This window comes from Triturus cristatus, chromosome 11 (genome assembly GCF_964204655.1).
Source record: "Triturus cristatus chromosome 11, aTriCri1.1, whole genome shotgun sequence".
NCBI classification, from domain to species: domain Eukaryota; kingdom Metazoa; phylum Chordata; class Amphibia; order Caudata; family Salamandridae; genus Triturus; species Triturus cristatus.
The window spans coordinates 97,755,173-97,827,261 of record NC_140594.1 but is presented as its reverse complement, the minus strand read 5'-3'; the positions used below and the strand labels follow the sequence as shown (position 1 = coordinate 97,827,261).

The 72,089-nt window shown below is 46.4% G+C and overlaps 1 protein-coding gene and 1 pseudogene across 2 annotated transcripts; both read right to left on the bottom strand.

Annotated features, from left to right (window-relative positions):
* Positions 1-30,938: 30,938 nt before the first annotated feature.
* Positions 30,939-31,975, bottom strand: LOC146783307 (28S ribosomal RNA; annotated as a pseudogene).
* A 16,926-nt stretch (positions 31,976-48,901) lies between these two features.
* On the bottom strand, positions 48,902-67,939 carry LOC146783306 (chymotrypsin-like elastase family member 1). Of its 2 annotated transcripts, XM_085636184.1 has the most exons (8): positions 67,848-67,939; positions 67,217-67,305; positions 65,387-65,487; positions 56,397-56,522; positions 55,584-55,720; positions 52,669-52,814; positions 51,065-51,214; positions 48,902-50,162 (listed from the first exon to the last, which is right to left on the bottom strand). In XM_085636184.1, exons 1-8 carry the CDS (start codon positions 67,885-67,887, stop codon positions 50,145-50,147), a joined length of 807 nt encoding a protein of 268 aa, XP_085492310.1. In that variant the 5' UTR covers positions 67,888-67,939; the 3' UTR covers positions 48,902-50,144. The 2 variants fall into 2 exon arrangements, with proteins under 2 accessions (XP_085492310.1, XP_085492312.1); XM_085636186.1 differs by lacking the exon at positions 56,397-56,522.
* Between the last annotated feature and the right edge of the window lie 4,150 nt (positions 67,940-72,089).

Below are 72,089 nucleotides of genomic sequence, written 5' to 3'. Positions count from 1 at the left end.
GGGATCAGAGGGGGCGCCAGATTTCACCCTTCTGCAAAATTTAGCTAGATCCTCATGAGAGATAGCTGGCAGATGGGTGAGCCTGGGTCCCTTGAAGGGGCAGTTAGGAGGGCTGGTGTAGATGGAGGGGTTTGGTGAAAAGGAATTGTAAATTTTCCTCACCTTATCAGTAAAGAACGTAGCGAGGTCTTCGCACTGTTGGGTGGAGGAAATAATCGAGGCAGGGTTGCCCCCGGTTTGTAGCTTTTGAACTAATTTAAAAATTGTTTTTGTGGGGTTAGAACTGGAGTCAATTTCCTTGGCATAGAAGGAAGTGTGGGTGGTGCGTATAGCTTTGTGATATATTTTGAGTGAGGTCAGATAAAAGTTTTTGTCCTCGTCTTTGTATTCTTTCCTCCATTGGCGTTCCGCTCTTTTGCATTTTTTTTCTCAATGTTTTTAAGTTCTCGTCATACCATGGATTAGATGGGGTAGTACGTCCTCTAGTCCATTTGGTCGGTATGAGAGTATCAAGTCCTTTGGTAATCCATGCTTGGAAAGCGGCATATGACGCATTAACGTCGTTTGTGATTTCAAAGTTAAGTTCTCCTAATCTGGCCGGAAGGTCCAAATTCTGGAGTTTGTGCCAGGGTCGTTTGAGGCAAGAAGTAGGCGTCGCCCTGTTGGATTGGGTAGCGACCGAGGTCGCGACTGTGACGAGGAAGTGGTCCGTCCAACCCATGGGTTTAGGTGGATCCGCATTAGCTCCCGGGATATTGGTAAAGACCGGGTCAAGTAGGTGCCCGGCAGAGTGGGTAGAAGATTGTATAAGGGGGGTGAGTTGCAAGGCTGTTAGGTCAGCCAGGAGGTTGCTGATGATTGGATCCGAGATGGTATCAAAATGAAGGTTTAAATCCCCTAAGATCGTAAAATTAGCGGAGCTAGCGACCAACGCATGAGCTGACTCTAGGAGCTCCTCAATGAATTTGGAGGAAGGTCCAGGGGGTCTATAGATAAAAAGGCCAGATAGGGAAAAGTGAGGGCTAATGGTGATTTTAAAACGGGCACATTCACATCCCGTAATGTTTTCCTTTACAAAAGAGCAAGAGTAAGATGTTCTATAAATGGCGGCAATGCCGCCTCCTCTAGAGTCTCTGTTAATGGAGGTCATAGAGAACCCCTCCGGTAACGTTAGGTTAGGAATGCTAGTCAGTTCGTCCTTGAGCCAGGTTTCACTTAAGAACATAATATCTGGGTTTTCGTCTACCAGTAGAGTTTTTACCTCCGCATGGTGTTTGACCAGGGACCGGACATTTAGCTGGGAAATAGTGAGCGAGGTCTGGTTCCTTCTAATGGCTTTGTGTCGGGTAGGTTGTGGCTCAGGGATGTATAAGTTACAGGAGTTGCACTGAAGAGCAGTCTGACCAATGCAGCCCTCTAGCTTGTAACAGCGTTGGCCTGGGTTGAGTGAAAGGAGATGATCTTTGTCATAGTGATGAGCCGTCCGTATTTGTTGGGCAGGATGACTGGCGAGAGGCGATGACTTGGCGAGGACGGGCGAAGACGGGCTTGCCTTAGGCGCGCCCGCTGCGCCCGTCCGCTGCGCGTACGGTGGTTGCACATTATTTGAGGGGGAAAAAGAGGGCGAGGGGCGTGGCCTCGGAGTGGGCGTGGCCTCGCGCCTCGCCGGCAATGGCGATCTTGTTTGTGTCCTCGCTCGATCCTACAAACAGCGTTAGATCCGCTGTGAGGTGAGTGAGGGGTTTAAACACTGAAGTCCAAATTGTGCCAGGAGACAGTGCAATGTTAAAATACAAAGATTATTTGTGACAATTCAATTTTAAAAAAACAGGATCATAGAGCTCCCGGCTTCCGCCTCAGGAGTGTGCTAGGTTCCAGGTAAAAACACTCTCAGTCAGTGTTTATATACGCTGTGAGGGCGGGGGGCGTGGCCTCGGAGTGGGCGTGGCCTCGCGCCTCGCCGGCAATGGCGATCTTGTTTGTGTCCTCGCTCGATCCTACAAACAGCGTTAGATCCGCTGTGAGGTGAGTGAGGGGTTTAAACACTGAAGTCCAAATTGTGCCAGGAGACAGTGCAATGTTAAAATACAAAGATTATTTGTGACAATTCAATTTTTAAAAAACAGGATCATAGAGCTCCCGGCTTCCGCCTCAGGAGTGTGCTAGGTTCCAGGTAAAAACACTCTCAGTCAGTGTTTATATACGCTGTGAGGGCGGGGGGCGTGGCCTCGGAGTGGGCGTGGCCTCGCGCCTCGCCGGAAATGGCGATCTTGTTTGTGTCCTCGCTCGATCCTACAAACAGCGTTAGATCCGCTGTGAGGTGAGTGAGGGGTTTAAACACTGAAGTCCAAATTGTGCCAGGAGACAGTGCAATGTTAAAATACAAAGATTATTTGTGACAATTCAATTTTTAAAAAACAGGATCATAGAGCTCCCGGCTTCCGCCTCAGGAGTGTGCTAGGTTCCAGGTAAAAACACTCTCAGTCAGTGTTTATATACGCTGTGAGGGCGGGGGGCGTGGCCTCGGAGTGGGCGTGGCCTCGCGCCTCGCCGGCAATGGCGATCTTGTTTGTGTCCTCGCTCGATCCTACAAACAGCGTTAGATCCGCTGTGAGATGAGTGAGGGGTTTAAACACTGAAGTCCAAATTGTGCCAGGAGACAGTGCAATGTTAAAATACAAAGATTATTTGTGACAATTCAATTTTTTAAAAACAGGATCATAGAGCTCCCGGCTTCCGCCTCAGGAGTGTGCTAGGTTCAATTTGTACCCGGAAATTCGACCGAAATCCAATGCTTCTTGCTCTATATGTTTCATCACTTCAATGGGATCGCCTGTAACAATAGCAATGTCATCTGCATAGCCCAAACATTTTATTTCTAGATCTCGTATTTTAATGGGAGGTATTGAGGTTTTAAATTTTAGTCTTTGTATAAATACATCAATATAAATGGCAAACAAAAGGGGTGAACAAGGGCATCCCTGTCTTGTACCCCTATGGATGGTGAAGCTATCAGACAAGATCCCATTGATCAAAACACGGGCAGTGGGGTTTATGTAGAGTTGTTTTATTGCCTGTATATATTTTTCTCCAATCCTGCAGTTTGCCATGGCTGCCCATAGGAATTTCCAGGAGACCCTGTCAAAAGCTTTTTCTGCATCCAACAGTATAAGCGACATAGGGTCTCCTGTCACACCTGTGTAGTCAAAAAGGGAGATAACTCTTTGTATGTGATCGGTTGTGGATCTCCCGGGAATAAAACCGTGTTGTTCTTCCGAAACAATTTTATGGATAATTGGTGCCAGTCGGGCTGCTAAGATTTTAGAATACATTTTTGAATCCCCATTAATCAGAGTAATCGGGTGATAAGAGCCCATTTCTTTAGCATCTTTGTTTTTCTTCGGGAAGACAGTAATTTTGGCAGACTTCGGTGGATTCCCTCCCTGAAAGATATGTTGGAAGAGTAATGTTAAGATGATCTTTAATTGTGGGGCAAATTTAGCATAAAATTCAGTAGGGATTGCATCCATGCCCGATGCTTTTCCCTTAGATAGGCCAGTTATTGCCATTAATATTTCCTCCCAAGAAATTGGACTATCTAGAAATTCCTGGTCGTCTGATTTCAAACTTTCTGGGATTGACAGATCTAAGTATGTTTTGGGGTCCCCGCTATCCTTATCGTCTTCATGGTATAGTTTCCTATAAAACTTCTGAAAAGCCATTCTTATTTCAGCGGGTTCAGATCTTAGGCCCAAATCTGGATCTCTAATTTCTTTGATTAATGCGGACGAGATTTCTTCTCGAGTTCTAACAGCTAGCTGATGCCCCACTGTTTCACTAAACTCGTATATTTTTTTCATGTTGGCGCTAGCCCGAACAACAGCTTTTCCAACTAGTATTTCGGAGATGTAATTTTTAGCTACTGTCACTTTACCCATCCCATTATCTATCGTCCTGCCTTCCTGTATTGCTTTAGTTAGATCCTCTTCAGCTTTTCGTAGATCTTGTTCTAACAATGCCATATTTTGTTTTTCCATTTTATTATATTTTAAAGAGAATTTCAAAGTTTCGCCCCTAACACAAGCCTTCAATGTATCCCATACTACGTCGATTGTAGTAGATCCAACATTATCTTCTAAAAAGACCGGGATCCATGTACTCATTTGTTGACAATATGCATCATTATAGAGTAACGCTCTTTCAAATGTCCATGTATTAATTTTAGATCTCATTGGAAAAATCATGAGACTGAGCATTAGAGGATTATGATCCGACAGTACTCTAGGTAATCTATCGGTTTGATAATTTGATCTCATAGAGTTGGACATAAGTATATAATCGAGTCTTACCTGTTTTGAATGAGGGTATGAAAAAAAGGTATAGCCAGGATCTGTAGGATATTTTGTTGACCACCCATCGATTAAACCATGAAGCATGCACATTTCTTTTAGAGCATTAAAAACTTTACGTTTCCTACCCTGATAGATAAACCTTTGATCCGTAAGCCATCCATTAGATAAATGAATGTTTAGATCTCCACAAATAATCATAGGTAGAGGCCAATGCGTTAACTCATTAGAAATCTGGATCAATACCTCTGGATCGTCACTAGTGTTACCATATACTATACATATAGTTAGTTTTTCTTCCCCATTGTTAAGATGAGATTCGACTATTGCAAATCGTCCTAGTGTATCTGCTATGGCTCGCGGGAATTGTACTCTTCCGCCCTTCGCTAAGACAGTGACCCCCTTAGTACGTGTCCCCTGAGTTGTGGCGGCAATACTTCGATATCCTAATGTTTTGAGTAAATATTGCTGAGCCCCCTCGATGTGTGTCTCTTGAAGGCAAACAATAGCAGCCCCAGTAGCTTTAAGACCCTCTGAAACTTTCTGTCTTTTCTTTATATCGTTAAGACCGCAAACATTTATTGATAATATGTTGAGTCTAGCCATTACAGTTTTTTACTATCCCGACACGCTCAGATTTACTAAATTTTTCTTTTTTAATAATCTCTGTATGTTGACTATATTCTTTATGATAGTATTGAGTCCTGCTCTCCTTCCCTTTGCGTGAGTCCCCGCTCCCCCCTCTCTCTTCCTCCTTCTCCCCAACCCACCACCTCTCTGGCTGTTTCAGTTGTAAATTCCAGGGATGTTGTCCAACGCACGTGGGACACATTCTGGTTTCCCATTGGCACTTATGTGTTGTTTTCCCTATGTGGTATCTGTCAGTGAGAGGCTCACTTGTATGTGTGTGTGACTACTCCCTATCATCAGGGTCATTGCTGCTATGTTGGAAGGTGTCGACATTTGTTCGTTGTGGCTCTCCATTAGTTCAACATTGGTGTAGGTGTGTGGCAGAGTTCCGAATGAATTTTGCAGTTTGCACATTATGCCGATGTGCCGCATGCTGTGCAGTGTGGCAGAACTTCACACGTGTTGTTGACAGCCAATGTGTGAGGATTTGTGGGTACCTTAGATCCCCCACCACCCCTGGGTTTGTCATGTGTGCATGAGCAAGATCACCAGTCTCTGTGTGCCTAGCTGATGCACATTGTTGCAGATCAAGGTGTGTGTTGTTGAGGGTGGCCAAATGGGAGTTGTTTCACGTCTAGGCCCTTACCTACTTTTTGTCCATTGTTCAACATCGTCACCACCCCGCCAACCACTGAGACCCCCGCTCCCACGACCACCACCCGCACCAACCGCCTGATCTCCTGAACCAAAATCAACTACGACGACACCATCAAGATCATGAACACCGTCCACTCCGGATCCCTGGAAGACCCCTGCCCACACCACATCTTCAACAAAGCCAGCAGCACAATCGCACCCCATCTCCTGAAAACCATCAACATCTCCTTCGAGACAGCGAACTTCCCGGAGAGCTGGAAGCACGCAGAGATCAACGCCTTACTCAAGAAACCCAAGGCAGACCCCAAGGACCTCAAGAACTTTCGACCCATCTCCCTGCTCCCGTTCCAGGCGAAGATCATCGAAAAGGCCGTCAACAAACAACTGACCAGCTTCCTCGAGGAGAACAGAATCCTGGACCCGTCCCAGTCAGAGTTCTGCAACAATCACAGCACCGAAACTGCCCTCATCGCCGCCACCGATGACATCAGGTCAATGCTAGACAACGGTAAACCGTGGCCCTCATCCTCTTCGACCTGTCAGCCGCCTTCGACGCGGTCTGCCACCGCACACTACGAACGCGCCTCTACGATGCCGGTATCTAAGAGAAAGCCCTGGACTGGACCTCCACCTTGCTCTCCGGCAGAACACAGAGCGTCTGCCTCCCCCCCTTCCGCTCCGAAGCCACCGAGATCATTTGTGGCGTACCCCAAGGCTCATCCCTCAGCCCAACGTTGTTCAACGTCTACATGGCACCACTCACCCACATCGCACGATGGCACGACCTCAACATCATCTCCTACGCCAACGACACCCAGCTGATCCTCTCCCTCACCAAGGACCCCCACACCGCCAAAACCAACCTCCACAAAGTAATGAAGGCCATCGCCGACTAGATGAGGAACAGCCGACTGAAGCTGAACTCGGACAAGACGGAGGTCCTCATCCTCGGATCCACCCCCTCGGCCTGGGACAGCTTCTGGTGGCCGACTGCACTAGGAACACCCCCAACACCCACCGACCACACACGCAACCTGGGGGTCATCCTCGACTCTACCCTCTCCATGATGAAGCAGGTCAACGCCGTCTCCTCCTCCTGCTTCAACACCCTCCGCATGCTTCGCAGAATCTTCAAGTGGCTCCCCACCGAAACAAGAAGGACGGTCACCCAGGCCCTCGTCAGCAGTAGACTGGACTACGGAAACACACTCTACGCAGGAGCCCCGGCCAAACTCCTGAAACGGCTTCAACGCATGCAGAACGCCTCCGCACGCCTGATCCTCGACATCCCTCGCCGCAGCCACAATCACACCCCACCTGAGAGACCTACACTGGCTCCCTAGCAACAAGAGGATAACCTTCAAACTCCTCGCCCATGCACACAAGGCACTCCACAACACCAGACCAACGTACCTCAACAGCCGACTCAGCCTCTACACCCCCATCCGCCAGCTCCGCTCTGCTCCACAGACCGCGCCCTCGCCACCGTCCCCCGCATCTGAAGAGTGACCGCCGGCGGCAGATCATTCTCCCACCTTGCCGCCAAGACATGGAACACCCTCCCCATCTGCCTGCGGCAGACCGAAGACCTTCTGACCTTCAGAAGACTTCTCAAGACCTGGCTCTTCGAACAGTAGCAGCTTCCCCCCTCCCCCCTTGCGCCTTGAGACCCTCGCGGGTATGTAGTGTCCTTTACAAATGCCATGATTGATTGATTGATTGATTGATTGTTTGCAGGGCATGGCCAGTGATTAGTGTTTATGGAGGGGTGATGTGAGTTTATTGTTCATGACACATGACCCGGGACGCACATCTGACTGTGCTACGCAGTATGGGGTAAACCTTGTTTTATCATCAGAGTAGGATTGGCGTACAGGCTAATGTCACCACAAATGAAGGTACTAGAGGGTAGTGCTGTGTTGGGTCTGTCTCTTGCTGTGTTGGTTGCTGTTCCACTCGGCTTGTGTCACATGAATCCTTTGTGATCCCACTCATCTGACAATGCCTGCTTGCCCACAAAGGTGTGCCCAGTTAATGAGTTACTTTTGTATGGCACTGTGTACACATGTGTGTCATTGTAGTTCAGCCCACGGTCATGTGTTGTGTACTAGCCTGGGGAAACAGAGACACACATATGTGTTGTGTATGATATTCAGTGTGTGACTGCCTGTCTGTGTTTGTGCATCTGCGCCTCTGCATTGGTATGGCTTTAACGTTCCATTGGGGGGATGTTGTTTGGGAGTTTGTCCCTAGTGTCCATGCGTCTTGTAGCTCATCATCCTGCACGTTGATCATGTTTGGTATGTCTCATTGCTGCCATGGTATGTGACTTTGTCACATAACATGGACAGTCTCCACAGGATTCCGCAGTTTGTGTGTCTGTTCGTAGAGATATGTGTGTATGCATCATGATGCTCACTTTTCACCTAGTCTAATTGGACACTGTTGGCATTGTCAGGGGTCATGGCCAATGCTTGTCTGCACATGGTAGGGGGATTTCTTGTGATACACAGCATTCTTTGCCTCTCAAATCTATGTTTGTATGTGACACAACCACCACATTGCAACAGCATTGGTTGTGGTGTTGGGTCCAGTAGTCACAAATGCTGGTCTGATGATGCTGCTATTGTTATGTCCACACTCACCTTTTTGGTCACTGTGGTGATGGGGGTTTTAGACCCCATTACCACACTGATCCTAATTTTCTGGTTTTTGGAACCCCACAACAACCTTTTGGGCAGACATGTGATGGGAGTCACATTGTATGTTCACTGTCAGGATCTGTGTTGTGGGCATTTTGCACATACAAAGATATAATCTTGCCAAGATGCTAGGGGAGTGGTTTGCTTGGTCAACCTATGAGTGGGGATGGTAGTGGTGCTGGACATCCAGCCTCCTATGAGTGGGGTGGGTAGTGGTGCAGGGCATCCAGCCCCCTATGAGTGGGAATGGTAGTGTTGCAGGGCATACAGCCCCCTATGAGTGGGGAGGGTAGTGGCGATGGGCCTCCATCCCCCTATGAGTGGGAATAGTAGTAGTGCAGAGCATACAGCCCCCTGTGAGTTGGGGGTAGTGGTGCAGGGCATCCAGCCCCCTATGAGTTGGGATAGTGGTGCAGGGCATACAGCCCCTTATGAGTGGGGAGATTAGTGGTGCAGGGCATCTAGCCCCCCTAGGAGTTGGGGGTAGTGGTGCAGGGCATACAGCCCCCTATGAGTGGGAAGGGTAGTGGTGCAGGGCATCCAGCCCCCTATGAGTGGGGATGGTAGTGGTACAGGGCATCCAGCCCCCTAAGAGTTGGGGGTAGTGGTGATGGGCATCCATCCCCCTATGAGTGGGGATGTGGTGGTGTAGAGCATCCAGCTCCCTATGAGTTGGGGGTAGTGGTGCAGGGCATCCAGCCCCCTATGAGTGGGGAGAGTAGTGGTGCAGGGCATCCAGCCCCCTACGGGTGGGGAGGGTAGTGGTGCAGAGCATACAGCCCCCTATGAGTGGGAGGGTAGTGGTGCAGGTCACCCAGCCCCCTATGAGTGGGGAGGGTAGTGGTGCAGGGCATCCATCCCCCTATGAGTGGGGATGGTAGTGGTGCAAGGCATCCAGCCCCCTATGTGTTGGGGGTAGTGGTGCAGGGCATCCAGCCCCCATGAGTTGGGGGTAGTTGTGCAGGGCATCCAGCCGTCTATGAGTTGGGGGTAGTGGTGCAGTGCATCCAGCCCCCTATGAGTGGGGAGGGTAGTGGTGCACGGCATCCAGCGCCCTATGAGTGGGGATGGTTGCAGGGCATACGGCCCCCTATGAGTGCGGAGGGTAGTGGTGATGGGCATCCATCCCCCTTTGAGTGGGGATGTAGTGGTGCAGGGCATACAGCCCCCTATGAGTTGGGGGTAGTGGTGCAGGTCATACAGCCCCCTATGAGTTGGGGGTAGTGGTGCAGGGCATCCAGCCCCTATGAGTTGTGGGTAGTGGTGCAGGGCATGCAGCCCCCTATAAGTGGAGAGGGTAGTGGTGATTGGTCATCCATCCCCCTATGAGTGGGGATGGTAGTGGTGCAGGGCACACAGCCCCCTATGAGTTGGGGGTAGCGGTGCAGGGCATACAGCCCCCTATGATTGGGGAAGGTAGTGGTGCAGGGCATCCATCCCCCTATGAGTGGGGATGGTAGTGGTACAGGGCATCCAGCCCCTATGAGTTGGGGTTAGTGGTGCAGGGCATACAGCCCCCTATGAGTGGGGAGGGTAGTGGTGCAGTGTATCCAACCCCCTATGAGTGGGGAGTGTAGTGGTGATGGGCATCCATTTCCCTATGAGTGAGGATGCTAGTGGTGCAGGCCATACAGCCCCCTATGAGTTGGGGGTAGTGGTGCAGGGTATCCAGCCCCCTATGATTGTGGTTGGTAGTGGTGATGGGCATCCCCCCAGGTGTGGTGACTGCTGGTAGTGAGGACCATGCTACCCCTGTGGTATTACTGTTGCTAGTGGAAGGGATGTCACCCCCACTATGTGTGTGTAGCATTTCACGTGTGCGTGACGTTGGTTTGTGGGGGTGTCTGACTTACCGTCTGCGATGTGCGCGTCTGTTCATGATCCGGTCATAGATCTACAGTACTGGGATGACCTGCACGATGGGATTCATCGTTGTTTCGTCTCGAACTTGCTGGTCGTTGCTCCGTCTCATACACGTTGAGAGTTGGTCCGTCTTGTAGCTGTGGATTGTGTTGTGGCGCGAATCGGATCTGATATGCAGCTCTACCGGATGCTGTGACATGCTGCTATTGGCGACCCGTCCGGCACGTAGGGTTTGCACATCGTACTTGCCCGGCCATAAACTGCTGTGGGAACTGCTTGCGGGCGACTCGAATCGGCGTTCGGAGGTACGGCTCGTACGGGAAATGCTGCTGGATTCGCAGCCTACGTGTTGGACGGAATTGTGGCACTTTTGCGCATCGTACTTTGTTGTCCGGGCACGAGTCCGTCGCAAGGTAAGGCTACGGACAGCTCTCGGAGGGCTGTCTGACCCGGATCGGAATCGACCCCTTAGAGAGCTTTTTATAGTTGTCAAAGATCACTAAAATCACCTTAGGGGTTATCTATATTAGTGCAAGGTGCATCACTTAAATAAGTGTGCACCATATTCTAAGCCAGCCTCATACAGTATCCAATAAAGCAGATGTTTTTATTAGATGTGTATCTCTAAACATGAATACATTCCATTGATCAATCTTGGAATCTGAGACCAGTCCATTAAGGATTTTTAGGGAGTTCTGTGGTCTTGTGTCATGTGTGACACAGCCTCCTCTGTCTTTTTAAATTATGGGGCTTGTTGTTTCACATTAACACTGTAATAATGTGCTCAAAATCACAACTTGCAAACATATCCAAAAAGCCCATACTAAAGTGTCCTCTCTAACATGGGGCTGCTGGCTGCTAATGAAATGTATTCCTATGCCAGCTGAGTGGTTTGAGCTGCGAGCAGTGTCTGCAGATTTCACCGTTCTGTAGCTTGTTTACCTGTCTTTAATGCTTGGGTATTCAATAACTGTTTACATGTGTCTGAGGTGGTGGGGAGTGGGCAGCAGTTTATGTGTACAAGAGAGAGCGAGACCAGAGTTCCCTGATGTATATACCCTTTAGATAGAATGACTAGAATGGTTGCCTTTTACAGGACATTCCACATACCCTGCTTTGGTGGGTGCCAACCTCACCATCATTCTCCAAAAATTGGCTTCTCCATTGATTTGAATGGGCTCACATTCCTAAGCAATTCTACTTTACCCTCCCTCACGGCAATGATGGTTGAGAGGCCTGCCTTTTGCCCATCTTTAAGATAGAACATGGGTATAATAAAGTGAAGCTTAATTTTTCATCTTTTGCTCTGCAGTCTAGTGTCTAGTTAGACATGGTTTTGAAAAATGGGAGACATTTTCCACTATATCAGTCAAACCTCTAGGGACAAGATTGCTTTTGTAAAAGTAAACCAGGCCTGGGAAAATGAGGTGGGGGGAACAGCGAGTAGAAGAATGCTGCATTGAGGAAGGCAGCGTTTTGAAAGAAGGGGTTGGTGGCATGGCATCTATCTTACAATGGATCCTTCTCTTTGGGCAAGGAGGGGGGAGCTGCAGGCAGACTGTTGAAGAAAATATAAATAAAAGAAACTATGAGCACCGTCTGAAGCACTGTCTGCTCAGCGAAGCCTATTTGGAAAGCAGCAACAGGGTTCTGAGCTCACATGTTTTTGTTACAGACTACTCTGGGTGTCCATTCCAGATCTGAAGCTGATGTGGCGCAGGTATTGCTGTAGAAGCTACTCAAAGTTCAGGACATACAACAATTAGTTGGAGAGTTTGCACATAATGCATGACTGTAGCACTGTGACATGGGAGTATGTGGCCACTGCTGTTTAAAGCTTGACTACAGAAAATTCTCAGGCTGAGAATGGGGATTCATTTAAAGCATGTAAATCTATGAGAAATGCAAGCATTGGAGAAGTGTAGTAGAAACCAAGTAACTTTTCTATGTGCATTACACTAAAGACTCTAACATAACATTGCATAGAAGAAAGCACTGCTGCAGATCAGTATGTGTGGATACTTTGACCTGCATTACATCAACAGCTTTTCCAAATCTATGCCAGTGTGCAACTGTTAAAAGGAAAGGTATGGTAAACTTTTATTGTTGTAAGTGATTTAATACCTTAACAATACATAACGGTTTGCATATAATAAAAAGCATAAAATCACATGGTGTGATAATTCGTCAGTTTAAGCGCATAGCATCAAGATAAAATCTGGTTACTTTACAATCTATCCATAGTGCCGCACAATTGATTTAGCCAGGGGTCATGGATTTTAAGTCAATGGTTAGACTTTCTTGCAACATCAATAGAAAGCACTGGTCAAATAAAGCTTTATAAATATCCTGTTTGTTCCCCACTCCTTTTCAAAAGAAACATGCTATTACTGATCTAACATCTGCAAGTGGGGATTGGTGCTAGAAAGAAAAAACACCACACACACAAAAATAAAAATTAAAAGAGGGTGCCCCCTCAAGAAACCAACTCAGTGCCACCTTATAGACTTAGAGCCGACATAATTTGTAAAGTGCTATATACAGTAGCTTCTGGTAGTAGTGGTTATTTCTTATTAGCGGTCTTTAGACATCTTAAAAAATCTGTAAAAAGCTTTATTAGGGCAATAGATAGTGACTTATGGCCAAGGCATTCTAGCTCATGCTAATCCTAGCTTGCCTTAAAGAAAGAGCACTTGGCCTGTTAGTAGACGAGCCCACATCACTTTAGTAAAAGCGTGGGGCTCAATGGATCCTTGCCAAATCAGAAGATGCTAGACATAGTGGGAAGGGACCTGCCGCCACCTCACCATAGGGCCTGGCTAAATCTTTTGATTGAACAAATAGAAGATTTTGACCAAAAGTCCATTCTTTCAGCTGTCTGAGGAGCTTGAGTTCAAGACCCTGAAGAAATTCATACATTCGGCGGAAAGTTGTACATCATCACCGCTCAAACATGCAGCAACAGCCTGATTGCAATGAGTGATGCTCAAACATTCTGAACATTGGTTTTTGATCCAATAGCATCTTAAGTTTTTTAAGGCAGGGCAAAGGCAGATTACATGCATCAGGGATTCCTGCTTGAAGTTGCAGAGTTGACAATTGCGATTGACGGGGCCTTTTAAGCGTCCTAAATTGTAAGCTTTTAATGGAATTAGACCACATCGCATCCTCAGGAGTGTCGTTTTAATGGCCATATTCATAGATTTGGATAAATATTGGGCTTTTCTCTGGTCCTGATAAAATGGCATGCACAGGTCTGCATGGGCCTCTTGCAATAGGTCTTGTTGGTCTTCTTCCCACAATATTTTGCACTTTTGACTAACATCTTAATTATACGTTTTGGAGGTAGCTTTTGTGCTAATATATCCTGGGCTTCTAAACGTTCACTTAAAGTTTTCATGATGGGACCCATTGAAGTTTATTTTCCTGAAGACAATACTTAATCAATTCCTTGAGGGGTCCGTTAGGGGCCAGCGTGAGCTTAAAGTAGCTCAAGAGTCGCACTTTCATCATTACTGCTTGCTTCTTCAATCTGTATTCTTTTTTTTAGAACTGTTTTTATTTTTATTTTTATAACAGCAGGCATTGTACATATCAGAGAGACATATATAACTGCTTGACATTGCAACTATACTTAAAGTTTGAAAGAAAGACCTTATTGATACAAACTTAGATGGGGCTGCCACCCCTAGGGCTCTCTCAGGGCTGTTACCTGCATTGATCATTATTACACAGTAGTGAGTTGATAAAATATACAGTTTAAAAATCAGAAATACAGGATGAGGGAACCGGGGTAGAAAAACTCAAATCTCTGTCTTCTCACAATCTCCTCACACAACATCGGTTACATCTTCTCCATCTCCCATCTCTAATCTGTAGTGCCTCAGCCAGGGGGTCCATATCTTACTGAATTTTCAGGGGCATCTCCGGGCCTGATATGTCACCTTTTCTGCCACCATATAGAGGTCCATGTGTGGCCTCCATTTGTTAAGTGTAGATAGCGGGCTATGTCTCTCTTGGCCACTATCAGTCCTAAGTTGCATAACAGAAGTGTGCTACGTGGTAAATCTACCTCGGTAGGAATGCCCAACAGGAGATATTCGGGCTCTCTGGTTAATTGCACTCCCAGCAGTCCGTTTAGCTCTCCCAATATCTGACTCAAATACCTTTGGATGTGGCTACAGTCTCAGAGCGTATGAATGTAATTACCTAGTTGTGTTTTGCAGCGGAGGCAGTAGGGTGTTTCTGCTCTACCCATGGTGTGTAGGCGTGCTCTATCAAAGTATACACGGTGAAGAATCTTAAATTGTATGAGGCATGGACGCCGTTTAATAGCTACCTCCCTTGGGTGCATTAGGGCCGCCTCCCAATCAATGTCTTTGAGTGGTCACGTGTTGTTTTCCCACTTTGCCCTAAGAGTTCCTAACCTATCAGGGATGTTATTGATTAATGTTTTATAGGTCCAGGAAATGGCTTTATCAGTAAGTACTTCTTGTAGCAATCTGCCTTCTAGGGGTGCAAATTCGGGGATGTGCCTGGTGTCTATCCCCATCACTCTCCATGTGTGACTAAGCCGAAGATATGAGTAATTTTGGGTAGCCCTCAGTTCATAAATGTCTTTTAATGTATTGAAGGAGGCTAAGTTGTCCCCACCACAACATCTCCCAGTTTGGAGATCCCAATAAGGTCCCATTGCCGCAACCCTTGGAGCCTACTGATTTCTTGCAAGCGTGCTCCTTCCTAAAGGGGGGTCTCTTTCATAAGCTTGTTATCCCATTTCATTTTTCTCTCTGCTCCTCTCCAGGCCTCTATTGTTAGCTGAGTGCCCGACTATAGTTGGCGGCTTCCCTTACCCCCATATAGGTAATGTAGATGTGTGTGTTGTCTAAATTGTAGGCGCTCCAGGGCATATGTGGGATGGTCGCCCCGGCGTGGCACCACTCATTCACCACCACCAGGTGAGCCTCTCTATAGTAGGACTTTATATCAGGCAATGCCAGCACTCCATTATATTGGTTTCGTTGGAGTGTCTGTAATGCCACTCTCAGATGGGCTCCATCCCAGAGGAATGCACGTAGGTCGGTGTTTATTGCTGTGAATATGGACTCTGGTATCCGACAGTATGTGTTCTGCAATACATGGAGAAGCTTCGGAAGCATAATCATTTTATATAGTGCCGCTCTTCCCATTATAGTTAGTGGGAGCCGCCGCCATCTCTCCACATCATCGTGGAAGTCTGAGATAACACGTCGGACATTTTGGTTTAGATTGACAGTGTCATTGGCGGTGACATATATGCCTAAGTAGGGGAATCTTTCCTGGGCCACTCGGAAACAAGCTGGGAGTTCCCGTGCGTTCAGGAGGCCACCTACCTCACACAAACTAGATTTATCCCAGTTGATACTATAAACGGCATGGCGGCCACATTCGTCAAAGAAATGCAGCACCTCCGGAAGTGCCTTTTCGGGGTTAGTCACATACATTAGAATGTCATCTGCATAAAGTGATATGCACTCATCCCTCAGGGTCGCTCCCTCGTCTATGAAGTATGCTCTGATCGCGCAAGCCAGCTCTTCTAATGCTAATGCAACAGTAGGGGGGGACAGGGGGCAGCCCTGCCAGGTGCCTCTCTGTATCGAGACTCTGAAGTCGCACATTGACCCGGACAGTGGCCACTGGGCAGGTGTATAAAAGTTCCACCCACGCTATAAAGACTGGGCCAAATCCGAACTTTAATAAGATGTGCTTTAGGAATGGCCAGTGGACTGTATCAAAAGCCTTCTTGGCATCAAGGGAAAGAAACACGTGTTGATCAGATCTAGTTTACACTGTAGCCAGCCAGTTGACTAGCCAGCGAAGGTTGAGTCGGTGGCACGTTTTGGCATGAAGCCAGATTGGTCCCAGTGTATAAGAGGCGTTATCACCGCCAGGAGGCGTGTACCCAGTATGGAGGCCAAGGTTTTTGTATCCACGCTAAGTATTGATATAGGGCGGTAAGACCCACAGCTCGATCGTGGGTTTCCTGGTTTATGTAGGACTACAACCATAGCTTTTCGTAAGTCTGGTGGGAGTGTCCCCTCTTCTTGCAACGCCTATAAACATCTTTAAAAGATGCGGGGCCAGTATGCTCGCGTTCTGTTTAAAGAATTCAGTGGGAAGTCCATTTGGCCCCGGGGCCGCCCCGGATTTTTGTCTGCTAATGGCCTCCATCACTTCCTCTAGCGTCAGCTCTTGTTTTAAGGCGTCCCTATTGAACTGCGAGAGAGTGGGGACTTCTATGGTTTGTAGGTAAGTGTTATATTCTCCAATACAATTTAAGCATTGTACTAGTACAATTTATAAGATGCATTGGAACACTGGCTGCTCCCTAGCAACCTGTCTTCTCTGAGCCTGCTTTGGAATGTAAAGGTATTAGAGGGAGAGCAGTTGCAGAGGAAGGTGGCTGGTGTTTCCAGGGGTCGTTCCTGTTATCTCATCAAACCATCTTTAAATCTCCTTAGGTGTCTTGCCTCTTCAAAACTGGCGACGAAGTTGGGATGCTGTTTTTAAGGAAGAGGACAACAACGAATGAGATTTGAATTTACAAGTTTCTGAAGAAAAACCTGTTTAAAACTGTAAGTGACCCCTGGATTGTTTTGTTTTTTCTGGACATATACTGACACTGATGTGGTAGTGTCCATCCAGCCAAGGAGGTGGTAGCGGTGCCCATTTGGAACATTTGTACTACCATTTGGGGTTGTTTCTCTTGTTAAGGAACATCTAAAGAAATTAAAAAGTGCTGAAAAAGGGGAATCTGCTGAATATATACAGCGAGTGAAGCTTTTTATTTTGCCGAATATACTGCGAAGGGAAGCTCTTTGTTAAAAGGGAAGCAAGGCAAGTTTGTTTTTGGAACACTCTGACTTTCGTATAGTGAAGCTTGCCCCTTCTGAACTGCACTCTGTGAAAGGTGCGTTCGCCTTGTTGCCAAAAGATTCGTACGTTTCTTTGTTATGTTTTTTTTTTCAACTAACCGAGCATCGGTTTAACCAAGCAATACAATGCGTTTACAATCAAGGGGGCATACCAGTTAGACAAGAAAGGCCCGTGCACTCTAGTTTGAATCTCGCCATCTCGCAGCCTTCTGGAAGTTCGAAGTATCCCCGATGACGTCTCGCTGGAACTAAACAGCAAGACGTTCCTACCTACGCACGACGTCCACGTAAGACGTGCCGCCATCTTGAAATCACTAAACACCGGTGACACGCACACCATCAATTGGACACTTGAAGCATGCCACCAGTTTGACTTGCAGTTTGCAGGTCTAGCATTTCTCTGCTCTGATTACAGACGTAACGCGGGAGAGCGCGTTTACGTTTATATTCTCCTACAGCGAATTCATCGCCATTCTTCGGTGACATGCTCACCACTACAGGCGTGTCACAGCATTTAAAACACACGCGCACCAGGAAGTGGTGCATTTACAATTGTTTAGCTTTCACTGCGTCCTCATCGACATTCTTCGGTGACACGCTCACCATTGCAAGTGTGTCACAGACAGCCTAACTATACGGTAAATGTTTCTCTAAGCACCTCAGTGACATTTATTATAATAGTGAAACACAAACTATCAGACTTCCTCGCAGAGCACTACCGACCAGGAGAGCCACATGTTAATTTCTTAAACCTCATTCAAAGTGTAACAACCTTAACATATTCTGTTATGTGATGCATGAATAGTAATTTCTAGTGACTCCATCGCATCTGGCATTTTAATTTTAGTTCATTTCCTTAAGTGCATTTTCTACCACATTTACACATCCAACGATGACATCACAAGTGATTCCAGCACCACCATTTTTTCTGCAGAATCCAGGCCAACCATGCATGATGTGGGAACATTGGAAGGAGACTTTCGAAATATATTTAGAAGCTATAGGTGGGGATGTATATGTTTCAAAAAGAAAAGTAGCAATTCTAAAACAATTCTAGGGTTGGAAGGCAGAAATGTTTTAAAAACTTTACCTATGGTGGAGGCTATCAACATTGAAATTAACACAGAGGAAGAAGCTAGTGGCGATAGTACGATTGATGTATATGACATAGCTCTTAAAGCATTGGAAGAAAATTATGGAAAAAAGGTTAGTGTTGTGGTAGAAAGACACACATTTTTTTCACGTGCACAATTACCAGAAGAAACGATTGAACAATATGTCGCAAATTTGAGAATGTTAGCTGTTACGTGCAAATTTAACGACATGAGAGATGATCTAATTAGAGATCAATTGATTTATAGAATGTCGAACCTCAAGATTCAAGAGAAATTGCTGGGCTTAAAAGATCCTTCTTTAGATAAAACGGTATCTGTAGCTAAAAGTATGGACAATACATCCAGATATGTGAAAGAACTCAACACAGTATCTAAAAAGGTTGTTCATGATGAGACAGTGCATAGCATAAAGGGAGGTGTTAAAAAATTTGATGAAAAAAACGTGCCTGAGAAAAAACATGATGTGGTAAAATCCAAACCCTAATTTTGTTTTCGGTGTGGTAGTCCAAAACACAATGCTGACGCTAATCATTGTCCGGCTACTAAAAGCAGATGCTACAAATGTAGAAGGTTCAGGCATTTTGCTAGATTATGCAAAAGCTCTATACCTTCCGCAATTTCTAAATTTGTTAACATGGTAAATCAGTCAGATACTTTTGAAAAGGAAGAAATTTCATTTGACAGCGATGACGATGATATAGAAGTTATGGTCATAGAGTCGAACCAAGTGCTAAAATGTGAAGCTGGAAAGCAAGATAGTTATCGTCCACCAAAATGTACTATTAGAATCAAAGGCAAGGCGGTACAAGTCTGGGCTGATTCATGTTCCCATTCACTATTATAGATAAATCTATTTGGGAAAATTTGGGGGGAAAATTGGAGGATTTAGAATAGAAGAGGCATTTACAACCCACCGATGTCATTCCTGAGGGATATTGTGGCGAAAAACTAGCTGTTGTGGGATTCGTAGAAACAGAAATGTGTTTTCTGAATAGAAAAACCACAGCTAAATTATACGTTGTACATAAGGGTAGATCACTATTAGGTCGGAAAGAACAAAGGGCCCATGACATTGTATTGAATCCCAATCATCCTCAACAAGTGTTATTAACATCCACTACTAACACTGTTGACTGGGTTACTAAATTTCCTGAATTATTTAGTAAGAAACTAGGGTGTCTAAAAAAGTTTACACATCGTATCATTCTAAAAACCAATGCTATTCCAAAAGTACATAAAGTTAGGAATGTTCCGTTTGTATTAAGAGACAAACTCAAGGATGAACTGCAAAGGCTTTGTAACGAGGGAGTAATTGAGCCCATAGAGGCATCTGAATGGTTAAGTCCCATTGTTTTGGCCAGAAAACCCAACGGAAATATCAGAATGTGCATTGATTTGAGAGACTTGAATAACAATATCTGGATAGATCGTCACCCTCTTCCTCGTATTAATGAAATGTTAACAAGAGTAAAAGGAGGTACACACTTCAGCACTTTAGATTTATCCAATGCATACCACCAAGTGTTATTACATGAAGATTCGAGACATGTTACTTCATTCATCACACCAGAAGGTGCTTTTCAATTCATTCGCATGCCATTTGGTTTGGCATCGGCTTCGGCCGTATTTCAAAGGGTGATGCAATCTATTTTAGCAGGTCTAAAGAATGTTTTAGTGTTTCAAGATGATGTATTAGTATGGGGGTGTGATAAGAACAATCATGACAACATTTTAGAACAGGTACTCAAGAAACTCTCGGTGGCTGGGCTTACCATTGCTTTAGATAAATGTAAGTTTGGTGTAAGCGAGGTTGAGTACTTAGGCCACACATTGACATGCAATGGGGGTTAAACCTAAACGGAGCTTAGTTGAAGCTATAGAGAGAGCACCTGCTCCTAGTGACAAAGACCAACTCAGGTCGTTTTTAGGTTTAGCTGAATATTACTCAAAATTCGTACACCATTTCTCCGAAAAAGTCCATCAATTAAGAAAATTGATGAAAAAAAATGCCAAATTCGAATGGTCTGAAGCATGTCAACGAAATTTTGAAGAAATTAAAACAGACATTTCCAAGGCTGTCACCTTAAAACCGTTTGATCCAGAAGATAAAACCATAATTTCCACTGATGCCAGCAATCATGGCCTAGGTGCTGTACTTATTCAAGTGCACAAAGGAAACGAAAGAGTAGTGGCCTACGCTTCCCGTACTTTAAAGGGTGCAGAACATACATACTCCACCATTGAAAAGGAAGCCTTGGCGTGCTGGTGGGGAATACAATACTTTCGTACTTTTGTGTGGGGAACCAAATTTCAATTACACACAGACCACAAACCTTTGGTGGATCTTTTTTCCACCAAGGGGGCGGGCAAAGCTACTTCTAGAATCGCTAAGTGGGTATATCGTCTCCAGGAATACACATTTGAAATCAAATATATTCCGGGTGCTAAAAACATATATGCGGATTGTGTATCAAGGTTACCATTAGATAATATACAGGACGAAGATGATGATGAATGGATGGTAGCAGAGGTAAAAGATGTTTGCAGTGCCATCAGTGAAGAGGATTGGAAGGAGGCTCTTGATAAAGATAATGTGTTGACCAAAATCAAAAGTGTTTTAAATTGTGAACATGGATGGAGATTGCATAAGGAATTGGAGCCATTCAAGTTAATTTGGTCTGAATTAAATGTTGTAAATGAATTACTTAGGAGACATTGACATTGAGAGAAAAATTATTAAACACCATGCATGAAGGACATGGTGGAATGTCTGCCATGAAAAGGAGAGTTAGGGAGGATTTTTGGTGGCCCGGGATGGACATTCAAATCGAACGATATGTTCGTGACTGCATAGCATGTGCATGCAGTGACAAGACCCATTCATCTCAGGAAACCACCATTGTCCCATCATCTATTCCCAAAGGTCCTTGGGACAGATTGGCCATTGACATTTGTGGAACTTTTGACATTTTAAATGTGACAGAAAGATGTGCCATAGTGATGGTTGATTATTTTTCTAAGTGGCCAGAGGTAGCCTTTGCGAGAGAAGTTAAGTCTAATAACATTATTTAGTTTTGTGAGGATATATTCAGAAGGGAAGGTTGTCCTGCTGAGATAGTTACAGATAATGGTCCTCAATTTATCTCAGAGGATTTTGAGAAATTTCTTGTCAGGTGGGGCATCAAACATACAACAACTCCTGTTTATCATCCTAGGGGCAATGGTCTTGTGGAACGCTTCAACAGGGTATTGGTGGAGTGCATTCAACTAGCCTGTATGAGTGGTGGGTGTTGGAAGCAACACGTAAATGACATGTTGTGGTCGTATCGCACTACCCCTCATTCTGTCACCAAAGAGACACCTTTTTCCTTACTCAAGGGTAGAATACCATGTTCTGTAGCTGTACCAGCTTGGATGAATAAAGCTGGGAAACATGAAACTGATTTAAAAAAAGTACAACATAGGGTAATCAAATACCAAAAGGCTTATTGTCATCGACATAACAAGAATATTGTAAAACACAAACGTTTGTTCACGCAGGGAATGTTTGTAAGAGTATATGTGGGTGACAAATCTAGGAAGGGGTGTTCAAAATGGTCTTTTCTCAAGAAGGTAGTACTAGTTAAAGGGAACAGTTTAAAGTTATCAGATGGAAATTGGTGGAACACGAGACAAGTGTCGCCATGCTCTGACACTGAAGTTGCTGCTTCTTCCAATGTTCACCATGATGCTGACGTACGGAAGCCTACGTCTGATCCAAAGGATGTACCTAGAGTTAGAATTGGTTCTGGACGCATACGCGTAATGCCCAAAAAATATTCTGACTATGTATGTTCTTAATTATATGTTTCTTTCTGTTGAAATGTTTTTGGAAGGGGAGCTGTGTTATATTCTCCAATATAATTTAAGCATTGTACTTGTACAATTTATAAGATGCATTGGAACACTGGCTGCTCCCTAGCAACCTGTCTTCTCTGAGCCTGCTTTGGAATGTAAAGGTATTAGAGGGAGAGAAGTTGCAGAGGAAGGTCGCTGGTGTTTCCAGGGGTCGTTCCTGTTATCTCATTAAACCATCTTTAAATCTCCTTAGGTGTCCTGCCTCTTCAAAAGTAAGAGTCGATATGATTGGCATCCCCCAGCAGTCTGGCCCTATACAGCTCAGTATAGTAGCGGGCAAAAGCCGCCGCTATGTGTGAGGAGGAGGTGTAGACCTCATACTGCTCTTGTGTCGAAGCTACCCACCTTGTCTCTCTCTCCTTTCTACTCAGCCAGGCCAGTAGTTTTCCCGCTCTATAGCCCATTTCATATAGATTGTGTTGTGTAGCTAGTAATTGAGTTTTCACTTCCTGGTTCATCAGTGCCCTATACTCCCCTTTTGTTATTTCTATTTGGCGCAACACGTTTTGGTCGACGTCTGAGCTTATATGCTTCTCCAATACTATTAGCTTGTCTTCCAGGGTCGCAAATTCTTGGGTCTACTCCCTTCTCTTATGGGCTATATATTCTGGGCATTGTCATGCAGTACCGCCTTGTATGCCTCTTCAATCTGTATTCTAATTGTATTTCAGACAATGGAATAGCAGTGGGGAGAAGAAACATTGTTCTAAAGCATCCTGTTTGCACCTTATCAAGCCATTGATCTTTAAAAATCAGACATCCATAAGTTAGAGTTGACACAAACTTCACTTCAGTTACTTTGTGGATGCCTGTTAGATTGGTACAGCATATCATTTTTTTACAGTTTCTTGAAGCACTTAATCAAAGACAGGGATGTTATTAAAGAGTGAAGGAGGGTTTAAGTCAGAATTGAGGTTTATTGTATTGTAGTGGCACCCTGAGCTCCAGCTAATTTTTGGCGATAGCTTTCTTTCCTTTTTAAAGTATATCACCTTCAAACATAGACCATACATCATAATAGTTGATGTTCCACAGCACTTCTTTAAGTTATGCTTGTAGACATGTTCTTATGTTTTCAAAGTATTTTGGGATTTTTTCATATGAAGTCAGAAGAGAGTAAGCAGGAGGAACCTTGCTTAGTGGTCCAATATCATGGCCTTGGTTATCAGGTATGAGATCTAAATTTGTTTCACAAGGGAAATGAGGCATAGAGTGCATCCCAGCATGCATCAGTTGTCACTCGTGGCCATGCCATATCTGAGGGATAATGGCAATGTAGTGACACGGAAGGGGTGTTTTGTCCACTCATACTTTATTACAGCTTGATGATTTTGAGGAACTATGCTACTTTTTCAGTGATGGCCATTGATCATTTTAAGCACTGTATAGTCCCTTCCATGAATCCCAGTGCAAATTTTGGAGAGAGATGTTTGGCATTTGCTTTTCTCAGAATGGCTAAAATCGTCTTGTTTGCAGAAAGCTAAATTAGCAGCATTTAAAATAGGCAATGTTGGCTAGTTCTATTTATAAACTTTTAAAACGAAACTCTCAATAATAATACACATTTGCATCTATATAGCTAAGTGACAAAGAAACATGTTTGAGGATTTGAAAAGAATCTTATATGAAAAAGCCCCAAAAGGTCAGTGATCCAGGATACTTTCAGCAAGAGCCCAAAAGACACAAACAAAAAACCTGGAGCAAATACCACTAAGAAAGCATGATGGGATCCTCTTTGCCTGGGAGCCCTTTGTCTTGCCTCGCCCTCAAAAATACCAAGCCCAAATGATGGCCCAAACACGACGAAGCAGGGAGACATAAAGCACAACACCACCTAGAAAGGGGTTTCACTTTAGAAAATGCAAAGACTCTCTTTTTAGAATAAGGCTTTGGGTTTTATTTATGCAATGCTCCCTAATAGAAAGGCTTTCCCAGATGTCAAATGAATAGCGTTCAAATGTATATAGAGAACAATATATTTATATGCGAGCAATAATAACACACTTGGCAAATGTAATAGTTAAGTTAATTAATGGAGAAGTGTGGCTCAATGATTAGAGCGGCAGACCCTGATGCAGAGGTCTAGCCCGGGACCAGGGTTCAATTCCCCGCCTTGGCGGGTCTTGGGCTCAAAAATTCCACGGACCTGATAATTCTCGCCTCGGTGCCATTCCATTCATGGAGTCCCACTCTGCAACTCTGAGCAATAGCTTGCTTAATCTCCACAACGGCCCCCTCAACGCTAAGGATGCCTGGCCTCCACCTTGGGGGTGCCCAGGAGTGGACGCCTCACAAGGAAAGCCAGGATGGGTTCCACAGCGGTATTCGTACAAGCGCCTTGAGACCCTTGCGGGTGAGTAGTGCGCTATACAAGTATCAATTTACATTTAATAATAATAATGAATAAACAAGCAGCAAATAATACTGGACATCCTATAAGAAATCAGAAAGATATACACACTAAATACATCAAATGATTACTTTGAATGTGCACTCTGACTCACTCACACATTACAAAGAAAAGACCTCAATCGATCATAGCCCCTGGCCACACATCACACTGGTAATAATCAAAACTCAAACACTTCACCGGGCGCAAACACTGCATCTTAGCCCACTCCAGACCGGGGGATTTACACCCGGGGTTAAGAGCCTCAGCCACCAGGGTTCAGCTGTACCGAAGTAGACGCATCCGTCCCCATTCGGAATCCAATATCCCGGTTTTTAAGTCAACAACCCTCAGCTTTATAGTCTAAAAACACAATAGAAGGTTCGAGAGTGTTTCCCTCAGCACCAAGGAAACTTACTGGAATTGGCCACCTGCCATGCAAGCATTCCAGGGCAAAAGGAGTTCCCATATTCCTTCTTCATTCTCACATGTTCCAGCCTTTATCAGAACGAAGCTTACGAAAGCCTTCGAGGGTACATTCAACAATAACACGGCGACCTTGAATGTGGATAACACAAATAACTTGCAATGCTCTCTAGGCTTGTGCGCGCAGAAATATCTAGCAAGACAGAGTCAGGATTCAGGATGACGTGATGCCATGTCAAAGCCAATAGTAAGAACTTCATAATACTTCCCAGTGTACAACACAATGCACATTTGTGCACCACTGCCTATGGCATCACATACTTCATCTCTCCATGTACAACACAATGCACATTTGAGCACCACTGCTTATAATACTGCATTTGGAGACCAAAAAGAACATTCCACACCTCTCTCTCTCTCATGCTTTCAAATGCACATCCCACACGTTCTCTTCTTGGCTAGCTGTTCTACCGTGACAGCTCCCACTTCAAGACTGCACGATTACACAAAAGAAACCATCAAGGGAAAAAGCAATATGCAGGATGTTGTACATTCAGGCTAGGATAAAATAACACACCAAAGTCAATTAAGATGATGGTAGTCAAAGGCCATCACGTGGTGTCAAACCATAAGAGTCCCTCTAGCACTACACTCTTACAGCAGCATCTTTCGTTTTTCACTTTACATGGCTGCAGCCAATTTGGCTACAGTGCCCAACTTTCTTCCTCTTATCTCCATTGAGAAAGTTGTATGAAAGGCTTTTTCTGGGTCTACTGGCAGATGTGTATGGATTTTTCATTTAAAAATCCTTGATTCCAGGATTGTAATATAATTAGTTCTGTGTAAGTAATACAAGACTACAACAGTTATAATGTATTAGGTTATCAAACAAAATCCTATGACTGGAAACTGTGTCGGTAATGAATAGGAGCAAGGTAGTGATACTGCTGTGTTGTTTTTCTTCTCTGTAGATCAGCCTTTTTAATATATTGCATTGATTTTGTTTTCTCCCTGTTTGATTGCGCCTGAATACGTATTGGTTTTTCATAGTGTGCTTGTGAAGATGTACTTGCTCCCACTAGGAGAGAGGTGTGATGCAGCGGCCAGGGTGGCTGAGTCCGGAGTGCGGGGCTCACTGCTCGATTCCCAGCGCCGGTGGCAGATCAGCTCAGCATCATGTGACTCTGGGCAATAGCTCACTTAATCTCCCCAACCGCCCCCAGCGCCTTGAGACCGTTTCGGATGTTTAGTTTGCGCTTTGCAAGTACTAGGTTACTAGCTATTGTAGGTTTGATTTGGGTATCTCATGCTAAGTGCTTATATTGTGCTTTGCTTCCTCAGAAACCACTGTGATGACTCAAACTTCCAACATGCCTTGGTCCTAAGCTAAGAGGAGCCCCTGCCATATTTTAGCCAGTTATTAATTGACTTTCCTGCTTCAGCCAGGGAGAGACACTTCATCCCTGAGGTGTACATTGGGGAGACCCATATTCCTCAAGAGCCAGAGGATGACCACAGGAAAGAAATATGAGAATAAAGACTAGGCCTTGACGAGGATCAGACTGAAAAGGAAGATTATGGACACTACTTAAGGTTGGAGAACCCCAGTAACTCTGTATGTATTACTTGTAGAAACACCAGGAAAAAGACTCTCAGCATCACCCGAGCTATGAATGTGGTCTTCGAGAGAAGATTAAAAGGTAAGATAGCCCTCTTTCATGGCCATAGAGACTGACGGTTCGGTTTGGCAGTAATGCTCTTTTTTTGTAACTCTTTGTTTCCATGAATCTGGTATAGTGACTTGTCCTGAATAGCTTGATAATTTAAGTTATTGACTTGAAGTTTATATTTTTGCATTGCAGTTTTCATATCTGGCTCTTTGAGATGTTGAATCCTACCACATTCAACAATAGTCATCACTGTAGGGGGTTCATCTGAACTTAATTTTTAACAGACTTGACTTAATGGTACTTTTTGGAAAAAATATTGCGATGTAACTACATGTGAGATAAACATGAACTGGTGTTTAATATACTTTTATTTGCTCTGCACACGTAAGGCTACTTTTCTGCTGCCTTTTCAACCAATATTTTGTGTGGGAGAAAAATGCCCACTGTTGTTGCCCTTGCAGTGCCTGTTCTATTTCTGAAGACAGCATGCACTCCAGTTGTCCATCTTGTTTCTGTTATGTACATGTGAGGAAAGCCTGCATATTTGCTTCACCTTTGATTACTATTCTGTGTGGGAAAGTAGCTTACACTACCTGCCTGTGCAGCAATTTTAAAATTTGATGTTCTTTCTTGACAAATGGCTAGATGACCTTGCTTGACACGTGCCCTCCTCCATTCATTGGGAAGCTTCTGATGTTTTGCTTCTGCAATCACAGTGGCCTGGATTTTCTATGCATTATAATACTTATATTTGTTTATAGTGGTAGTTTTGATGTGATAGTGGTAGCAATAGTAATGCAGTAGCATAATAAATTTGTAGGTGTGCTTTATCTGAAAGATCTTCTGTGTCGCACTAATGGAGCAAATATATTTGCACTGGTAATGTTGGTAAGCATGGTTGCATTCATCAAACTGGCACTCTGTGAGCCCTGTCGAGTGTGTAAAACTTAACAAGTAATATGGAGTTTGTCAGAGGTTTACTCCATCACAAACGTGACGGATATTCCATCTACCTTATTACAAGGGCATCATATCCTATATTACTCTGGCAGGGAGCTAGTCGAAGGGACCAGCAAGGTCCTCTGAAACTGTTGCCTTCACAGGTAAAGCCGTCCTTCAGTGGTTTCAGGCACTTAATCTGCATTGCAATGGATTCCTATGGAGTGGTCCTGATGAAGGAGGCTGAAGATATTCCAGGGATGTTGTAGACGTGACACAGCCAACTGGGGGCTTTCTGCACTACCTTGGTCCACAAAGATGGTACCCCCCAGAATTCCACAGAAGTGGTATGAATGAACAATTATCTATCTTAGGAAGAAGGTAGTGCTCTCGTAATCGATGCTGTACTTGTTATAGTTAAGTTTCCAAGGTTATCAGATTAGATGAAAGGATCAACTAAAATTCCTCACAGTCCCTCATCAGTAAAATACTGAAGTGCTACAAGAGCATTGCAAAATCCAAAAGACATGACCACCTTCTCAAAATTTGACAAGAAGGTAAGGTATTTTAATATCTAACTTTGCTATCTGATCTAAAAGAACATGTATTAATGGAAAATTGTACCAATTCTTCAATGTAATCCTAATGAGGGCTCTCTAATCTAAACAGGTTTTAAGTTCGCCCCCTTTTTGAGAACAAAAAACCATGGAGAAGAAGCAGGAGACTACGGACAAAATTAATCTATTAGCCAAATGTCCATTTGGATGCAGTGTTAAATATTATCCTTCTGATTAAGTGCATGTAGTAGATCACAAAGAATGTGTGAACCTGGTTTCAAGTTGATCTTGTTTGAGAAGGGATTTAAAATAATATGGATGTAATTTTGTGCCCTCAACGATTATGTCATGAGCAATAAAATTGCAGTGGAATGTAAAGACTAATATAGAACCTAATGTAATCAAGGAAAGTGGCTTCCTTTCCCTCTGCTGGGTAGTACGCAACAGTAAAAATGTGGGTGCAATGAGCTTCTGAACCCTAGGCCATGCCTGGAAGAGTCTCCGAGGGCCTCGATGTAACTCCCTTGTCCCAAGTGCCCGGACCCTCGGCTGTCTTGCAGGACAGTGGGGCTCCCGCACCCCAGGGCCCACCGGACGGAGCTCAAGCCCCAGGCCTGGTCCCGGTCCCAGTCCCAGCTTCTGAACCCTAGGCCAGGCCAGGGAGAGCCTCCCCGGGTCCCGGTGGAACCCCCTATTCCCAGCGTCTGGACCCTCAGCTGGCTTGCAGGACGGTGGAGCGCCCGCACGCCAGGGCCTACCGGATGGAGCTAAAGCCCTGGGCCCAGTCCTAGCTTCCGATCCCTAGGCCAGGCCGAGGAGAGCCTCCCTGGGCCCCGATGGAACCCCTGTCCCCAGCGCCCAGACCCTCAGCTGGCTTGCAGGACGGTGGGCTCCCGCACCCCAGGGCCCACCGGATGGCTCTCAAGCCCCGGGCCCAGTCCCAGCTTCCGAACCCTAGGCCAGGCCCGGGAGAGCCTCCCTGGGCCCCGTTGGAAACCCCTCGTACCCAGCGCACGGGTCCCATGGCTGGCTTGTAGGACGATGGGGCTCCCACACCCCAGGGCCCGCCGGACAGAGCTCAAACCCCGGGCCTGGTCTCAGTCCCAGCTTCTGAACCATAGGTCAGGCACAGGAGAGCTTTCCCGGGCCAAGATGGACCCCCGTCCCAAGTGCCCGGACCTTTGGCTGGCTTGCAGGACAGGGGGGCTCCCGCTTCCCAGGGCCCGCCAGACCCTAGGCACCGGTTCCTGCTGCTAACCCTAGCCAGGCAGGGGGAACCTGCCAGGCCAGATGGGCTCCCTCCATTGCCCACCAGAGCCCAAGCCTGGAACCTGGCCGTGCTGGGACAGCATCCCCTACCCCGGTGCCCTGGCAGACCCAGGCCTGCTGGCTCTCTGACCCTGCCTAGACCCGTCTTCTCTCCTTCAAGGCTTGAAAACCCTCACCGGGGTCCACGCTCATTGTGTTTCCAGCCAAGCAGTCCAATCTTGCCAAATAGGCACCATCGACAAGAGTCCGGTCTGGATCATGCCCTTGCGCCGCTGTGCCCGTGGAGCCCAATTCCCCCCCTTCCCGTGCTGGAGTTTGGGCCCCACCAGGACTCTGACCCAATGGACTCCCTCCCATCTGGAGAAGAGTTCTGATTCATGGGCCTGCCGCTTCCCCTCTGCCAGGCACCGCTCACCCACAGGAAAAGGGGAAGCCCTGCGCATGGCCTGCTGACTTCACCTCCTGGGCTGCGCGGGACATCCACAAGCGTCTGACATCCCGGACCGGGCCCAGGCATCTGTCCTCTGCTCAGGGCTTCTCCGAGCTCTCCAGAAGCTCCTGCCCCGGCTCGGCACCCCTTTCACGCCGGGTTGACCTCCTGCCGCCACTTGCTCTGGAGCCAGTGGGGGGCTAGGCAGTCCTCACTACTCTGCAGCTGTCCCGTCCTGGCAACTGACTGTCACCCTCACCCCCGGACCCTGGGACCAAGGTGCTGACTCGGCCGGGTGCGCCTTCCATCCTTCCCGGAGTCTCGGGGACAGGAACCAAGGAGGGTTAAGCCCAGGCCACGTACTCTCCCCGTGGGTCTGCCCAGGGAGCCTATTTTCCTCAAATATTAAACCCTTATGTGGGGGCTTAAAGAACCCTGGGAAAGAACAAAAGTCAGAGATAGACCGGCCGGCTGGCAGGCAGGTTATCTAGTCACCTGGCCCGTAGGGCCATCTGGTCACCTGGCCCGTAGGGCCATCTGGTCACCCGGCCCGCAGGGCCATCTGGTCACCCGGCCCGCAGGGCCATCTGGTCACCCGGCCCGCAGGGCCATCTGGTCACCCGGCCCGCAGGGCCATCTGGTCACCCGGCCCGCAGGGCCATCTGGTCCCCCAGCCCGCAGGGCCATCTTGTCATGCAGGCAGGCCACCAGATGGCCCGGGACAACCCAGCGCCCGGCTGGCCTGGGTGGGCCGGACCCAGTCGTCCTTGCAGTCCGAAGACAGCGAGGGTGGCCAGCGATCTGAGGCCGTTGCTCGGGAGGCTCCTTCCCTGGGGCTGCTCACCTCCCTGCTCGACTTAGGCGGGAGCAGTTGGAAGGGGGGAATGGGGAGGGCCTGGCCGCCCCAGGCCATCTGGTTACCCTGCTGACCCGCAAGGAATGGTGGCCCCCGTCCCCGGTGGGGCAGGGATGGGTGAGCGAAGCCCCTGTGCCAGAGGGCACGTGGTGGAGGTGGCCTCCCACGGGCCTGCATTACCTCCTGCGCTTCCCTCCCATCGGCCTGGTGGCAGAGGGACCCACCTCCGGGTAAGTTGGAGGAGGGCATCCGCAGGCACCCGCAGACAGAGAGACAAAAGCTTGGCTCAGAGGATGACTTTCAATAGATCACAGCAAGGTAGCTGCTCTGCTACTTACGAAACCCTGACTCAGAATCAGGTTGTCTACGAATCATTTAGCACCGGGTGCACCACGAACTTGTGTTGCATTAAGGGCGATGGAGGCAACCCCCTTCCATCCGAGCTCTGGTCCCCAAGTGAACGGCTCTAGGCACCGGCCCCTCGAGAGAGAGAGGCCACCTATCCCAGGCCAACCGGGGCTCCACATCACTGGGGTATCGTTACGGTCTAGGGGGGATTCTGACTTAGAGGCGTTCAGTCATAATCCCACTGATGGTAGGTTTGCCCCATTGGCTCCTCAGCCAAGCACATACACCAAATGTCTGAACCTGCTGTTCCTCTCATACTGATCAGGATTACTATTGCAACAACACATCATCAGTAGGGTCAAACTAACCTGTCTCATGATGGTCTAAACCCAGCTCACGTTCCCTATTAGTGGGTGAACAATCCAACACTTGGTGAATTCTGCTTCACAATGATAGGAAGAGCCGACATTGAGGGCTCAATACAAAAAGCGACGTTACTATGAACGCTTGGCCGCCACAAGCCGGTTATCCCTGTGGTAACTTTTCCGATACATCCTGCTTGAAACCCAAAAAGTCAGAAGGATCATGAGGCCCCGCTTTGACGGTCTGTATTCATACTGTAAATCAAGATCAAGTAAGCTTTTGCCCTTCTGCTCTGCTGGAGGTTTCTGTTCTCCCTGAGCTCGCCTTAGGACACCTGAGTTATCGTTTGACAGGTGTACCACCCCAGTCAAACTCTCCACCTTCCACTGTCCCCACTGCGCCGGGTGCTTGGAGCCAGAAGCGAGAAGCGAGAGCCGCATGGGCTCGCCCCCCTCCCTCACAGGGTAATTGAAAAAAAGCTAAGAGTAGTGGTAATTCACCGGCGGCCCAACGGCCTCCCACTTATCCTACACCTCTCATGTCCATTCACAGTACCGGACTAGAGTCAAGCTCAACTGGATTTCTTTCCCCGCTGATTCTGCCAAGCACGTTCCCTTGGCTGTGGTTTTGCTAGATAGTAGGTAGGGACAGTGGGAATCTCGTTTATCCATTCATGCGTGTCACTAATTAGATGACAAGGCATTTGGCTATCTGTACCACCTTGCGAGGGCTCATTCTGGGTTATTATGCTGCCCATCAGCGTCAAATTGGTTTTGCTTCCAACAATACAACATTCTTTTGCTCCGGAGTACAGCCACACTGAACGCTGTCCTCACTGGAACTGGGATCACGTATAGGCCTGAGATAGTACACCCTGCAGTACTATTCCAACAACTTAAAATTGTCTACGAACAGTCCTGAGAAATTAACGTATGATTAGCAGGACATCAATAATCAAAGTGTGATAATTATGTGTAGGTAATTATTTGAGACCTATTCATCATTCAAGACATTTCAATAATTATGATGTACACAATTGTATCTAAATTGTTATAAGCACACATCTAGAAAAATACACATCTACAAATTGCACATCTAACTAGAAAATGCACATCTATAAAAGTCTAAAAATTCACATCTATAAAATTCACATCTACACTATATCTTGTGTCAACTATAAACTAATATATTGAAGGATCAACAGTTTAAAACAATATGCTTTATAAGGGTGAATTGTGTGCTGCAAGAAAGTGTACTGAAAAAAGAAAAGAGATTAATGCTGTTCCTCAGTGGTAGGTTTAGTATGGAGTCACAATTCACTTAATCCCAATGATTCCCTGAGAAGGTCATGGGTGGGAATCCATCTGTTGGATTCGAATGCCCTCACACACCCTTTCAGGTGTCATGCTTCATCATATGGGCTGCTCCTCGTGGGGTCGGCGGTGCAATACCCCTCGGGCTCCCTATAAATAGGGGCACTTGGTCGGAGATCTTTTATCCAACTGCCGTATGGTGAAGTGCAGGTATGGGGACAGAACTGTGTAGATGTAGTGTAGTGATTAAAATAGGGTTGGGGAGTACCTAGAAGTGCAATTTTATTCTGGGGGTCCTGGAAGTTGGATTAATTGCTAAGTATTTTATACCATCACCTTGGACAGGGAGATTTGCCCATTTCTCAAATTCTTCTTTTTTGCAATCATATGTTGCTAACAAATTCAAATCATAACTAACCCTGAGCGTAGTTCGCGTAGTAGCGCTACGCGTAGCTACGCATAGTGCACTTCGCGTGATACACGTAGCGCTACGCGATTGTCCGCACTGTGCAATCCTTGCAAACGGCATCTTGCACAGTGGAAGCGGTAGTTTTCTGCCGCTCGAGTGGATTTTTACTCGAGTGGCAGCTTTCTCAACGCGGACTGGTAGTTTCTCATCGCGAGCGGTCGCGAGCATACGCGACCACTCGCAATGAGAAACCTGACCTCCCCGTGTTGAGAATCCTGCCAGGAGGTTTATTTTCCACACTCGCGATTGGCAACTTGATGTTGCTGATCGTGAACGAGAAAAAATTCTCGCAGGGATGTCATTTTGCTCGCTCGCGGTCGCCAACTTGACGCTGAGGACCGCGAGCAAGCTAAAAATGCCAACTACGCTACGCTACGCGATTTTGCACTGTGCTACGTGCAATTCGCATAGCGCGAAGTAGTCAAACTATTCAAACTTCGTGGGCGTAATGTAGTTGTCCGCCCAGGGTTAATCATAACTCAGAAACCTACTGTCTAAAATGTTGAGTTTGTGCGTTTTGATGATGTTATCAATGTTTTCATTTATTCCTTCTCCTGCATACATGAATCTGGAGCTGCCCTGAGATATAATAAACTGTTGACTTTATTTAGACAAATTGTTGTACATAGTTTTGGTATACTGAGGCCCCCAAAAGATTTTTTCGAATACAGGAGACCATCACATGTGTATGCAGGAAGGTGTAGAAAATGTTTGACATACTTTTTTATTGTTTGATCCAGAACATTTAAAGATTTAGCTTCTGTTCCTGTCATTTCCAATTTAAATGACAGTTTAGGGACTAAGTACTGACACAAAATTTCTATTTTCTACGTTGGCTTCAGTGGTAGATTATCAAGTTTTTGAGCCCAATTATCAAGAACCTCATTCGTTTTTTTGTTGCTTGTATGGCCAGTGTGTAGGTCACAGTTGAATCCGAGGTATCTCTCACTTTCTCCTGGATGAATGTTTTCAATATCTTCTTTTTCAAACTGCCATGGTTTACAGTTGTTAATCAAGATTTTATTTTTATGGTGACTGATATAAAATCCATGTGTCTTTTTCACATTAAGTTTTAATCCTGTTGTTTTACTGAACTTAATGATTTTCAGATTTGTACTCACTCCTTCCCAGGTGCTGCTGAGCACTGCGATGTCATCAGCAAAGGCGAGAGCGGAGATTTGCTCAATAAGACCATCTGATCCAAATGTGAAGCCCTTGCCATTTTTCTGAAGATCACAGATCAGAGGATCCATGGCAATGTTAAATAGCAGTGGGGATAAAGAGTCACCTTGTTTAACCCCAGATTACATTGTTATTTCAGGAGTTGGTTTTTTGTTCTTTCCCTTGAAAAATGTTGTTGAGTCAGTGTACAAGTCTTTTATTATGTCTGTGAAGGAACTATGTGCCTTGCTAGACTCTGTATAATATGGCCATGGCTGACATAGTCGAAGGCTTTTGAGATATCTATGAACACTACTGCTAAAGAGTGACTGTTTTTTCGTGCCCCTTTTAAGATATTTTGCAGAAGAGTCAGAATCTCGAGGCAACCTCTCACCTTCATGAAGCCTTTTTGTCTGATATTCAATTCAACAAAAAATGAGTCTTTTAGTTAATATTTTTGTGAATAACTTCATGAATGCAGTACTGATGGTAATTGGACGCCAATTGCTGATTTTTTTAAGTTCACTAATTGGTACATTCTTGGGTATCAATATTGACCGGTTCTTTTTGATCCTTTCTGGCACTCTTCTCATCGATAACCAAGACGATAGAATTCTGCGCAGCATTCTTGGTTGCCTGCTATGCACTTTATTCAGACCAATCTTATCAGGCCCCACTGCTTTCTTTAAATCGGAGTTATCAAAGGTATTTGTTATTTCGAGCAGTGTAATTTCTTTGCATAGATTTCTAATTTCCCATTCATCCGGTATCCGATCAATCGGCATGAATTTAGGGTTTTTCTTGTTTTCTTTTTCAATTATGCTTTGGTAGTATTGGTAAATTTCATCAGCAATGATTTGGCAAGTGGCATCTTCTGCCCCATCAGTGAAGTGATAATCCTGGCAATTTCCTTTTTGTCTTTTTATGTTTAAAACGTTTTTATTGAAACAAAACAAACCATGGGGGGGGGGATAGGAGGTTGGGATACATAGAATACAATCAAAGCAACTCAAGAGGGTTGGCGATGGATAGCTCGGTGGGTCAGGGGAAAAACACAGTAAATGAAGGGCTAGAAATGCAATCTGTGGAATCCCTGCGTGCATATCCGACACCCCAAATCTAAGCAATGAAAGCCAGCAGCAACTCAACAAAGCACAATCCCCCCCCTCACATCCCCCCAGTAACGAAAAGACAACACCCCACCCCCCCCATCCTATGGTCCCGCACCAGATTAATCCTCACCAAGAAGCCCCGCACCCCCCCCCCCCCCCCCCGGAGGCCCCCGTCTCACATGTGAACTAGTCCGCCGGGGTCACTGGCGGCGTCAACCTGAGAAGCCTAAGATACCTCGGGCAGGTGAGCTCCCGGAATTCAGTGGACAGCAGCGCTAGAAAGGGTTGCCACAGCTCTTCAAATTGGTCTATCTCCCCCGCCACCGTGAGCGACAGCTTCTCCATTCCCAGCACATGCCAAAGCCTATGCAACCAACCCGTGATGGAGGGGACAGTGGTGGTGCGCCAGTGGATAAGGATGTTCTGGACCGCAGACCCCAGCGCAATCGCGATCTGCCTACCTCTGCGGGACTTCAGCGGGTACATTAGGTCATTGGGGAGGCCCAGCAGGACATACGCCGGGAGGCGCGGCAGCTCTATCCCAAAGTGCTTATCCACCTCGTCCAAAACTTCCTTCCAGTAGGCGGTCAGCACGGGGCAATCCCAAAGAATGTGTGAGAGGTTACCCTCCTGCCCGCAGCCCCGCCAGCACCCCTTGTCAGTGTGTTTATGCATTTCATACAGTCTCTCCGGGGTGTAGTACCAATAAGTGGACACCTTAGTAAAGGTCTCCGTAAGGCCCGTGTGATATGCAGAGTGCCGCGCCCGATACGCAATTTTGTCCCATTCCTTGTGGCTAAGTGTTCTACCCAATTCCCTGTGCCAGCGCTCCCTCCCCGGGTTGTAATAGTGAGACGGCGGGGGTTGTAGGTGCTTGTACAGATCGGTAATTAGCTTAGCGTCGGAGGTCCGGGTGACCAGCCACCTCTCATACGGTGTGATTTGACGAGCCGCTGTGTCACGCACCTGGGGCTGGAGGGCCCAATGCCGAACCTGCATATAGCGCAATCTGTCCAGCTCCGTCAGGCCGAACTCCTGGCGAAGTTGCTGAAACGGAATCACTCCCTCCGGGCCATAGATCTGGGAGAGCGCCCTGCAGCCCGCCTGCACCCAATGGGAGAAAACTCCCGGCTCCATCCCTGGGGAGAAGTCCGGGTTGCCCACTATGGGTGTGAACGGCGAAGGGAAGGTGGTGAGGCCCCGAACTTCACAGACTGCGTCCCACACCCGCAGGGGGACCCGCGTAACAAAAGAAGCGTAAAGGTTAGGTGGGCGGTGCGCGCGGCGCAGGAATGGAACCTCTTGTAGGGTGCGGCCCGCCACTGCCTGGTCTTGAAAGAGCCAGTGTTTGTCGGACTCCCACCTGCTCCACTCCACCAGATATCGCAGCTGTGTCGCCTGAAAGTACTTACGGAGGTCCGGAATACCGAGACCCCCCGCCTCCGGAGCAAGCGTGGAGAGGACCCTCTTCATTCGTGGCTTGCGGCCCTGCCAGACAAAGCGGGAGATGTCAGCCTGCATTTGTCATATCCAGCCCACCGGGGGCTGTAGAGGGAGGGCCCGGAAAAGATACAGTATCTGGGGCAACACCGTCATCTTAACCGCCGCGATTCGCCCCAGCCAGGACAGTAGGCCCTTGCTCCAGCGACCCAGCTCCTCCTTGATCTTCCTGCTGAGGGAGGCATAATTGGCCGTAACCATCTCCGGTAATGTGGGCGCCAGCAGAATCCCCAGGTATGGCACCGTGGACGAGGACCACTGCATGGGGAAGAGTCGCTGAAGGTCCCTCCTGGTGTCCGCAGCCAGGGACACGTCAAACGCCACCGACTTGCTCATATTCATTTTGAAGCCGGCCACACAGGCAAAGGCGTCCAGTTCCTGGAGGCAAGCAGGCAGCGACCTCCTAGGGTCGTCCAAGGTCAGCAGTACATCGTCCGCGTAGAGACTGACAGTGTGGACATACTGGCCCATCCGGACCCCGACAGCGTCCGGGTTATCGCGAATCCTCTGAGCAAACGGCTCCATGTAGAGGGCAAACAAGAGCGGCGAGAGGGGGCAGCCCTGCCTCGTGCCGCGTTCGATGGCAAATGCACCGGAGCTACACCCGTTGACCCGCACCGACGCTGAAGGATGCTTATAACAGTTGAATACCATGGTGCGGAACCTATCTCCGATTCCCAATTTCTTGAGAACCAGCTCGAGATACGGCCAGTGAACTCTGTCGAAGGCCTTCTCCGCATCAACGGACAGCAACATCCGCTCCCCCGGGACCCGCGAGGCCTTCTCCAGAACATGCGCCACCCGCTTGGTATTGTCAACCGTCTGTCTGCCAGGTACGAAGCCGGCCTGGTCCGCCTCCACCAATCCGGGGAGGTGAGGACCCAGCCTGGACGCTAGAATTCCTGTATACAACTTGAGGTCAACATTTAAGAGCGAGATGGGTCGGTACGAGCCACAGAGGGCCCGGTCCTTCCCAGGTTTCGGAATTACCGCGACCGTCGCCCTCAGGAGATCCGGTGGGATGGCTCCCGGTTCAGAAAAGGAGTTAAATAGCCGAGTAAGGACAGGGGCCACAGCCGCGCAAAAAGTCTTGTAAAACAAAGACGTGTACCCGTCCGGGCCCGGGGCCTTACCATGCTTCAACCGCGCGATAGCGGAAATCACTTCCTCAACATGGATATCCCGCTCCAGGTGGTCCGCCTGAGCCGGATCCAGCACCGGAAGGGTCACCGACTCCAAATAGCCTGCGGCGTCCCGTGACGAGGAGGGCTCCTCAGCGTACAGCGCCTCGTAGAAGCCGCGGAAAGATTCCGCTACCTCTGCGTCCCCGGAGACGACCACCCCGTCCGTGCCCGCCAATTCCTTCACGACGCCACGCTGCTGCGTGACCCGGAGCCGGTGCGCTAGGAGCTTGCCACATTTGTCCCCCCCAGTGTAGAAGGCATGTTTCAAGCGCAAGGCGGCATACTCCGCCCTGTCAAGATCCAGTGCCGACAGGAGCTTCCTCGCAGCCTTCAACTGCCTCCACACCCTTGGCGCCCCCGTGCGGCGGTGGACCTGCTCAAGCTCCCGGACCTGAACGGTCAGCTCGTCCCTCTTCCGTTGCCGCTCCCTATTTTCGACGGCGGAGATAGAGATAAATTCCCCCCGGAGGACTGCCTTCAATGCCGCCCACTGTGTCGCCTGCGAAGTGTCGGTGTTGCTGTTGTGAGTTAGGTAGTCCTGTATGACCTCCCCAATGCGCTGCACTACAGACTTTTTGTGTAAAAGGGTATCCCGGAGGCGCCACACCCCCCGAGAGGGGGAGGCCGCCGGCCACTGGAAAACGCCGGTAACCGGTGAATGGTCAGACAGGGTCAGGACCCCGATGACCGCCGCCGTGGCAGCGGCACGCATCGGTCCACTCACCAGAAGGTAGTCCAGCCGTGAGTAGGTTCGGTGTGCGTGCGAGAAGTAAGAGTAGTCCCTATCCGTGGGGTGCATGGAGCGCCAAAGGTCGTGTAGGTCCATTTCCGCAATCCGGGCCTTCACAGCCTGGGACAGTTCCCCCGTCTGCGGGAAGCGCTGCGCCGATCTGTCCATCACAGAATCGAAGACAATATTAAGGTCTCCCCCCAAAATGACGTGGCGGTCGGGAGAAGCAGTGACATCCACCAACACGGAGTCCAGGAAACGCTCTTGGTGGTCGTTTGGGCTATAAACGGAGCCGACCGTAAACGTTATGCCTCCTAAGCGCATGCGATACGCAAGAAGCCTCCCCTTCTGTTCAGCACACTTATACAAAACCTCCCCCCTAAAGGAGCTCGATAGAAGAATGGCGACCCCCGCCGTCTTGTTCGTTGCCGAGGAAAAGAACTGGGTAGGGAACTTGGCAGAGCGCAGCCTGTGGCAATCCCGGGACAATAAGTGGGTCTCCTGCAAAAGGCAAATGTCCGCCTGCGTCCCCTCCAGCAAAGATAAGATCGCTCTGCGCTTCACGGGGTTATTCAGACCCTGAACATTAAGGGTCACTACCTTTAGGCCCGACATTCCTCTCGGGGATCGGGAGCGCCGTGCAATGGGCAGGGGATCAGCGGGTGGGGCGCGCGGGGCAGCCGCGCAGGACAAGCCAAAACAGACCAAGCGTGGGCATGGACAACATCGGACGGGACCTCCCCAACCCCAGAACAACCCATACACCCACCCAAAACACAATCCAGGCAACTAGCCAAACGCAAACTCAAACACCCCATTGTCCCAGTCAAGCCCCAAAACGGGCAAGTCCGTAAAAAAGAACGAAGTGGACGTCCAGCCACTCACCTCCATCCGCTCCCCCCCGACCCCCCCGCCCCGTACCCAGCATTTAAAGAAGCTAAAGGCATCTCCCCCCGGAGTGAGTGTTAGGCCGTCAAGGCCACGCCGGTGGAGCCGGCCGAGTCCCTGGCCGCCGCCCTCAAAGCGTCGGCCATGTCCGCCCTGATGGTAGGGGAGTCAGGACGCCCTGCGCTGGCTGCTGAGCGTCGCCTCATCGACCTCCGCCGGCTCCGTCTCTCCGAGGACCTCCACGACGGTGTAGCTCCTTCCTCCTCCGCCGCCGTAAGCCCCAGGACACCACAAATGTCCTGCAAGGAGCGTAGCTGGTGTAGCACCCCGTTCCACCGGAAGATCAGGCGGAAGGGATGACCCCAAGAGTACGGCGTCTCGTGTTCACGCAAAAAGTCAGTGGCAATCCTAAAGGACCTGCGTTTCTGCAGCGTGATGGCGGAGAGGTCCTGGTAAAGCGCCACCGGCCGATCCCGGAAAGTCAGGGGCTGTTTCTTGCGGGCCTCAGCCATGATGCGTTCCTTCAACGGGAAGTCGGGCAGGAAGGCCAGAATATCCGGTGGAGGTGCCGATGACTGGCGCTGCCGGCCAACCCTATGCGCCCTATCAATGCTGATGGGGAAGTCCGCAGCTTCCCCCAGGATCTCTCGGAACAGGGCCCGCAGGTAGGCCCCCAGATCGGACCCCTCGTCCGCAGTCGGCACCCCACGCACTCGAATGTTGTTCCTCCGTGATCTGTTCTCAAGGTCCTCAGAGTGGGCCTGGAGCTCCACACACTGCTCCCGGAGGCGGAGAACGTCCTGTTGAAGATGGACTATCTCCTCCGCTCGGTGTTGGGCCTCCGTCTCCACCGTTTCAACGCGCTCGCCAAGGCCCTCCACTTCCCTGCGCACTTCCCGGACCTCGCTGGCCACCTCCCGCTTCAGTGTCTGGAAGTCCTCCCTGAGGGAGCTAAACAGTTCCTCCATAAAGGTCCTCGTGACGGGTGGCTCCCCCCCAGTCACATCCGCCGAGGCCCGGGAGGACCCCGGCGAGGGCTGTGTTCGGTCCCGCAGTTGCTGGGCCCTGCCAAGCATGTCCGGCAGGGTGCGGTCCCCCTTCTTCGGGCCACCTCTTCCAGACATCGCAAGCACTGCGGTCGGGCACAGGTCCAGCCGCCCCAGGGATGCCCAGCTGCTGGCAAGCGCTCGACGTGGGTGTCCCCCCACAAGCAGAGTCGCTGCGTCACAGGTGACAAAATGGCGGCCCAGTCCGGTCACCGTCAGCCGCGGGCGCCCCTTCGAGACAGCAATGGGAGCCACAGTGGGGGGCGTCTCATCCGCACATCCCCCAGAAATTCAGCCCGGCAGCAGCGGCGGTCACAGACATCCAACAGCAAGGGCTCCGGCGAAGGCCACCACCACCGCTCCCTCGGGGACAAGATGGCGGCAGGGCGGAGCAGGGCAGAACGACCAGGCCCGGCGACACCACCGGGGCCCCCAAAACGCACAACAATCAAATAGGTTCCACCGCCGGCTGCAGTCTGTCACACGCAGGGGCCCAGATGGTCCGACCCCATCAGAGAGTCCGCCGTACCGCGGCTAAGGGGTAGGGGCCCCGCAGTGCGAAGTGTCGCCGACACAAGTCCGAGTGCCAAAGCACCCGTCCTAAGCCTTCCGCACCGTCGGGTCCCCTCCCGCAGGGCTCCTTCAACCTCCGTCGAGCGGTGGGCCAGATTCCCTCCAGATCGCAACTTTCAGCACCAGGCCCAGCCGAGGCGCCCGGACAGCACTCCTATGCGCTCCGCCTCTCAGGCCCTCCGTCGCGCCTCGAACTCGATCGGACTTTTTGGGGGCTTCCCCCGAGGCGATCCGAACCAAAACGGCAACAACGTGCGCCCCAGGTGCTCCGCCACGCTCCTCTCCCACGCCGAGCCTCAGCGGGGGGAGAAAAGCATAAGAAAAGGGCTCACGCTTGGCCGGGCCGGAGGAGCTACGGGAGGAAGCGTCCGCTCACCCCGCCATCTTGGCCACCTTTTTGTCTTTTTTAAACATTGCCTGTTATTCTTTGTAGCAGCCCTTTGCTTTTGCATAATTTTTCTTGTGTGACCGATTGAGCCTTCCATTTTTCTTATCTTTCTTTGATATCTTGTTTAGTACTGACGCAGTCTGTTGCTCATCTTGAGCAGGGTCATAGGGTCATTATTGGGTTCGCTCGTTGGTTCGGTACAATTTGCTGGTACAGGACTTATATCAGTGGTGTTTTCTGAGATATAAGTCACTATCTCATCCATCAGATCCATAGCAGCATTGTGTTGCTCTATGTTTTGGGTGTACTTCTCGACTTCTGTGATTCTATCCTCCAGCTCATCAAAGTTCTTGATTTTTTGCGCACGTTTGCGATTGATAAAGTCTCTGCGCTTTTCTGTTGTTACTTCCACTGTAACCTCTGGTTCATCGCAAGAGTCATTTTCAGAAACATTTGATGCTTGCAGTACATCTTTTGCCGATTTCTTACTCTTATCTCTTCTATCTCTTCTTTTTTCTGCAATTTTTTACTGTTTTTATTGTCAAAATGTGGAACCATTAGCGCATTCATATTTCTCTTGTTTTCATAAATTTTTTCCAGTTCTGCTAATAGCAGTATTTCTTCCTGTGACCTTAATTTTGTCGGTTTGCTGCTTGCTAGAGCTGCTAGTCTAGCCTCATTTTGCGCTCTTGGATGCGCATGCCGAGCATGTTGTGAAACTCCAATTTTTGTTCCAAATCTGAGGTCACAGAAGCTGCACAGGAATGGCAATTCTCCTTTTTGAGGTGTTCCTTTGCGTTTTGCATAGTGGCATGCAATATTGTGGTATTCGGCTTCTTTGTCACATTTTGAACAATACGTTTTGAGATAGAAGCCTTTATGCTTGTTGGAGACATGTTTTCTCAAATCTTTAAAAGTTCCCCATATGTCTCCACACAAGTCACATTTATACATTTTGTTTGGGTATTTCCAATATGTGACTTTTTTTGTGTAGTTACTTTTCTTTGTTATCAATTCTCTGCTGACCTCGTACACATCAGGTAGATTTTCATAGTTGATTTTACCAATGTCATTCTTGGCTGAGGAGGCCACAAACTCGATGGTTTCGCTGAGGTCTACTGTTGTGTCTTCTTCTGCTTCGGAGGGTGATCTAAGGCCTATATCGTGATCTGAATCATTGTTGCTTGTTACATTGTTTGAAGCGGGTGCTGGTTTGTCAAATTCGGTGAGGAGGTTAATGATTTCTGGAGAAGACAGCACCTCCTTACGCCATCTTAACGGGGTTTTTTTTCTCCAGGAACTACCCCATCTGGAGTTGTTTGTTTGCTTCACCACTTCTAACTATCACGCTCGCTGCCATGATAGAACCTTGTTTGGCCTATCTCTATAGACTTCTCTACGCAGAGTCTAGCACTATAGAGACAGTTACTGGCGGGACAACTGGGAGGTGAAGGCCACTACAACTGAGAATAGGTTAAGAGAGTCATAGTTACTCCCGCTGTTTACCCGCGCTTCATTAAATTGCAGAAATCACATCACGTCAACACCCGCCTTGGTCCTTCCGGGTGCTTTGTTTTAATTAAACAGTCGGATTCCCCTGGTCCGCACCAGTTCCAAGTCATCTGCTAGGTGCCCGCCAAGGCAGAACGCGCCCCCGGAGAGGCAACCACCATAGCTGGGGCGATCCACCTGTGCTTTTGTTTGTTTCTTCCTCGATGCTGCCTGATCCCAACTCTTTTTTAAATCAACCAGAATGGCAAGGAAAAAACTCACTTACCATTCCAATTGAATCCCGGGGGAAGGGGGAAATGGGAATGAGAGACAACAAGATAAACACAGGATTCCTGATGGCTGCCTCACAGACTGGATCAAGCCACGTGTCTCTCAGGGAATCGGAATGGACTGGGTTTCTGGTTCTTTCTTTAAAATGTGTTCTGGAATCCGGATGTTAAAATCACGTCCTGGATTGTGTAACTGCAATTTGTTTTCTTTAAACTGTATGTATTCCTTTATTAAACAAGAAGAAAAACTGTGAGTAACACAGATTAATAAGCGTCTGATCTGGGTTTGTTTTCCTGTAATTCTTCTGTGATCAGTACATACCTAAAATTACCAAGACCGTTGCTCAAAAGGATTCGTGAAATTAACAATAAGAAATACCAAAAGAAAATAACACAAGTCTTTTGCAAAGGTCAATATGCTCGTGACAATATTGTTCATTGACTCTTCAGATAAACATGACCTTCTCTGCTTTTGACCAAAAGTGCAAACGGAACAGCGCTAATAGTTCTCAGAAGTCTTTCAATTAGGCTAATAGTTGCTTGATTCCTTGAATATCAAGTGCACTTTCAAATTATTCAAAATCTTTTTAATTCAATGTCTTTTTGCTTGTTAATTAACTGTGGAGAGGTATTGAAATTCGTTTCCCAAGGAAGTCTTTTGTTAAATATAACATAAGAACTCTTACCTTGTTCAGGAAAGCCAAAACTGTTTTACCGTGTCTTTTGAGGGGTTGCTTAGCAACCATTGTTGATTCTCTTGTCCTTTCTCTTTTCTGTAGAATACCGGAAAGGAAATATAGCAGGAAGCGGAAGAGGATCTTGCCAGATGCCCTAGACTGGGACACCTCCGACGAAGCCGGGGATGCTGGGGAAGGACGAGGAGCAAGGTAAGGAATCCAGAAGAGGAGCGGAGTCGAGTTGAACCGGAGTCGGGTGAGTGCATCTTTTCGTGAAGCGAAGCATCAGGGCACGGTGGGTGTGGTTTAAACAGCTGCAGCGCATGTGACTGCAGAGACAGTTTACACGTGTCCTGATGCCTGAGGCTGATGTTCATTTACATCGCGTGTGTAGCTGCAAAGGCGGTTAACACATGCGCAGAATGTGTCCTGATGCGTGCAACAACAGCTGCTTCTTTAGTTCGATTTCCAAATGCTTAAATCCTAGAAACAAGCATTGGTAACTACAAGGAAACCTATCTATATTTGTACATCCGTTCTGTATAATTTTTTGTAGATTAATTCTGCATTCTTTTACACAAGTGTCAAGCCATAAACCAAGGTAATGATTACAATGGGGCAACTGATAAGAAAACGTATTTTAACTCTAAATACAGGATGTGTGTTATTTATAATCACATGGCAGAGGTTCTTTTGTTTTTTGTTACTGAGCTTAGATTTTTCGTAACACGGCTTGCGCCCAGAATCCCCGCTGTCCGGCTGTCTATATCAATCAACACCTTTTCTGGGGTCTGATGAGCATCGGCATTGGGCGCCTTAATCCGGCGTTCAGATCATCCCACAGCGCCAGTTCTGCTTACCAAAAGTGGCCTACTAGGCACTCTCATTCCATGCCCAGCTTCTTACCCATTTGAAGTTTGAGAATAGGTTGCGATCGTTTCGGCTCCAACACCTCTAATCATTCGCTTTACCAGATAAAACTGGGGGCTTCAAGGGCCAGCTATCCTGAGGAAAACATTGGAGGAAACCAGCTACTATATGGTTCAATTAGTCTTTCGCCCCATACCCAGGTCGGATGACCGATTTGCACGTCAGGACCGCTACAGACCACCACCAGAGTTTCCTCTGGCTTCTCCCTACCCAGGCATAGTTCACCATCTTTTGGGTCCTGTCACGCACACTCATGCTCCACCACTCTGACGGAGCGGGCGAGACGGGCCGGTGGTGCACCCACTGCTGACAGCGTGGCGGGATCCCATCTTAGCCCGTGCACGCCGGCCCTCACCTTCGTTGCGCCACAGGGTTTCGCTCAGCCCTCCGATTTATGCATGTGTTATACTCCATGGTCCGTGTTTCAAGATGGGTCGGGTGGGTAACCGATCGAGTATTGCATTGCAAATGCTTGTTATTGGGAGATGTAGAGTAATACAGAATTGTATAGCAATTATTATTACTTATTGACTTTCGATGCATTTCTGCTTTCCAAATGAAAGACGATGTGTAAAAAAGAAGTCTCTTAAAAAAATGTCCCATAATTCTCATGCTAGTATGGGAACTCACAATTTCGGAAATAGCTAATTTTTCTAAACTCAATATTTTGTTACAATTTCAGAAATACATAGGTGTCTTTCATCCTGATTTTTCACTATACATATTTTCCCAAATTAATTGCGATATACCCGGTACATAATAAAAAAACATTGCAAGAAGCGGCTCAGTTACTGGCTCTGGGTTCGTCCACTTCTTGGTGAACCTACAAATCCTATATATCCCCACAACCAGAAAGGTCCAGCAGATGTAACGGCTTTCAAACATCTGTCATAATTAGCAGAAGTTACAGGTGAAAATGTTGGCAAAATAGCTGTCTTTTCAACTCATTTTCAATTTTTCCTATTTTCAACTGTTAGTTTCTATAGAGAAACCTTGAAGGATCTACACAAATCACTCCGTCTACTTTTCTAAAATGTATAGCTTTCCAGGATCCATTATTGCTTTCATACCCATTTCTACCATTAACTGGAAGAAGGTTGAAAGCACAAAAAATAGCAAAAATAGACTATGTCCCAGTAAAATGCCAAAACTGTTTACAAAATGTTGGTTTTCTTACAAAAGTCTGTCAGTCCCTGAAAGCTGGGAACATTGTGATTTCAGCCCCACAAACCCTTGTTGATACCATTTGCAGGGAACAAACCATACACTTTCATTTCCAGCACATCCCCCCCCCCAAAAAAAATAAATCATTTATCTGTATTTTGGCTAATTTCGGGGTCCCCTCCAGGGGAATCCACAAACCCTGGGTACCTTTAGAATCCTCATGATGTTGGAAGAAAAGTACTCAAATTTGGCATGGATAGAATAGAATAGAATAGAAGTGATTTTTATATAGCGCATGGCTACCTGGAAGCATCTCAGTGCTGTATGATCACTAGGATTGGAACTGTCTTTTAAGGAAAGAGCCAGGTTTTGAGTTGTTTACGAAAAACTAGATGATTGGTTTGTTTCCGCTGCTGCAACGGAAGGCTGTTCCACAGCATGGAGGCTTTATAGGCGAAGCGACGGCCTCCACTTCTGGTCTTCCTTATTCTTGGTACCACTGCGAGGTGAATCTCATCCGAGCTGAGGCTTTTAGGGGCCTTGTAAGGACGATTCAAGGATTCGATAATAGGAGGCCCATTACTCCCTAGGGACTTATGGACGACGCAAAAAGGCCTTGAAGTGGATTCTTTCTGGTACTGGTAACCAATTGAGAGTGTGAAGTGCCGGTCTAGCGGAGCTTCGTTTCTGGGTTCCCGTAAGCAGCCTTGCAACAAAATTCTGCACTATCTGCAGTTGTGAAATTACATAAAGGGGGGTGCCCAGGTACAGGGCATTGCTATAATCTATCCTTAATAGGATAAGTGTTGGACCAGAATTTTTTTGGCTTGCTCTGGTAGCAGTGGCAGAACTTTGCAAATCATTCTAAGTAGGCCGAAGCAGAGTGCAGTAGTTTTTCTGGCTTGGACTTTGAAAGAAAGATCTTGGTCCAGCCAAACACCCGGACATTTTAATTTATTTTTCAGTGTGGGTGCTGGGCCCATGCAGGCTGGCCACATGGTGTTGTCTTTAAAGGTGAGCTGGCTACCAAGTAGCATGAGTTCAGTCTTATCGCTGTTAAGTTTTAATTGGGAAAGACTCATCCAGTTGGTGACTTCCTCCAGACAGTGGTGGAGATTCAGGGAAGTATGGTTGGTCTGAGTTAGAGCTACCACCAACTGGGTGTCATCGGCATATGTAACTATATGGATTCCAAAGGGGGCGACCGTTTCTGCCAGTGGGTGCATATAAACATTAAAAAGGGTAGGGCTCAGAGACGAGCCCTGTGGGAATCCACATTTGAAGGGGAATGATTTAGACAGAGCGTCACCTGAGAACACATGAAAACACCTGTCCTCCAAAAAGGATTTGAGCCACGATAGCACCTTGCTGGATACGCCTAATTTCATTAGACGGTGAATCAGGATCTGGTGGTACACCGTGTCAAAGGCCGCACTTAGGTCCAGGAGTATGATAGCAGCTGTGCCTCCTGAATCAATAATCTTCCTAGCTTCCGCCACCACTCTTTCATCCACTCCATGGATACCTAATGTGGTCAAAAAGTTGCAGGGGCAAACTACCCCAAATAGCCCCAAAAAAAGCTTAGCACGGGGGGGGGGGGGGAGGCCTAGCAGCGAAAGGGCTAAAGAAATATGACCAGGAATAGGAACACTAAATTAACCCAGTCCTAAAATCTGTAGCAATTGAGGTTGGTTTTATTTAGGGGTTAAATAAAGATGAACATGTTTCTATTGAGATATTTATTACGGTCAAGATTTTGGTAGTCTTTATTTTTTAATCTATTTCTTTGCAAAATATTTGTTTTTCAGTCCATATTTACACATAGAATCTATTTTCAGTATATCCATATGTATTATATCCGGTGCGATAAATAGTACTTTCACTCGTAATCAGGCCTGTAGTGTTCATCCTGAAAATCGAATGTGTACATCAACAATGCCCACAACAGATATCTCCTTGAAAAAGTCTGTCCAATTCTGATATCTTCAATACTTCACCCATCAGTAAATGAAAAATAAATAATGACCATTTTAGAATTGGAATTGAACAAAAACATACTTATGTGAAACTCAAACAGAGAACAAAGAAAAAATGACATGTAATCATGCTCAACTACAGTATTTAGTGTTGGAAGTGATTAATGGTGCTAATAATGAAAAAAAGAGCTCAACATGGAGAACACAGTGACAGACTCGGCAAAAACAAAATCACATAGTGTTCAATTGTTAATATCCATACAGTACAGTTCATATTTTTCACTATGCATTTATCTACATTCAATGTGTCTATGTTGCGTTCAATGGCGTTTCAACCCTGATGTAAGTTAAAGAGTCATCTTCAGGATGCGGGAGAAAATGTGCAGTTCTGTTGACGCCGAGGCTGTATGCCGGCACAGGCCATTACCCACGGCCTTGTGTTGGACAAATGCCGGCGTCGGGACGCTGCCATGCCCCCTCCTTCACCACGGCAGGTCCCGCCTGTAGTCTTCTCCCAGGCTCAATGTCGATGCGGCTCTGGCTGCAATCCGCAAGGGCCGCCGGATTTTGCAGCTGTGGGTTTCTGAAGACTTCCAATGCACCCCCCCCCCCCCCCCACACCCCACACAGGAGTCGGATTAGCGTAGCGGATTTATGGGGAAAATCGAAGTGTTAGCGGAGCTCTTCTACAACGTGGCCATCACACACTGTGACATAGCCACGCCCCCAAAACGTAACATATTTAATGGAATTTTACAATGCTAAGTGCTGAAGTTATATGGATTCCACCCTGACGCTTAAAACAAGATCCATTTTTTATGCTTCAGAATGCTATACATGCTTTACTGCGGTTCAGTGGGGTATGGAAATCTTTTAAGAGATTTCTGATGCCCTCTGAAAGGCACAACTGTTGCAGTCTCCTGATTAGTGAAATTTGGACCAGCAGCTTTAAGCAGCCACTTCGTCTTAGACTAAGGAGCTGACCCCAGTGCAATGATGGATTTGCACCTGCAATGGGAACCGTGCATTTGCTGTGATACGGTTCACTGTTACGCTCTGTGGCCAGCATGTGCACCACAGCGTAGAGTCAGAGAGTGCACTCTATCCATAATGCAGCCCCATGGACAGTGCTTAATTTGAGCTGGTGGCATCCGGTGCTCAGCACCGGCACGTTTCATGAGCACCAGTTAAGGACACATTTATTTATGGTAGGCACATAGGGATTTCGATTTGCCAAGAATCTCAGGATGTTGAGCCGACGTTCCCTAGTTCTGAAGCCAGCACCTCTGGCCATTATGCCACATCCTTTCCGCTCTTTCATGATTAGTAGTTGCTTCTGTTTTATGCGGCACTAACAGAAAAAATGGGCGGCACTTATTTTTTTACAAATTAACCACTGCCCATGGATCTACCTAGAGGGGATATCAGCAGACTGATGAAATGTATTGCTATAGTGGAAGAGAAATGAAACACAATATGAACAGACTGCATTAGTCTTATTTGGTATTCTGCTAGATGTTTTAAGGTCATATCGTTTTGTAAGTATCCTAATTTTAGTTTCCGTATCGATCTGGTAAGCCAATTTATGGTGCTAATGGAAGAAAATGAGATACCTTTTGAGTTTGACTATACTTAAAAGGTATCTTCTTAGATGTTTTATGGGCTTACTGCATAGCGACTAATTAATAGCACCAAGAACATATCTGGACAAGGAATGAGAGAAGACATTCATTTGAGTCTGTCACTTTAATATAATCATTACTGAGAGCTATACATTTCTCTCACTAGTACACAGTGATCCAAACATGTTAAAACATCCGATCAGCCAGACTCAAGTATCCAGAGAAGTCACTCAACAGTCTCAGACTTTGATTGCATTTAGTTTGTCCTCATAACCTAAAAGAAAAGAAGGGCATTTATCAGCAAAGTATAACTGTGTTTGCACATAGATGCAAGGGCATCATACACTTTGTCCTGAAGCACTCAGTAACTGCCCCAGTGAAGCGTGACTGCACCAGTGTTTATTGACAAGATGGCAGCCTGCTTGCAACCGTCCTGCCTACGTACATGCCATTAAGATCTGTTGTGTTTCTCTGCTGAACTGATCTAAGCTCACTTTCCTCCTTACACTGTTACACAGCCTGGCACTGTGCAGCATTCTGTACACGCTACCTGAAAATCTATGAGAATAAGTGCAAACATAGTAACTGGCATTTGCCAAAACAACAGATCAGATGTTAAGATTTTAAAAATCTCCAAGAATCAGTACCTAATGTATACCAAGCATACTAACAAAATTAAGGTAATTCAGGTTAGAATTTATTTAAAAAAAATGTAATTCTAATTTATAAATGTGTGACTAGTCAAACAAAGATTATTCTAGAAGAAGCTGTGAGTCCTATTATTATTTTCAGATACTTTGAGTAAAACAATATTTGCCAGCAAAAACATTTTCTCTGTAATTTCTGCTTTTTTATATTAAGAACCCTTTTATATCCCACAGTTTGTTTCTTTTTAACCCATTTATTTTCCTTCAATCATAACATCCAACCTAATGGTTAGCTATATACACTGGAATAAAGCTAATGGAAAAGATGTGCCAGTAAATTCTTTGATTTGCCCAGGATAACACAAGTTGGTCAAATGCTGCCTCCAGGATTATAATCAAGATTTTTGGTTTCCTTGTTCTACAGTCCCCAACCTAGCCACTAGCCCTCATCTCCCTTCATTTATGATCAGGACTATTTCTTTGATGCCACAGTGAGCTAATCAACATGAGTCTTCTGCATCAAACTTACGTTGTTTATCCAAGATATGTAGGCGGACACCCTGGTGAACACAGTTGGCTTGTTCTTTACGTTGCATCCACTGGAGGACACAAAGCTGGTAACTCCATGGATGTAGCTAGCCCCATTGACAACACAGTGAAGAGGTCCACCAGAATCTCCCTAAGAATCAAGCACACAGATTGTTATGAACTTCAAGTCATACAGTATGGTTGTGGCATATTGAGGTCATGGGTTGAAAGATGTCCACATTTCTTGGAGATTACAGATGCTCCTACAGTCATGCCATGGATTCCCACTGAGAATGGGGATAACTTTGGCTCCCTAGACCTTCTTGAAAAATACCCCCATTGCTCTCCGAGGACAATACGCTATCAAATAAGTAATATTTTTAATTTGCACATATTACCCCAGCAATGATGAAAAGAAAACCATACCATCAATAAAAGTGTACTTTAATTCTTTTTTAAAACCAAACAAAAAGAAACAGAGTTTGAATACTTGGAGCAAACTCAGAATGGGCATCACGGCTTACATTTTTATCTGTATGTGTTTTTTTAACATGGCAAATCTTCGAATTAATCTTTAATTTAATGTGGCCATAAAATACCACATATTGTTTTTACCCAACTTGGTTTTACTCATTTTCTTACTGTCAGTCAGATTATGGGCTTGTGCAGGCCACTGCGACCCTGTGGCTGTTGGACTACACACAGATGAGTTTACTCTTTGTCCCATTAGGCATTTTTAGAAAATGCCCCATCTTCCATAACAGCCCCATGAGAACAATGCTGTGTAAAATAGTAATACTTTTCATTTGTCACGTTGACTGGGTATTGGTGGAAACAATTCTTACCAACAAAAGCTGTACTGGCATGCTCAAGAACAAACAGTTTAATTCTTGGAAACTACCTCAGAATGGTCATGCATCCATTTTGGTCATATGTGTCTTTAGCCCTAAGGATGTGTGCACATTAGTCTCACCGCCCCGACAAAATAAATGAGATAAGCACATACTTTTATATTTTTTGCTATGATTATGGCACTCCTTAGCATTAATTTTGATATTTGTCAGGCTGTAACTACCAGGTATTGCTTTGACCCAACTTGGTGGTGCTCATTTTGTCGGTCTCCGAAAAATAACAGGCTCAGATGGCACTCCATGATTCAACCCCGTGGTTTTTAGATTACACGCACTCGGGGTTCAAGGACGGGGACTAAAATGAATAAGAGTCCATTGACTGCAGTTGATCATAGACCGAAGACGATTGCGTAATAAATATTTCAACACAACAATAACTAATTTATATTTATAGCTTTGTAAATTTAATAATTGGAGTTCTGGTTGAGGAAGGCAATGTCCTTAAATAAATGAAAGAAAAAATCCAACAAATTCTTCGTGGTATTGGATATGTAGAACTGTAGAAGATCTAATCCTAAGTAAGATCAGTACCTTGCAGTTAACTGATTGAAACATGTCAATAGCATTTAGGAAGACTATAGCAATGGGATACATGATATGTTGGATGAGGGGTGGTGTCTGCTTGCCAGAGGCCTTTTTTTAGAAGACTTCGAGCACACACAACCCATGTTCTGTTGATACATTCAGTACTTACTTGACATCCAGAGCGCACTCCGTCTCCTCCAGCACACACCATGGTGCTTTTGACTATGGAGCCCCAGTAGGAAGGAGAGGTACAGGTCATTTGATCCACGACTGGAAGAGGTGCCTGCTGAAGGGTGGCAGACACCTGGCCATTGCCTGCAAGAGAAGGCACAATTACATAGCCTTTTTATCTTTATTAATGCAGAGCAAGACTTTCATTACTCATGATTTGTAGCATTTTAGAAGATGACTGCAGATCTCTCCTTATCTCCCTTTTGAGACAGACACGTGTGATTTGAATATATTTGGTCATCTTTCATCACCGTTCCCCTGCCCCAAGAACAGAGGAGGCAGATATATTGGCGCCAAAAAGTCTAGTGCCTGTTTGTCAGTGACTATCCCTTGACTGTACCAATAAAAATGTAACTCAATGCTAAGATATTACATGTGACATAATCCCAATGACATGGTGGTGCATTGCTCGGTTTTGAGTTTTTCCAGCCACCAGGTCACCAAAACTTAAAATGGTGTCTGGGAGAGGGAGGACAAACACCACATAGCCTTTGGGCTATAAACTGCATTGGGCTACTTTTGGGCTATTTCCCCCAGAGCCCAAATACTTAACCAAAAATTGGCCGTGAGGGCTGTCCCTCCCCCTCCCAAACTGCCCGGGAGGCATACCTCGTGGGTTTGGCCGCCTCCCAAGCCCCCCATTTGATCATTACTGTCAGCGGCAGCCAGCATCTACGGGAGGAGGGGGGCCGGGCGTGTGCGAGCTGAAAATAATATATATTATAAAATAAAATGTACCTGAACTCAGTTTTGTCCTCACTCCGGACCTCTTCTTTCAACACAGGAACCAGAAGCAGCAACTTCCTCGGCCAATCCTAGGGCTTCTCTCACCTGAATGAGAGCAGCCCTAGGATTGGTGAGAGAGTCCTCACTCTGCGCTCCACAGCGCTCCGGAGGCTTCAGCTTTCTCTAACCCTAAGACAACTGGGTCAGAGATGTTTAAAGTATGCATGTGTGGCTGCCCGTCACAAGACGGCCGGCCAAAAAGACATGTGCACTTTAAACAGTGGCATACCATCCCACCCTCCTCCCTGCTGAGTGACATGCTTCTGTCACTCAGCAGCGGCCCGCCCCAATCCTGAAGCTCTACTCGGGGGATAAAAAATAAAATGGTAATTAATTACCTTTTTATTTTTCATCTTTGGGGGAGTTTTAAGTGGGGCGACGCTCCTGCGACTGTCGTCAGAGATATATCATGGGATCTAGTGTCCAATTACTCCAACAAAGGCAAAGGAATGTGGTTGCTTATTGCCCTTAGTTCCTTCTTCCTTGTTTACATGCCGGGTACAGTTTTTTCTACAAAGTCAATCTACGTTGTTTTACTGTTCTTCACATGAATAGAAAGCGTGAATGTCATTTTTTTAGCATTAAAAAAGAAAGTCTAATGCTTATATTGTGTTTTCAATGTGATCAATTTCACATTAGTGAGGAATTTAGACAGAGGGCTCTACTTCACAAGCAAAGTGGGATTATCCATGGTTTAGACGGGACATTCGTGGGCCGATGGAACAGATTAACTACTCGTCTCCTCTTCCAGATTAAGGCTTGTTAACTTGGGAAGTGGGGGAATGGTCCATTCCGCATCTGCAGGGTGCGCGGAATCATCCATGGTGATGAAATCTCAAGACTACAGGATGAACTGGAGGTGGGAAGAATGAGTGCCCGGGTAGAACACTTTCACTTCCTTTAGCTGCTCACTAGGACATCATTAGGGTTGTATGGGTCCCGGCTAAAAAACATGAAGCAAAGAAGATGCCCACACTCAGTTATCATGTTCCCATAATAATGAAAATCTAAAATTAAAATGAGGTCCAGGGCCATGTTTTGACCAGATGGATGTTGTCCGTGGTTCTGGGTCTGAGCGGATCTGAGCACGCATCCCATATTTGGCATAATGCTTCTATGCAAACACCACAGATGGGGGGACCGGAAGAGCATATTTTCTGTCTGTGGATTAAAGGTGTGTAGTTATGTGAGGGTTTGGTATATAGGGGATCTGCTTCAACATCTCTGCAGTCTAGGAAGGTCTTGGTGCACGTAGTGGAGACACCAATTTTCAACAAAGAAGAAATCAAGTGCAAAAGTAACAGAATGTTGAAACTAACGATTTCTAACTAGTTCTCATTTTTGCTGGGAGTACTTGCCCATCTCAGCTTCCCAGAATTTAGGTACTAAGGCCCAGGTTTACTAACATTTCGTGCTGGGTTTGCATTATAAAAATTGCACAAACCTCGCACAAAGTATTGCGGTGTGATTTACTTTCAAGCGCGAATCATGAGTTGCATGGGAAGGTTGCCTAAAGTAAAGCTCTATGTGCTAATTTGTGCACCTTTGTGCTACTTTGAATCAAGGGGGCGTGCATGGGTGTTCCCGTGCAACTACCCATGGGTTTTGACACAACCTTATCTACAAACATTTGTATGCTGGGATTTGCACCAAAAATGCTTAACAGGGGATCAACTTTGAAAAGTCTCTAGACTTTTTTAGTTTGCATGTGTGCTGCACTGTACAGCTCACATACAGAGTGACAGCACTATTAAAGCATCGTTTTAGACTGGAAGATTCATCTTCCAGTGCTTAACAGAATGCACACTCCTTTGCACAATGGTGCAAAGTTGGAGTGTTGTTGCATGGCAGCCTAAAGTGAGCTAGTGCTGGGGGAGAGAAAAACAGCCCCATATCTTATTAGATATGGGGCTGTTTTTCTCACAACCTTTGATGCAACCCAGTATAACAACTTTGGGTGCTGTGCTGTATTGCACCAACATGTAGTAAATCAGCCAGAGTGGGCTCTCCTAGTGGCTTCATGAGCCTGAGATACCGCTGGATGCTCCCGAGGCAAGAAATACTCACTTGTTGTCATGCCCCAGCCGGTGATGGTGCAGGGATGGTTGTTGGGAAGGACCTGTCCATCTGGAGGCAGACGCCCAAGCTGCACGTAGCTGTTCAGGACAGCGTTCCAAGACAGTTTCAGAAGAGCAATGTCATACCTGGAAAAGATCACCTGAGTTAGAAGCAGAAGGAAATTAAAGGAGACTGTACAGGAAATGTACGATGTGACATAGAATGCCCAGCCGCTAAAAGCCACACAGAAACATCATTAAGCAGGAGATACAAACTATTCCAGTCAATTTCTCCTTCAAAGGGAATCAACTAAAAAATACCCAAGGATAAGCCATAGTTTTCGGGCATGCAGCCGTAGACATTCATTTGTCGAAACGGTGATGGTAGGGTAAAAACAAATCAAAAACCCTTTGACCTCTTTTACATCACAGTGTTGAACCCTTGCCCGCCCATTAGTACTGGGCAGTCAGCTATGTCCTGCTCAAGGGGTTAGAGGAGAGGCCTGGAGAGAACACTTCCAAAGGATTACTTTCTCATTCTACTGCTGCTTTTATGGCCCCTGTGCTAGTATCAGGAAGGGCAGTGCCAGGTATAGCAGAGGAAGTCAGGGGTGTGGACTTTTACCCCTGCTAGCTGCAAGTAATGTCCATCTGCGTAACCCCCTGCCCACTGTTTAGCTCATTACGCGTCCCCCCCCCCCTCCCCCATCAGCCTCCCGCCCGCCCGGCCACTAGTCGCAAACACCGGCCTCTTCTGCTGCCATACTGCGTAAAAAGGATTCTAGTGACGTGGTACGTACGCGAGAAGATACATGCGTCTTACCCAGCAGCAGGGTTATTGATGTTCCAGGTGGGGTGCCTGATGACCCTGGAGACGGTGATGTACTGCTCGGTCCCTTCGTGCAACCGAAAGTTGTGGTCACCCACAACCACGCGGAAGTTCAGATTGCTGTAGAGGCACAAGAAGGCAACACGAATCATTTCTGTTCATTGGTAGAGATTGGCTCAAAGTTGGGACGGTGCTGTGGGAGCTAATGGTTTTCTGCATGTAGTGGTGTTATTCAGCATGGAGCTGCTGTCTTGTTTGGTGCTCGTTGTGGTGTGGCTGTGGAAAGGAGGACTGTTATATGCTGATTTCTACTTGCTGCCTCATGAGTTGTCATTTGTTATGCATTCTAGTTCCATTTGGAACCATGGACTGGAATCTGTACTGAGACTGGCCAGTTGTACTGGAGCTGTCTTACTATCAGTCGTTCCTGTTGCTGTGCTGCGTAATTATACAATAAATCTACTTATTAATTCTGGTTTGATGCTTTTCTTCAATGGCGACGAGCGGAGGAACATTCTTCTCAACATAAGAAGCAGCACAGAAGAAGATTTATGTTCCTGAACCCATTATAAAGAACTTTATTTATTTAAAAAAAAAAAAAGGAATAAACCAAGAAAATATCCGTCGAAACGGTGTAGATACAGCGACCTAATGTTACTACATAAAACGGATTTTGGAAGATGGTGTATTTTGAAGCTATTTTCATCGAGTTGAAATGAGGACGGATTAAACGTTTTACAAGGAAAATGATTAAGCAAAGGGAGAAATCGACAATCAAGCTGTCTGGAGATCACAATAGTGTCTGCTGAGCTACGCTGGAATCTCCGATTTACAGCGACAAAAAGGTACTACAACGTTGGCTCAAAATGGGCTGTTAAACTTATTAGACACTTACTGCATCTTTTGAAAATCAGTCCCTGGAACGCTGGCAGTTCGTCTTCGAGTCCTGGTGTGTTGTCTCGCTCTTCCTGGAACGCTGGAACGTCGTGGTTCTTCTTCGACTCCTGGTGTCTTCTCTCGGTTCTGTGTTCTCCGCCATTACTGCTTCGTCTGGAACTTCGAAGTGCAGTCTGGGAATCGGATGGAAGCCTGGGAGTAATTATTGACGTCCACAACGCGCTTTCCGTGGCGGCCATTTTGCAACAGTATAAAGTTTTCAAGGACGCTTTTGGCGTGGCGGCCATTTTGGATCGGGATGAACACGGTGAAGAATAATAACGTTTGAAAGAGACTGGAATTCATCACCGTTAAATCTATTGTACAGGTGACGGTTCGGAGTAACGGATTCTGAACCTGGGTGCTTTTTAGGCCAGAAACAAGGAATAAACGCTTGTAAGTCTTGAAAATATTTTTTTTTCCTTTTAAAAAAAAAGAGGACTTTGGGCAGAGGAACGTTAACAAGTACTGAAGTTTCCTCATGTAACACTCGGAAGATTTGTTACTTCATCTGCAAGATCGCAGGAGTAAAAGAAGACTCGGGGTGCAGTAACTGTTAAAAAAAAAAAGAAAAAAAAAGAGGCGCTCAAGGTCTTATGTATATATATAGGGTTAAGGTTATTCGTGTAGGTCAAACTTAGATTATTGAACTGATGTATGAAAAGGAAATGTATAAAGTATTGTTTTAAGTGTGGTTAGTCTAGCTTGTTAAAGGTTAACTAAAGTCTTACATGCTTAAGGATATTTTTTAAAAAATGCAGTTTGAACCACCAGCAAAATTCCTACAAACGAAAGGCGATCCACCTCTTCCATGGGCCAGGTGGAAGGAAGAGTTTATAAATTACATGAAGGCCATAGATGGGGAGAGGATGGGAGCTGAACGGAAGAAAAGTATTCTCTTACACTGTTTAGGCTCTGAGGGACAGATGGTTTTTAGAGCTTTACCACAAATTACAGTTGCGGAAAATGCCGAAGCAACTAATGTGTACAATGAAGCCTTGATTAGAATAGAAAAAAGATTTAAACCCAGAAGTAATATAGCACTAAACAGATTTAAGTTTTATACGAGGGTGCAAGAAGAAAGTGAGTCATTTGATGATTTTTTAACTGCGTTGCACAATTTAAGTTTACATTGCAGTTTTGGTACAATTACAGATGAAATGATAAGAGATCAAATCATTGTACATGTAAGATGTAAAGAAACTCAAAAACAGTTGTGGGTGATGGGGGATCCCAAATTATCAGAAGCAATTTCGACAGCGAAAGCTTTTGAACAAACTGAGAAGTGGATGCATGTGGTTAAGAATAATAGCAAGGTAGATAAAGCGGAAGAGATTGCGTCTGTGAAACGCCAAGATGAGAGTAAAAATGAGGTGCATAATCCGCTGTCAGGGAGTAATCCTAACTTCAAAAGGTGGGGAAAGAGTCTAGCCTGTTACAGATGTGGGAACAGGAACCACATGGCATCATTTTCTGGATGTCCAGCCTTAAAGAGAGAGTGTAAGAATTGTGGTAGGATTGGTCATTTTGTTAACATGTGCAGGGAACAAAGGAAATTTGCAGGTCAATTTCGCCCCAGAATTTCATCTACGTTACAAGGCCCTGTACAAGATTTGGTTGAGGGAGGTGATTTAGACAGGCCACAGAATACAGGGTTTGTGGTGTCGGTTTTGGCTGGCATGGCTGACTGGGAAGAAGATGAGAACACTCCGGCCAGGAATCCTCCCATGTGTGTGGTTCGAGTGTCAGGGGTAGATTTAGATCTCATGGCTGACTCAGGTTCACCATGGACCATTATTGGAAGACAATATTTTGAAGAGAAGCTGGAAGGGGTTTTCGAGGTTAAATGTTGCCACCAGACATAAACCCGCTGAGTTATGATGGTTCACGCATAGACATGGTGGGCTATTTCAAAACATCAGTGACTTTTAAAAACAGATTGGCAAATATTAACTTATACATTGCAGTTAAGGGTATAAATGTATTGGGCTGGAAAGATCAATGGAAACTTGGGGTAATGTTGAATCCTAGACTTAAGGATCCGGTGGTGTTGGATGAGTCTGTTAATGATAGTTACATCTCCTTTACAGGATGTGATAGTATGGAGAACTTCTTAAAAGACTCGTACAAAGAAGTTTTTTCAGAATCTTTAGGAAAACTTAAGGGTTATTCCCACCAGATTAAACTTAAGAATAATGCCACACCGGTTAGACAAAGGATTAGACCAGTACCCATAAACGTAAGGGATGAGTTGAAAACTATGTTAAAAGATTTGGTATCAGAAGGCATAATAGAGCCCATTAATTCGTCTGAGTGGGTTTCGCCCATTGTTTTAGTCCGGAAACCAGATAAATCTCTGAGGTTGTGTGTGGATTTGAGAGCCTTGAATTCAGAAATCATTGTTGATTGTCACCCATTACCCAATATAAATGAAGTGGTGTCATTGTTGGAAGGGGCGAAAGTATTTTCGACCTTTGACTTAAGGTCAGCATACCACCAAGTCGCGCTTACTGAGGAATCGAAAATGTTGACAGCGTTTATAAGTCCACAAGGGTTATTTCAATATAACAGAATGCCGTTTGGTTTGGCCTCAGCGGCATCTGTTTTCCAAAGAATAATGTTTAACATCTTCAAGGACATTGATAATTTCGTGAAGTGCTTTCAGGATGATATCTTAATATTTTCACACAATAATGAAGAGCACTTAAAACACTTGGAGGAGGTTTGTCTTAGGCTAAAAAAAAATGGTTTAACCCTTAAATCTCACAAGTGTAAAATGTTTAAAGAAAGTGTGGAGTATTTGGGGCATACTCTAACAGGTGATGGGGTGATTCCAAAAAAATCAAACGTAGATGGAATTTTAAATGCTCCCTCGCCCAAGACTAAGGAGCAATTATTGTCTTTTGCAGGAATGTGCGAGTATTATTCGAAATTTGTGTCAAATTTTGCAAATAAAATGGAGCCTTTGAGGAACTTATTGCGCCAGAAGGCAACTTTTGAATGGACAGATGAACAACAAGAAGCCTTTATGGTGATCAAGAAAGATATTGTCAATGCTCCCATTTTAAGGCCTTTTTGCATTAACAAACATTGTGTAATTACAGTAGATGCCAGCTTATATGGCATAGGTGGTGTTCTTTCACAGAAATCAGGCAATGAGGAATGGAATGTGTGTTTTGCGTCTAGAACATTAAATGAAACTGAAAGACGGTATGCTGTCATAGAAAAGGAGTTGTTGGCATGTGTCTGGGCGATTGAACATTTTAGGAATTACATTTGGGGTGGAAGGTTTACCTTGAGGACAGATCATAAACCATTGGTTAATATTCTTTCTCCAGGTGGAGGGTGGAATTCCACTGCCAGGATTGCGAGGCTAACTTCGAGATTGCAGGAGTATTGTTTTAAAACGGAGTTTGTACCAGGGAAGAAAAATGTAACTGCAGATTTTATGTCACGTCATCCCTGTGTTTCTTTTCCTAGTAAAAAAGAAGATGATACAGATATTGTTACAACCATTCAGGATGTGGTGGTTGGTGCGTTTGCGGACATTTCAGAGGTATCGTGGAAGTCTAGTGAGGAGAATGATTCTCTATGGGAGTCAGTGAAGAAATTTATTGTGGAAGGATGGCCAAATAGGAAAGATGTGTCAGAAGAGCTTATGCCTTTGTATAATGTGGCGGATGATTTGGAGTTAGAAGGGGATTTTGTCTATAAAGCTGGTAAATGTGTACCACCCTTTGGAGTCCGAGGTATGATTCTTAATTTGGCTCACAAATCACATCCAGGAATGTCTGCCATGAAGCGGTTAATGAGGACTTATTTTTGGTGGCCAGGGATGGATCGCATGGCTGATAGGGTTGTTAGGGAGTGTGATGTTTGCATTTCTAATGATAAAATGCTTAGGGTCAATGTCCCTCCTCTTAGTCCCACAGTTTGGCCAGAGGAACCCTGGAAGAAACTGGCTTTTGATATTTCTGGTCCCTTTTTGAATTTGCCTTTGGATTCACGGTATGCTCTTGTGTTGGTAGATTATCATTCTAAATGGCCAGAAGTAAAGTTTGTCCCAATGGCCACCACTTCTAGAGTTTTGGATTTCTTTAAAGAAATTTTTGCAAGGGAAGGTTGTCCTTCGGTCATTGTGACTGATAATGGGGTGCAGTTGACTTCAAAGGAGATGGAGGAATATCTTAAGTGTCACCAGATCAAACATGTTACCACGGCATTGTATGCGCCACACGAAAATGGGCAGGTTGAGCGTTTCAATCGTGTCTTAAAGGGTTATGTTTCAGAGGTTCTTAAGTATTCTCAGGATTGGAAAGGAGAATTAAGGGAAAGGTTGTGGACGTATAGGATTACGCCACATTCAATTACGGAGGTCAGTCCCTTTTATTTGTTAAGGGGCAGGAATCCTGCTTCTTATATTTGTCCTTGGTGGCTTAAAGAGAAGTGTGACAATAAAATAAGGAATGTCCAAGATATAAGTGGTACCAGCATTAGAGTTAAGGAAAAACAAATTAAGAACAAGGAATGGTTTGACCGTAAGTGGAACGTTAAGGAACACAATTTTAAAGTAGGAGAATGGGTGAGAGTAAAAAAACCGGGTTTCTTAGAGAAATGCATGAGTAAGTTCTATAAGCCCATTAAGATCACCAAAGTCTTTAAGAATTCTCTTATAACCCAGGATGGTAAGCTTTGGAATGTCAGGCGGGTTTCTAGATGTCCAACGAATATTAGATCTCGGGCAGAAGATGTTTATAATGATTCTCATGCTTCATCTCCTAAATTACCTTTGAATGGTTGCTCCCAGCTGGAGATTTCCAATGGTCTGGATACCACTAGATCACATGGTGATTCAGTTGCTCATAGAGTGAAAGGTTCCACTCGTGCAAGATCTTTTCCTGTGAAGTTCTCAGATTTTGTTTGATAGTTCTGTTATATACTATTGCACTATTTTCATATCTTGTTTTCTTTGTTTTTGTATGAAAGGGGGATATGTTATATGCTGATTTCTACTTGCTGCCACATGAGTTGTCATTTGTTATGCATTCTAGTTCCATTTGGAACCATGGACTGGAATCTGTACTGAGACTGGCCAGTTGTACTGGAGCTGTCTTACTATCAGTCGTTCCTGTTGCTGTGCTGCGTAATTATACAATAAATCTACTTATTAATTCTGGTTTGATGCTTTTCTTCAAGGACGTTGAGGTGAGCATGTAATTCCTCACCCATGGTAACCCAAATGAATCGAGTCACCAAGTCGTGATTGAGTCGAGTGTGAATTTAGACCCTGTGCCTCCTCTGTGTGCAGAACTGGACCCCTCGCTCACACAAACCAGTGCATACACCAGTGGGCTGGACCTGGTCGGGAGTAAAGATTTCTTCTTTCTGCAGATCTAGGCGATGTTTATCATTTTACACTTTGTGGAGTTAGAAAAATGTGGCCGTTTACAGTTCTTTGCATAAAAAGCCTTAATGTTGGAAAATTCTCCTTCGAAAGTAGTATTTCAATCTTTGATTTGCACCAATCTAAGTGAAAATCTGCTAATAATGCTTCCTTTATCTGCTGGGTTTTCTGTTCTACAAGAAGTGCACGGGATGGATCACCGGCAGCGTGAGAAGTGCCATACCGAGGTCCTGCTGCTGAGGCTGGCGTTCACTTGCAGCTCCCCGGCGGTACCACCACAGCCCTCCACTCCCTACCACGGGTATAACTCCAAGCACACCTGAGGGCCACGGCGCCATTCTTACACAGAACGGTGGGGCATATCAGCAACAACCGGCGATAATTATCCCTAAGCGCACTTAGCGCAGGGATAATTATAGCCGGATAACGTGGATTTTTATCGCTGAGATAGCGTGCTATTAGCAACGCTTATCTCAAAAGCGATAAAAATCCTAGCCCTAACTGCCAAATGTGAGATTATCGCTGGAAACCCAGCGATAATCTCACAAAGTGTGGCTTTAGCTTGTTGATAGGGACTCACAAACTTAGCCATGATATCCACCTTCCATAGGATATCATGGCTAAGTCAGTCCTGAAGCAGGCGTAAGGAAAGTAGCTATAACAGGGGTTATCGCTACTTTTCCTGCCGCTATGCTTCATAGCGTGGGGCTTGATGATAGGAGAAATGTCGCTTAGCGACATTTCTCCAGTCATGTCAGGTCAGGAACGCCCACTTTGCATCTCATTAGAGATGCAAAGCTGGGCGTTAAGAATCCGGGCGCTAATGCAAGGTTTCACGCGATAGTGTGACCTTGCTAATTAGGCGATACAATTATCGCTGCATTTCGCCCGAAAACGGATGCAAAAGTGGCGATAATTTTATATCGCCTCGTTGCTGATATACCCCGGTATGTCTTCTTCACAGCACTGATCTTTCATTAAGAATACGAATGCCAAGTTCTTCCTTGTTTTTCTTTGTGCTTGGATAGCTAACCGCGTTCGCACTGTGGTTACTTGTGGCTTTAAAGTGAATGAGGTCAATGAAGAACACAAGTCATTTCACCCAGGGTCTGACAGAATAGTAACACAGGGCATGGAATTTAGCTCGGGAACAAGGTGTGCAGCCAGCGTTTGAACCACTGGACCACCCCCCCTGCCATGCTAGGAGCGTCCATGGAAAGCGGAATCCCCTTGGTGATGAGCAAGCACTTTGTGAGGATGGACCCATGGAATATTTGCCTTTGTCTGCCTGTTGGCAAAAGTGTGTGGTCATTTGTTGTTTTTAGTGAAGGCTAATTGGACGGACAGATGAAGTAGTCTGAATCCACTCTGTTCCTTTGTATCTGGATGCATCACTCCTGCCACTATTCCCATGTGGTCCTGGTAATGGGACAGTCATTTAAAGAGGCCTCTTTTTGTAGCATTTGTTCTTTGCTGCTGGTCCCACATACCAAAGGTTATAATTACAAAGCACTGCTGTTGGAATAAGCTTTAGTACATATTGCATTTTTCACTTGGCCCAAAAAGTTCCTATGACCGGTAATCTGGGTTGATTGAGGGATGCAAAAGGTTCCTATTGAGAGAGATTACACTTGGAGGGAGTGGCGGAGTGTAAGCACTGAGCTGCTCACACACATTATATTTAATATTCATTTGTGAATGAACTTGGAACAGGGACACCAAGTGTTATGTTTTCTATTCAGATTATTTGAAAGAAATCGTAGATGTTTTTAATGTGTCGTAATTTCGGAGCAGTACCACAGATGATTACATATTTAATAACTGTACCAGGGAATAACCCTAAAGTCAGGGAACAGAAGATGAACACAGTCCTTTAGTGATCAAATATCTGAATAACATGAGCCATTCTAATGGCAATAATAGACAAATTCTGTATTTTCGGATTTCCTCCTTATTTACAAAGCAATGTAGCTATCCTATTCTCATCCAATCGACGCATGGATCAGTAAGAGGTCTAAGCGTGCAGATAGATGGAGAAGGGCAAATGTGCTTCATCAGTATAAAACAGCACAGTGAGGTTACTAACGAATAGGACACGTTACAACGCAAACATTTACAATGCATGCCTTCACAACGCAGTTTTTACATCACAACATCCATTTCAATGCATGATTTTACATCACATGCCATCACCACTCATTTTTAGAAACTACACTTACAACGCATTCCATTACAACACATACCATTACAACGCATTCCATTACAGCGCATGTTACTTTTAGGGCAACAGTAATGTAAGTGTTGGATAGTTTAGGGGTAAAAATTTCTATTCCCACTCCAGTGAGTGCGACAGTAGGGTAAGTGTTGGATAGTGTAGGGTTAAAAATTACTATTCCCACTCCAGTGAGTGTGACAGTAGGGTAAGTGCTGCATAGTGTAGGGGTAAAAACCATGCGTTGTAATGGCATGCGTTGTAGTGACATGCGTTGTAAACAAAGTGGATTATTGTCTGAGTGACCAAACTGTCCACGAGACACCAAGACTGTGCCTGTGAAAGTTGATTCTACCCCACCGTAGGTCCCAGGAGCCAACCACAGCTCATGTGGCTGTAGGAACAGGTTGGTTTCTAGCCTCCGTTAGTTACCTGTCCACGCAGTGAGCAGCCGTCATCACCCAGCTGTTACTGATCAGGGTCCCACCGCAGGTGTGATACCAGTTGCCACCAAAGCTGTACTGGAGTGAAATCTAGGAGAGAAGACCCAGGTTTGTGACATGCAGGAAAGTTACCCAGCCTGTTTGTATACATTTTACCAACCAGTATGATCCGCTCAAACCGGTACTCTTTTTGTAGAACCCAAATACCTGTCTCCAAGTTCCAGCAAGGGGAGGGTGGGACTTGGTAAATCTTCCTAACGGCAGAGTCACCAGTCATAATCACAAACACGCAGTAGTAGAGTAGCCCCAGCAAAGTTTCAGTAACATTGAAAAACATCCACCCGTACACACATTCTACAGCAGCAGCCCTGTGAATTCCTGCCTGACGGTGCCATTTTACTATTTCTCATATTAATATATTTTATGTCTGTTTTTTACTTTTGAAAGTGAAGTCACACTTGCTATCAACGTCTGGTATGGAGCCCTGAGATTAGCTCAGCGAATCAGAGTGCTTTGAATCCTGGCACTAACTGCTGGTGTGCACCTGCGTCCTTCCCTCAGTGGGAGTGGTCCTTTGCTGCCCCAGGGATACACCGGGCTCACTGTTGAAATACCTGTCCTCAGGGGTCCAGGATTAAGTTGCTGATAATATTTCAGATTCTGCCATGATCTAAACAAAACCATCACATGATGCCGGTACCTAGATGCTGACAGAGGCCTCAGCTCGAGCTCGCTGCTCAACTCTGCGGCTGCCTGCCTAACTCTGCGGCTGCCTGCCTAACTCTGCGGCTGCCTGCCCAACTCTGCGGCTGCTTGCCCAGCTCTGAGGCTTGCTGCCCAACTCTGCGGCTGCCTGTCCAACTCTGCGGCTGCCTGTCCAACTCTGCGGCTGCCTGCCCAACTCTGCGGCTGCTTGCCCAGCTCTGCGGCTGCCTGCCTAACTCTGCGGCTGCCTGCCCAACTCTGCGGCTGCCTGCCCAACTCTGCGGCTGCCTGCCCAACTCTGCGGCTGCTTGCCCAGCTCTGAGGCTTGCTGCCCAACTCTGCGGCTGCCTGCCTAACTCTGCGGCTGCCTGTCCAACTCTGCAGCTGCCTGCCCAACTCTGCAGCTGCCTGCCCAACTCTGCGGCTGCCTGCCTAACTCTGCGGCTGGCTGCTCAACTTCGGGGCTGCCTGCCCAAATCTGCGGCTGCCTGCTCAACTCTGCGGCTGCCTGCCTAACTCTGCGGCTGCCTGCCTAACTCTGCGGCTGCCTGCCTAACTCTGCGGCTGCCTGCCTAACTCTGCGGCTGCCTGCCCAACTTCGGGGCTGCCTGCCTAACTCTGCAGCTGCCTGTCCAACTCTGCAGCTACCTGTCCAACTTCGATGAGTTGAAGTGGTTGCTTCTGCTTACAGAGCTATCACGTTTTTCTAAAGTGGGCTGTCATATGCTGCTCCCGTCCTGGTTTTTTCTTTGCATTACCATTGTTTGGTGTTTTACCTTCTCCATTAAAAATGCAGGATTGCAAATCCAGGAAGGCACATACATTACAGACCTGAGTGAGCGAACATGGGTAAGCTTGGGGGGATTGTTCTCCAAGCATTTCTAGGCTGAACCCCTGCCTGGAACAATGCAACTCCCTAGCACCTAGGCTGGGGGCTCTGTTTATTCATTCTGCCTTCATTAATATTAGTTTGTCTGTTTCTGTGAGGCTGGTGTGTCAAGTAATTACCCCCTATATGTGTGATATAAATGGCTGTGCCACAGACATACTGAAAGCACATCCGAGAAGGAACATGTTTTGTAACACTTGAAAGATGGACTCGGGGCGGTCTTACCTGGGACGGCCAGGAGTTCTTCTTGGCCTCGGTGCCTCCCACGACGCGTACAGTGGCCTTGGGATCAAAGTTTGCAACAAAACACTGTCCTGTGGAAACAGAAGAGGAACAGGATGAGTGGGCATTCAAAGGGGGGGCTCCTACCAAGCCAGCGAGGTCTGCCAGGGATGTCTACACGCAAAGGCTACCCACACTAAAACCCTGAGTCACAACCACACACTTTCAGAAATTCTGTGCCAGCAAGACCAGGCCAGCTGAGAAGGCACATTTTCTGACAACGCTACCACATAATGGTATATTTTGTCACCACCTTGTCCTCAATTGTTCTGTTAACACCCGTTATTTCTGGGCCCAATGCAGTAAGTCTTCACAAGTTCTGGTCTACAGCGCCTTCAGCAGGGCCAGGCACACCTGCATCAAAACCAATAGTTTCAAAGGGCGCTGAAGGCCACCCGGGCAAAACACTTTCAGGAAGAAGCCTTCATGAACATAATGCCACCGGGCAGTGCCCTTAGTAAAAAGTGCCTTCCTTGATTAAAGCCAGAAAAGAGCATGTCCTGAGCAAAGGTCAGGCTCAGGGAAGATAATTTACAAGGAGAATTAACCCAGACAGCATGGAAGATGCACTCACCTGATAGGACAAGGCCAGCGAAGGCCAGGAGCCTGAGCATTGTGGATAAGCCTCAGCGAAGTACTGCTTGAAAACTCCAACTACTGCTTCCCTTTTTATAGCCCAAATGCCATGTACTAGCAGAGGCCACGCCTGAGGGAGCATTGCGGGCCGGTGCCATAGCAGCCTCAAGCGACCCAGAAAAACTGGTTTGGTCCAAATACCGGTTTGGGCAGCTGCTGTGCGCCCAGCAACAAAGGGAGATTCTACCCCTCCCCAAGAAAGGGCACGCACCATGGGTGGCACAAAAATGCCTGGCCAATAGGTGGCCAGGTGATGTTTGAACCTCCCCTCCCCCCCCAAATGGGGGAGATGTCACCGCATGCCAGGAGGGGACAATGGGGGGTTATATGGGTACTGCCACCCCAGCACAGGTCACTTTTGGAAGCTGGGGGCGGTGCGGGGACCAACGCTCGAGCTCCGAAGATCTGTCTAAGAAGATAAGGAGTATTGTGTTTGGCTGCACCTTCTGAAGCACACTACAGTGCGACCATAGTGGGACAGTGCAGCCCTACCGTCATTTTACACTTGTGTGTGCAGATTGTTACAAGAATGTGAACTGAGGAAGTTGGTGGCACTCTCCCTAAAATGAGTGCTCCTGCCTGTGCTCGGATCACCTCCGCCCTGAAGGATGTGACCCTTAGGGGCCACCCGGGTTATCTCTTGTTGGCCTTCTGATAAATGAAGAGTCGGTCAGACAGTAGAGAATACAAACATAAATTTATTATCAATACTTTGCAGAGGAGTTCAATCTGACCTGCACCCTAAGATGTCTGCCGAGGGACTGCCCCCCCCAAACAGTCTGCAACGCATAATCATTCCTCCCAAGAGCCTCCAACCACGCCCACAGTGGAAAGTTACCGGCTTAGGCTGAACATGAACAAAGGAGGCACAGAAGGATGGCTACCACCTGCCAGATGGGTACAGGCTTATCTGTGCCTCAAGGCCACTGTGCTGGGTCTCAGCATCTCCTAACGTGGGAGCAGAACTACACACTCGGATAGGTATGCAAGGGCAGAATGGTCTATTCATTAGTGAGTCGGGAAGCAGCCTTGGACAAGAAAGAAAATAATAACTAAATACAGTGTTCTGTTTAGGCAAGCAGTACGAATAATGAGGCCTAGTCCAGGCACAGACTAATCGGAATTATGAAATACAAAATGGAGTCACTCTTGCTGACTAAAGCTTGCATGTTGCAGGAATAGCTCAGTGGATTGCATAACGTAAATACAAATAGTGTCTATTTAGCCGCACACTGCCAACCTTATATAGCATGGAACGGGTGTATAGCAAGAATGGAATTTTAAAATCGAACAGCCCCCCACCCCAGTTGCAGTTTCTGAGGGGCTCTGATGTGGGTTTAGTTTTGTTAAAATGGACGTGCTTACCATGACGCAGTTGGCACTCTGCCATGGGTCTCCAGGAGATAGAAGTTGCTGCTTTAGTGACTATCCCAGGTCTTAATCTCCATTTAAAATAAACAGGGAATTAAACAGAGAAACGATGCCGCCCCTGTGCTAACATGCGCGATTTGAGCTAGGTTTTGGCATTAGGTGTTGGGCAGCCTCGTGGAGTAAGCTGATTAATTTGTCTAATTTCATTGTGAGTCATGTGAAACTACTCTGAATGTGTGCTCGTGTCGGCCACTGATGGCACTTCAGCAAGGGTTCGAACAGACCGATGCTATCAAAATATCATACGGGTGTAAAATATTAAATAGTGCTTTCAATAACATTTGTGCTATCCCTTAGCAGTGTCCAAGCCTAGGCGTATGCACATTTGAATGTTGAAGAGCATGAATTAATGACTTCTCAACATATTATGCCACAATGTTTTTTGCATCCAAACCCTTCACTGTGTCGGCCGGTGTTCGGTGGCAGCACAGCTTGTTCTGATTGAGCTAAACCAATAGCTGGTGGCATGTGGCCACGAAGAGGCAAGAACCGGGTCCACTTAAAGACCGGTGTTAGGGATGCCATGTGCCCACTTGGTTTAGTCAGGATAGCAGCTAAGGCCGCAACTCGCTGTAACAGCACCGCTTGTTCCACGTAGGCTGAAATTGCGGCGGAATAATCCGAACCAGTATTCTGTTTATGCAAGGAGCCACCCAACAAGTCATTAAGTTAGATACATTGCCTGCGTGAGAGCGCAGATTGGCGGATAAACAGAGATGGCAAATTGCGGGGAAACCTTTAAGCCTGATTTTGCATGGTTCGCAATTTCTTATCACGAAACACCTTTCATGGTCAAAGGGACGATTTTGCAGTGCTTATTAAGAATGCCTAATTCAAAGTATTTGAGGCAACCTCAAAGTGTTTGCATTAATGCAATAGAATTAGGCCCAGTCCCGGAGCCCCAGCCAAAGATAAACATATCCTCGGAATACCCCCGCGCCACTTCTCCCTGACCCCCTTCTTAGAAGCTCGGAGTAGCTTCTGGTAAATTTTCTTCCCTAGGTCGGCAGTCCAGGGAGTGGTCGGACTGTGGGACCAAGCTGATAGTCGGTCTAGTGTAAGTATGCTTCGTTAACTCAGTGTCTGGGTAGCCTAGTGTGCCACCCCTGGTATTGCCAAATGGACTTGTATTCAAGTCCAGGGAAAGACAGCCAGGGGCCATTAAGCATGGCAATGACCAAATTGAGGGGCTGTAGACTGAAGAAGGTCGTGTGCAGAGCAGGAGAGGGACTTTGAATTGATAACAATACAGAATATGAGGAGAAGGCATGTTCATGCCAGGTTTTTGTTTGCAGTAGTCGCAGGGCTCCTTGAGCTTTTCATTGTTCAAATGTTGATGTCTGTTGGCTAGTGAGAGAGTGTCACAGGCTGGACAATTGAAGGATACTCATGAGTGAAATGGAATCTGTTAGAAATAACACATAAGCAATCTGCTATCCTGGCAGCTATGCACATAGACAACCTTGACAGGATGATTAGAGTTTTTTTTATATTTTTTGTTCCTGCTGCGCAAATGGGTGGAGTTTATATAATGACACACTCATTGGTTCATTTTGTTTGCAAATATATTGCTCATGGTTGTGAATATCTCTTATGATTACACTGAAATTTGAGAAAAGTCACACACAAGCAAGGTGAAACCTTGTAAGCTATGCAGTTGGTATAGATAAAGAAGAAAAGAAAAAAAAGGGAGAGAATTGGCATCTACATGGGAGGCCAGAGCCAAGGCGAGGAAGTATAAGTGGGCTTTCTAGAGCGCAACCCCCCTGACCAGGGCGCACACCATTGTGGATATACTTGGCATGCTCCAGCAGGCAGGCTTTGTTGCAGTTTTAAGAAGGTTGGTTTCCCTAGGGGAAAGGGGGAATTGGCACCTGGACTGCAGGTGCGAGTAGTATGATCCAATGCCTGCCGGCTTCAAGGGAGCCTTATGCAATCTAAGTAGCGCCCATGTGTTGTCTGGCTTGCTGCACAGAGTGTACATCATAGCACAATAGAAAAAAAATGTAAAAAATAATAATACGAGCAAAAATATGCGCTCTGGGGAATGTTTGACCAGGAATGGAACAGGAGTCATCACCTCCACACGTGAGGCCCAACTGGTATTTCCATATTTGAAGCAGTGGTCGTACATTTTGGAGGTAAGCTAAGGGTAACGCACACCCGCCTTAAGGTAAGAAGATAGCCGCTTGCGATGCATTGCTACTGTATAAAAAACCCCCAAAAAAAGAAATCATTTAGAAACTCTTCAGTAAGAATAACCCTTCGAGTTGGAAGTATGGGACGAATGGGCAAAGGTGTCTTTGTGGGTAAGTGAACGAGACCCCAGCCTGTTAACTGGGATATTGACTGCAACTGCCTATAGCCTTGTGCGAAGAGAAAAATACGAGGTGCACGCACTGATAAGTTAGCTGAGACGCTAACTCACTATTACAAGTGTGGTACTGAAAATTCTGGACCCGTGTTATAAACATCGTCGCATCATAACGATTTTGGTATCAGCAGACCGAGAATGATTGGAGTACTATGCACAAGTATTTTCGTCATGTTTGGGTGACGAAATCACCCTGAAATCAGAGTTTCCGTCCTGAACCCTCGGTTTCCATTAGAACGGCAGACATTTTGTGGTTGCCCTCACATAGGCCAGTGACTAAGGCCAAAAACGAGTCTGAAGGACGCATGCACCTTTGCTGACTTCTCTGTGACCTGGGCAAGCTGACTCCACTGCCTGAAGCCAAACCTGTTCGGC

Bases quoted from the DNA above. Each gene is read 5' to 3' on its own strand.
- LOC146783306 (XM_085636184.1), bottom strand. From the start codon at position 67,887: ATGCTCAGGCTCCTGGCCTTCGCTGGCCTTGTCCTATCAG. The intron at 65,488-67,216 runs GTAAGACCGCCC...CTTCTCTCCTAG, and splicing joins AGAACTCCTGGCCGTCCCAG to ATTTCACTCCAGTACAGCTT. The intron at 55,721-56,396 runs GTAAGACGCATG...GATCTTTTCCAG, and splicing joins ATCAATAACCCTGCTGCTGG to GTATGACATTGCTCTTCTGA.